This window comes from Bubalus kerabau, chromosome 1, assembly GCF_029407905.1.
Source record: "Bubalus kerabau isolate K-KA32 ecotype Philippines breed swamp buffalo chromosome 1, PCC_UOA_SB_1v2, whole genome shotgun sequence".
Taxonomy (NCBI): domain Eukaryota; kingdom Metazoa; phylum Chordata; class Mammalia; order Artiodactyla; family Bovidae; genus Bubalus; species Bubalus kerabau.
The window spans coordinates 96,290,560-96,358,888 of NC_073624.1; the positions used below are offsets into that span (position 1 = coordinate 96,290,560).

The window sequence follows — 68,329 nt, forward strand, 5'->3', positions numbered from 1 at the left end:
AAATGTGAGGTTCCTAAAAGACACCAATCCCCCCACTCCCAGCCCAGTTTCTTGGCTGTTTCTACATGATCTGATATTAACACATAATGCTTTGTGAAAGCAACCTTTGTTTTTTTTTGTTAGTTTGTTCGTTTTTGGCTAGAATCACTCTGTCTATCAGTCCCCAATTCCTGGGATATGTCTCTGGTTTATACTGAATCAGATCAGTGTAAGTAAGTTGCTCTCAACCAACACTGTGGATCAGAATCACCTGGGGGAACTTTTAAGCAGTAGCGATGCCTACTCCCTGATGTATATATTCAGCTGGTGTGGAGTGGGGCCCAGGCATCAGTATTTTTTAAAGGCTCCTTAGGTGTTAATGTACCCCAGTTCGATTCCTGGGTTAGGAAGATCCCCTGGAGAAGAGATAGGCTACTCACTCCAGTATTCTTGGGCTTCCCTTGTGGTTCTGATGGTAAAGAATCCGCCTGCAATGCGGGAGATCCGGGTTTGATCCCTGGATTGGGAAGCTCCCCTGGAGGAGGGCATGGCAACCCACTCCAGTATTCTTGCCTGGAGAATCCCCATGGACAGAGGAGCCTGGCGGGCTTACAGTCCATGGGGTCACAAAGAGTCGTACAGGACTGAGTGACTAAGCACAGCACAGCACAAAAGACACCCAAAGGGCTTCCCTGTTGAGTCAGTAGTTAAGAATTCGCCTGTGATGCAGAAGACCCAGGTTCAATCCCTGAGCCAGGAAGATCCCCTGGAGAAGGGAATAGTTACCTACTCCAGTATTCTTGCCTGGTTAATCCCATGAACAGAGGAGCCTGGCAGGCTATAGTCCATGGGGTCGCAAGAGTCAGATGCAACTTAGGGACTAAACAATAACAACACAAAGACACACAAATAGGGTCATGGGGCCCAAATTTCATTGCCCACTTGCTCAGTTACTGTCTAGTTGGTTTAAGTGGTGTAAGATAGGGGTAGAGTGGTTACCTGCCACTTTTATACTGACTCTGAGTTATATTTAAACTTGGGGTGGAAACAGGATTCCATATGGTTCTCCCCTGCACCACCTCTTTCCTCATCCCAAGAAGGGGGGCAGTTCTGTTGTAGGACTGCCCCTGTTTACACAAAAAAATTATTAGGGAGGATAGTGTATAGATGACTCTTCTTGTAAGAACATTCCAGGAAATGGGGCAGTATTAATATTTATGGGTTCATTCAGGCTGCGACTGACCTTTTCCCTAGTTTACAGAAAGGAGCTAAAAATTCCCAGGCCTTGGGCACAGGACCTCCTGGCAGCAGAAATATAGAAAGAGGGAGGCAGGGCTCTGTGAGGCCAGATTCTCCCAGATAATTAACCAAAATAGACATGGCTAATAGAAATCTAATAAATAAATTAATAAATAAAAGAATGTACTTATGAATCCCTACATATCTCAGCATATAAACATATATAGGTTTCTGCATATTAGTAGCTTACACAATGTGTGTGTTTGCAGATTTAAATAGAATGGTATATAAATATATTTATATAACTACAGCAGCCTTGTGGAATGTGGAGGTAATTATGCAGATAGCTCAGGCATGTTTTTTGAAAATTGTAGCCATTTTCATATTTGACTGAAAATTTCACTGTTATCCTGATGTTCTCGAGTATTTAGACTTATAAATTATGTATATATTTTCTAGTTTGCCTACAGATGTTTGTACACATTATATATAGACTAGGTTAGGAGATATATGTATATATATGTGTATATATATATATATATATTTGCTATTTTTCAGAGAGAGGGTTCTGAATTAGTGTAGATAGCCAAAGTGAGCAGTTCAAACTCAAATAATCTACACTGGGGCTTAAATAATCTGCATTTACTAATTATATGAATTCAGTTCTGAAATCTTTGCTTATTTGGTGCTACGTAGATATAGCCCCTGGAGAAGGCAATGGCACCCCACTCCAGTACTTTTGCCTGGAAAATCCCGTGGACAGAGGAGCCTGGTGGGCTGCAGTCCATGGAGTCGCTAGAGTCGGACGTGACTGAGCGACTTCACTTTCACTTTTCACTTTCATGCATTGGAGAAGGAAATGGCAACCCACTCCAGTGTTCTTGCCTGGAGAATCCCAGGGACGGGGAAGCCTGGTGGGCTGCCATCTCTGGGGTCGCACAGAGTCAGACACGACTGAAGTGACTTAGCAGCAGCAGCAGCAGATATAGCCCCTACAAATTTGAACCAGTTGAATGCACTTCATTTTGCCTTTGAGAATGCAGGTGTGTGATGAATAGTTAAGGACCTACTGATTCCAATTTGAATTATCCACCCTCTTGAAGGGAGGAAGAATAGAAAACTATCCAAGAAAAAGCTAAGAGAAAGAATTTCAATTTGTCTTTGTCATGAAGTCAAAATATTTTCTCTCACTCTTTGCCCTGCTCTCTCACACATAGGCATGCATGCACACACATGCGGGAGCATGCATGCATACATACACATATACACTCACTCTTTTATTAAACTGATGCTAATTTCTTTCTGAGCTGGACTGACAGCAGCTTGATGGTCTGTGGAGGGGAGGAAGCAAACCAAAGCTGTCTCCAGACACGAGAACAGACCAGTGCACACAAGCCACAATTATGGAGATGTGCTTTAGACCCAAAAAGGCTTGGTTGAGAAATTGTTTACAAACCACTACCAAATACCTAATCAGATTTCTGTGACACTTCTGTCATCCTCCCTGGTTACATGAAGATCTTTCTTGTCCTTTCAAGTGTCTGAGGTCTTCTGGCAGTGTTCAGTAGGTATTCTGTGAGAATTGTGCTGCATGTAGAAAATGTATTTTTGTGATGTATTTGTGGGAGCAGGTGAGCTCCACGTTCTTCTACTCCACCATCTATTTTTTTCTTTAATTTATTTATTTGGCTACAGCGGGTCTTAGTTTGTTTCTCTCTAGTTGTGGTGTACAGGCTTAGTTGCCCTGCAACATGTGGAATCTTAGTTCCCCAACCAGGGATCAAACCTGCCTCCCCTGAATTGGAAGGTGGATTCTTAACCACAGGGCCACAAGGTAAGTCCCTACTCCACTATCTTGATTCTGAGCTTCTCTATGACATTTCTACTTATCTCCCAGTTTGGTTCTGTATCTGAAACTGGAACAGATATTGGAACTGTGTCCCCCAAGTCTGCCTCCAAGAGCTTGGGCTCAGGGTCACGCCGTGGACAATGGCGTGGGAAGAAGGCCCCTGCTACCATCTCCCCGTCCCCTGTGCATAGTCCAGGCTGAGCTGACCATGGAGGCTCCCAAGACCCTGCTTTACATCATTTATGATAATTTTGTATGAAAAATTATATAGATGAGTTTTATTAATATTCTCCTCTCTCTGGGTTGGCTTAGCAACAACTTAGTTTTAAATATGCACCTAATTCTCCTATCTGCATCTTTTATCTTGTTTGCAAAACAAAAATGAAGCATAGGAGAATAAAACAACCCTGCCTTGGAGAAAGACTACCCTGTTTAAACCCAAGATTGGCTACTCATGGATGAAATAAAATAAAAGAGAGTTTTCTGAATTGTTCAGTTTTAAACATCCCACATTATTAAATACATTCAACATGAAACCAACTTCTGTGGTTTCACTTGAGTCAAACCTCTAGTTGGGAATGGGCCTGCAGGAAGAGGGAGTGGAAGTACTCTGTTAGGTACCTAGATGCTGTTCTATTTCATCTACAGTCCTGGTGATGCCATTTAATCATAGGGTGGATATACCAGCTTTCCAGTTCTCACTTGGGATATACATGCCTATATACTACCTAGGTTTGTGACCAAGGAGGCTAGGACCAGCATCTCATCTACTCATTCAGCAAAGATTTACTGAGCCCCTAATAAGTGTTGGGAACTGCGTGAGGTTCTGGTAAAAAGACAACAAGATCTTGTCTATGAGGTCCTCACAGTACATATTTGTGGAAGAAATGGACATATTAGCAAATAGGTATAATACAATGAAAGAAGTAAAACAGGAGTATTATAAAAGCACAAAGGAGAGGTGGTATCTAACCTGCTCTTTGGGGTGGGGGATGGACTCTCAAGGAGCAGACGATGAGAGCCAGAATTTTATTTTCATACATTCTAGTCCTCAGTATGATATTCTGCTTGTTGAATGAATTGGTCAAGGATTTATTAAGTCTCTGGAATTGCAGTGGCAGAAGCACTGGAATAGGAGTCTGAAGGTCTGGGTTCTGGATCAGGCTCCATGATTACAGTCTGTGACCTGGCCCCGCTGCTGCTTGTCAAGATGAAGTCAGGGCAAGATCCTGGGCTGGTGCCAGACCTCTGCTTCCTTGGTTAATTAAATACACTGTCCCTCCTCCCAGTATGCGTGTCACCCAGAAGAAATAAAACCAAAGTTTTCTTCTCGAATCCACTCATAAAATAGTCATCAGCTCACTTGGGACCGGTCGCTCAGTCGAGTCTTACTGTTTGCAACCCCATGGACTATAGTGTGCCAGGCACCCCGTCCATGGAATTTTTCAGGCAAGAATACTAGAGTGGGTTGGTATGCCCTCCTTCGCCTGACCCAAGAATCAAACCCATGTCTCCTGCACTGGCAGGCGAATTCTTTGCCGCTGAGTCATCTGGGAAGCCACCATCTCTCTCTAACTCTGTCCTATCCCAATTTTCTGTGAATCTTTAAAAAAGTATTTCAAAGTTATCTGGAAGAGTATTTATAACGTGAGACAGTTTTTTGCAAAAGTTAGGACAGGTTAACTAGTGCTGAGGAGGCTGGAATGCCGAGAAAGTGAAATGATAGGAAAGAACCCATTTGGTTTACTTTGGCCTATGCTGAGCAGCAGTTTAAAGCCACCCTAGGGACTTTCCTAGCGATCCAGTGGTCAGGACTCTGTGCTTTCTCTACTGAGGGCCCAGATTCAATCCCTGGTCAAGGTACTAAGATCCTGCAAGCCCCACAGTGTGGCCAGAAAGAAAGAAAGAAAAGAAAAGAAAACTACCCTATACTTAGAGCAGTGGGACAGCAGGCAGGGACCAGGGTCTGTATCGTGTTCTACAAGGAAGACTATTTCTCTTCTTGAGCCAAGCAGAGAGGGAGACTGGTGGCTGAAGTGTCCTGACCTGATTGGAACAGGAGGCCTCACATCCCTGCTGATCCCTCACATCCCCTGACCTTAGGCTGAAGGGAGGAAATAAAACCAAATGTTGGATTATAATCAAGCAACTCCATGTTAAAAGCCGAAGGGCCTAACCCTTCTCACAGAATTCATTTGCTCTTTGCCTCTAGAACACTCAGGTGCTTGCTTACCTCTGTTTTGTCTTCTGCAAAATGGGTAGAGCTATTCCTGCCCTATTCACTATTCAGTGTGCTTGACTGTGATGGTGCTTTTCATGGTTTGTAACTTGTGGTTGATTAAGATCTGTCTTCCTAACTTGACAGGCATATTCAGGAAGACAAGAACTGTGTTTATTTTCCTCTCCATTTAATTCCCAGAATGTTCAGTGCTTCCATGCACTGGCCAGTGAACCAATAAATACATTTGAATAAATGAATGAATGAATGGCATTGTCAGGATTAAGATGAACTATTTGAAATACTTCAAAAAAAATGTACAGGTGAAAAGAGTGTAAAGCATTGTTTCTAGTTAACTAGATCGTAAATTTCTTGAATGTAGGAACCAAATCTTACACCCTTTAAAAAACGTGTTTATTTACTTATTGCTTATTTATTTCGGGGTCCTGGTTGCTATACTCGGGCTTTCGCTAGTTGTGGTGAGCTGGGGCTACTCGAGTTGCAGTGCAAGGGCTTCTCATCGTGGTGCTTCTCTTGTTTGGGAACACAGGCCTTAGGGCCCACAGGCTTCACTGCCCGTGGCATACAGCTTCTTCCTGGACCAGGATCGAACATGTGTCCCCTTGGTTGGTAGGCAGATTCTTAACCACTGGACCATCTGGGAATCACAAGTCTTACACTGTTTATTTCCCATTCAACCTAGCAGAGCACTCTCTGCATAGTTAGGTGCTCCGTAAATAATTATGCTCATCACTATAGTATTTAAAAGAAAAATAATACTTGAATAAACAATCCCAAAGTGAATTTAATAAAGACAATTCCATATATAATAAAAATAATAAAATGCTTAGGAATAAATTTCATAGAAGAATTGAAAAATTGATACTCTGAAAACTACAAAGCACTGTTGAAACTTAATTAAAGAAAACCTAAATAAATGTAAAAACATCCCATGTTCATGGCAATACTTCCCAAGCTTATCTACAGATTCGACATAATGCCTACAACAGAATCTCATTTCACTTCTTTGTAGAAACTGACAAAGCTAATCCCAGAATTCGTATAGAAACCAAAGGGACCCAAAAGAGCCCAGACAATCTTGAACAAGAAGAACGATGATGGAAGACTCAGATTTATTGATTTTTAAACTTACAACAATAGTACAGTAATCAAGAGAGTACAGTACTGGCATAAAGAAAAACATACAGATTGATGGAATAGAAAGATTGTTCAGGAATAAACCCTCACATGTATGGTCAATTGACTTTTGACATTGGGCCTAGAAAATTTGATGGAGGAAGGATAGACTTTTCAAGTGGTGCTGGGACAAATGGACAGCCACGTGCAAGAAAATTAGATTGGATTCCTACTGCACACAATATACAAAAACTAACTCAAAATTGATGAAAGACCTAAATGTAAGAGTTAAAAATGTGGAACTCTTAAAAAAAACACATAGGTGTAAATCTTCATGACTTTGGATTAGGTAATGATTTCTCGGATAAAGTCACCCTAAGAGAAATGCATAAATGGACTTCATCAAAATTAAATACTTTTTGCTTCAAAGGATACCATGAGGAAAGTGAAAAGATAATTCACAGAATAGGAGACTATATTTGCAAATCATTTATCTGATTAGAGATTTGTATCTAGAATATATAAAGAATTCTCATGACTCAAAAATAAAAACAAGTAGCCCAAATGAGTAAAGGATATGAATAGGCATTTCTGCAAAGAAGAAATACATGCCAATAAGCACATGAAAATATGCTCAGTGTCGTTAACTATCAAAGAAATGCAGATCAAAATCACTAGAATGGCTATAATAATAAAAAATAAGATATTAATAAGTGTTGGTGAAGGCTGGAAAAAATTTAACCCTGGCTGGTAGAAATATAAAATGATACATCTGCTTTGCAAACAGTCTGGTGGTTTTTGAAAATTGTTAAACCTAGAATTACCATATGACCCAGCAGCTCCACTCCTAAGTATATACCCAAGAGAAATGAAAACATATGTCATATAAAATGTGTATATGAACTTTCATAGCAGAATGAATTTTCATAATAGCTTAAAAGTGGAAACAACTCAAATATCCTTCAACAACTGGATAAATAAGATGTGAAATATTCACAAAATGCAATTATTCAGCAATAAAAAAGGAACGAAGAACTGATCCATGCCACAGCATGGCTAAATCTTGAAATATTATGCTAAAAGAAAGATGTCAGTCACAAAAGACCACATATCACATGATTCCATTTATATGAAGTGTTAAAAGTAGGTAAATCTATGAAGTAAGAGAGTAGATGTGATTTCCCAGAGCTAGGATTCTTGGAGTGGGGGATGGGAGACAAGAGCTATGAGATTTCCTTTTGGGGTGATGAAAATATTCTAAAATTGGTCGTGATGGTGGTTGCACAGCGCTGTGAGTATATTAAAAACATTGAACAGTGCACTTAAATAGGTGAATCATATAGTATATGAATTATATCTCAATAAAGCTTTTATTGAAAAAAGAAAATTATAATACAGTGCCTGCCCTTAGGGAACCTACAAGCTAACTGAATTTTTCTTTTTTGGTTCTTCATCTTAAAAATCCTGGCCACTGCATTTTGAAAGTTTGTTAATTTATTGTCTGTTGGCTACTGTATACTTAGTGCTTTGGAGTTTAGGGTAAAGGTGCAGGAAAGGCAGAGGAGGAAAAAGGACAGAGAATAAGGGCCAAAGAGAACCCAAGGAGTGAAGTCTTCTGAGAAGAGGCCTGGGAGGCCTGTTCAGTCTCTTAGCCTATCTAATAAGTAAGAACCGTGCCTTCAAGACTCCAAATATGAATATCTTTGACTGAGGGTTCCAGTTTTGGTTGTGGTATTTGGAACTGGGTTATCTTAGCCACCTTCTTCTGGTGCAAATGACACTAAAAATATGAAATATCAACCTTGTATCTTTCTCTAGTCTCCCACATTGGCCTGAAGATCTGGATAATTGGTGGGTGTGGGAAGAAAGCCACGGAGAACTTGTATCCATCTGGAGAGTGGCAAGGTGAGAAAGAGCTGGGGAATGACTCAAGAAGATTGGAGTCTAGGAACAAAAGACTCTGAAAACCTCCCTAAGTATATAATGGGAAGGAACTTGGACATCTTGATGACTAAATTGACTCCTACTATGCTGCAGTTCCTGGAGGAGGGTACGGCAATCCACTCCAGTATTCTTGCCTGGAGAATCCTATGGACAGAGGAGCCTGGCAGGCTACGGTCCATAGGGTCATAAAGAGTCAGACACAACTGAAGCTACTCAGCATGCACACACATGCTGTAGTTTTGATTCTAGTCTTGGTTCCCTTCATTTTTCAAGAATCCCAATTTCAATTATCTTCACACCCATTTGTTCTAAACAAGAGCCTGTCTTTTTAAAAACTTTTTATTTTATATTGAAGTATAGCCAATTAACAATGTTGAGATAGTTTCTGGTGCATAGCAAAGGGACGCAGCCATATATATACATGTATCCATTCTCCCCCAAACTCCTCTCCCATCCAGAACAGAGCCTATCTTGACAGAAGGAAGGGGTAGGGGCAGGTAGTGGGGCAGAGAGACATGGCAGGGGGAGAAAGAGTTAATTGCTGGTCTTTAGGAAACAGTCTGATGAGAAAAATGCTAGTGAGCTCTTGGACTTAATAAATAATCAACAAATAGAAAGATTTTCTTTATTTGAAAAAACAAACAAACAAAAAAACACCTTTCTGGATGAGAGATCTTGAGCGAGATTTTTAAAGGAAGTTCCGAGTGTGGACTGCAGATGCATTTCCTCCCGTCATGCTGGGCGCCCCCCACAAGAATAACTCCCCTCAGCACTAGTCAACTGTGGCCCTTTGCCTGCTTATGCCGAGTGACTTGCTGACTGATTTCAGTGATAGCTGAAATCTAGTCAAGGGGCGACTGAACGAATGAGGGGGCTCTTGTGACTCCACATGGTATCCTAGCTTTGGGTTAGGTCTTGACTGGGGAATTCAGTGCATTTGCCTTTAAGGGGAGCAGAAAAGGAGAGTTGGGAGCCCTTGCTGTCCTGTGGGTTACCTACACAAAAACAGACATGTGTTCTCTCTGGCCAGCCCATTCTCTGCTCTTCTTATCCCAACTTGCCTAATTGATACCTTGGCTGATGGTGTCATTAACAATGCTTGAATAATAGCCTGACCTGCTGATTTCAAAATGGGAGAGGTGATTAATATGTCGGAAATCCAGCGAGGGGGAAAAGGGAAGGGGATGTCCCGAGAAATAAAACATGGGAGATGTGTCCTTCTGTGTCCCTGTTGCCCACCCTTCGTTCTTTGACCTCAGGGAAGAACTTGGGGATACAGTCTGACTTCCAGTTCCTTTTTGGTTTTCTGATCCCCCTCTGCTTCTCCTCCCCTGCCTCCCCCAACAGCACACGTTCTGACACCTACAAGCTCGTTACATGATGATGACCTATATTTTTATCTTTTTTATGAGCATCAAACACACATCGTCTTGCAAGCACTTGTGTTTTTTTTTTCTTTCCCCTATTGACGTGTGAGTGCCTTTGATGGTAATTTATTGTAGGGTTGAGCAGCCAGGTCTTAATTGTACCCTAAAATTGCTTACCATTTTGATGCTTCCAAACCATCCCAAAATGTACCTTTTTCCTACAAGAAGGGTGTGGGGCAGCCCCCTTTTAACTGTCTTCTGTGGTAGAATACAGAGTTTAGAGAGAACGTGCAGGCAGACTTCCTCGGCTGGGTTTCAGGGACGCCTTGTCCCCAGCTTCTAATTGCAGTTGGATTGTATGAACGTTTGGTTCTACTCAACAAAACTTTTCTTCGTGGCTTAGGTCAACATGGCTTCACTGGTTGCACAGAATGGTCAATGAGCAGTTTCTACTCTGATAGTCAGGCTCTTCAGCAAATTCCCATTGTGGCTACTTGCTTCTGTGAATTCAGATGGGATATGAAGCAAGAAAGTTGTGCCATAACCTCGGGAGTCTGGGCTATGAGAGGCAGTTAACTCCAAGCAATGCAGTCCTTCTGAAGTCATTCTGTAATAACCTGTAACTCCCACATCTGACCACTCCCTCACCTGATTTAGGGATGACCAGGGGGAGCAGAGGATTAAGAGCATAATTTTAGCCTGAGCAGAACTTCATTCCTTATAATTTGAATTTGGGCCCCATAGTCTTCTTTGCTCCCACGTCACTTTGTCCCTCAGTACAATAAACAGCATCATATACTAGGACACGCAGATTCATTACAGGAGGATGAGTCAGTGTCAGACAACTAGGAATGTAAGCCACGTCTTGAAGAAGTATTAAATATAAAGGAAAAATGAAGACTGAAATTCCTACCTCCCTTTCTGGAGAGACCAGCATAACATCCAGTGTTGACCTAGGTTCTGTGCTGGAAACCGATCTACCTGTGGACTGAGTCCTTGTTGGCTCATGTTACAGACTGTCCATTCCAGCTGAGTTCATTTGTTCTCTCTCTCTCCCACACATGACACTCACCACATGTGCTTGCCGGTACTTGCCTTCAGACATTTTGACAGGCCAGTTTCCTCTTTCTTCAACCTTAGTACTGTTTCTCTGTCCTCTCTGTTCAACCCTGTCCCTCTCCTCTTTGTAGCCTGGTCCTGAAAGTCTCCTCTGCAGTAGTGTTAGTTACTCCAGTCCTGTCTGACTCTTTGTGCTCCTGTGGACTGTCTCCCACCAGGCTCCTCTGTCCATGGGATTCTCCAGGCAAGAATACTGGAGTGGGTTGCCATGCCCTCCTCCAGGGGATAAAGCTGCTTTAATTGGCCTTACCTGACTCCTAGGACTCCATTGTTTCACAGATTCTCAACATTATGTTATTTGCAATTAGCCCTTTGCCCTATTGGCTCCCCACATCCATAAAGGAACTTTTCGTGGCCATCTGAATGAGCCTCCTGACTGAGAGAAAAACTACTCCTACCAGCTTCTTAGGTGAATAAAAATCTCTCTTCTGTGGAAGGCCTCCTGAAGAGGGAGACTGTACCTGCTTCCTCAGCCTCCAGTTTTTACTTCCAGTGGAGCTGGATAGATGCAGATGAACCTGATAAAGACAGTAGCTTCCGTGGTGGAGTCCATGAGAAATGCGACTTTCCTTATGATAACTTAAAGATTGTTCATTCTCAAACTTCAGAAATGGAGTCAGTTACCTGGAAATTTTGAAAAAATGTGGAGTGTCTCTCATGATTACCTGGTTCTCCATTACATGCAGAATAAAGTCCAGATTCCATAGCTTGATCTTCAGAGTCTTCCACAGTGACACTGTCTGTATTTATCTCTACGCTCCTTTACGTAACCTAGACTACAACCTCATGGGTCTTGGGGTTCTTGAACTTATTCTATGCTCTTCGGCTTCCAGAATTTTCACATACTGTTCTTTCTGTCTGGAATGCCATCCTTTCCCTCATTGGCTTATCAAGGTCCTATCCTTCATTTTAGCCCAACTTAAAAATCTTCTCCTTCAAGAATACTTCCTAGATCTCTCAAGTGACCACTATTTCTGTCTCTCTTCCAACTAGAATGTCACATTATCTTGAACCTCTGTAATAGCACTGTTTTGTACTGGAAAAATGTGTGTGTGTATATATATGTATATATATATGTATATATATATGTATATATATACATATATATATAGTATGTAATATATTTATATGTCTCTTTTACTAGACTGTAAACTTCTGGAAGGTAGAGATTGTGTATTTTTGGACTTTGTATCCCTTCCTATGCTTTGCATAATGCTTTGGACAGTAGGTGCTCAAGAAATATCAATTAATTGGAAATCAGGGCCTTGTTTTTTGTGTGCTTTGTTTTTTCAGCCAAGCAGCATGTGAGATCCAACCAGGGATTAAACCTGCACCCCCCTCATTGAAGTGTGGATTCTTAACCACTGGACTCCCAGGGGAGTCCCCAGGGCCTTGCTTTTGTGTTCATTTTGCTCTTACAGTTCTCCTTTAACCGAGTCACCATTTTGTACTGACTGAATTTGATTTTGGGTGTTCTTCCTCTCTGTCTATTGTAAGAGCTGAGCATCTAAAATAATCTAAGTGCAGTGGAACTGACAGGTTTCAGAGGACTCCAAAAGCAGATCCATGCTTGGAAAGTTTCTGGACTGGTTTGAGGTTAGCTTTCCTGCATGGCAAAAGGCATTTGTAGGGATGGCTCTGCCGAGCCACTGGGGAGAAACCAGGATCAAGGGAGAGGAGCCTAAAGGTGAGAAGAAACTGATTTCTGGGAAAGGGATCGGTTTAAGGATTTTGTATGTCAGCAAATAGGGCAGTGTACTTGTTTGCTGCTGCTGCGTCGCTTCAGTCATGTCTGACTCTCATGTCTGACTCTGTGCAACCCCATAGACGGCAACCCACCAGGCTCCCCCGTCCCTGGGATTCTCCAGGCAAGATTCATTTCCCTCCTGGCACCCTGCTTGTTTCTTTATGCTACAATAATGTCGCTGACAGCGCTTTTCCTGTCGGGTGCCTAAGGAAGGGCCGATGGCTCTGCTCCCCTGTGCTTGTTGGTAGGAGAAGAATGTGATGTTTTGACGGCTCCATATGCTTAAGAAAAGACAAATCTAACCTCCTGGGTTTCTTGACAATTCTTCCCATCAACTACTCACTTCCCCACCATCTTAGGTCTCCTGACTTCAACAAGCCCTTTATGTTCTAAGATTAAACTGTTAGATTGTTTCTATCATTACCCTCTCTCATTTCTGAAGGTCTATATGGGTAATTTCTTCAGTCTTAGTCTTCTGTGTTCAATTCTGTGGCTTCTTTTCTCTGTTTGGCTGAGCTGGGTCTTCACTAGGGGGAACAGGCTCTCTAGTGGCCAGTGAGTGGGCTTAGCCGCCGCCCCCTGTCTCCGCATGTGGGATCTTAGTTTCCTGACCAGGAATCGAATCTGCATCCCCTACATTGGAAGGTGGAGTCTTTACCACTGGACCCCTGGGGAAGTCCTTGTAGCCTCTTTCTTGCCATACCCTGATTTATTATCTCCTCTTCCTATAGAAATGCTGGGCTGGAGGAAGCACAAGCTGGAATCAAGATTGCTGAGAGAAATATCAATAACCTCAGATATGCAGATGCCACCACCCTTATGGCAGAAAGTGAAGAGAAACTAAAGAGCCTCTTGATGAAAGTGAAAGAGGAGAGTGAAAAAGTTGGCTTAAAGCTCAACATTCAGAAAACTAAGATCGTGGCATTTGGTCCCATCACTTCATGGCAAATAGATGGGGAAACAGTGGCTGACTTTATTTTTCTGGGCTCCAAAATCACTGCAGATGGTGACGGCAGCCATGAAATTAAAAGACGTTTACTCCTTGGAAGCAAAGTTAGGACCAACATAGACTGCATGTTAAAAAGCAGAGACATTACTTTGCCAACAAAGGTCCGTCTAGTCAAGGCTATGGTTTTTCTGGTCATGTATGGATGTGAGAGATGGACTGTGAAGAAAGCTGAGTGCCGAAGAATTGATGCTTTTGAACTGTGGTGTTGGAGAAGACTCTTGAGAGTCCCTTGGACTGCAAGGAGATCCAACCGGTCCATCCTAGAGGAGATCAGTCCTGGGTGTTCTTTGGAAAGACTGATGTTGAAGCTGAAACTCCAATACTTTGGCACCTGATGCGAAGAGCTGACTCATTTGAAAAGACCCTGGTGCTGGGAAAGATTGAGGGCAGGAGGAGAAGGGGATGACAGAGGATGAGATGGCTGGATGGCATCACTGACTCAATGGACATGGGTTTGGGTGGACTCTGGGAGTTGGTGATGGACCGGGAGGCTTGGCATGCTGCAGTTCATGGGGTCACAAAGAGTCGGACATGACTGAGCGACTGAACTGAACTGAACTTCCTAGCGAAAGTCTTCTCTGATAACCTTACGGAAATGTCCTTAATCTTTCCTCATCCTTCCCAGCCTGGGTGGCGAGACCTCAGCCCAGATCTTTAGTGATGCTCCTATTTCTCTGTGTCCTATTTTCCATCATCCAGGGAATGCCCCCATATAGGTATTTCTTGTCTTATTAACTCTGCATGCACCTGTGCAGCCTCCAGTTTCTCCAGTCAGAGAAGTTATTGGCTGGCTTTCTCTTGCTCAGAAAGTCAACCAGTATTAACAGATGACAACGAAGAGAGATTTAGAAGCTGTTGACTTTCTTGACCCCTTTTTTCCTCCCTTGGTCCTTTCTTTACACCACTCCTTCCATCTTCAGATGCTGGTTGAGCATCTGCTGTGTACTAGGCGCTGTTCTGTGTTTCTCCCTGTATATAGCTTACACTCAATGTTCTTTCTGAGTGGTAGTTTAGATACTGGTTTGCTATGGGAAACTACTTTATCAGATGTCCCCAAATAGTGTCAAAATCCTAGAAGTCTCTGATTGAGGGCACAATTAGGATTTCTCTTCTTTGTTGGCCACTCTCTCCATTCTTAGTATTGCTACTCATCATTGGTCCATCTCTCAGAACTTGATATAGAAATGTTGTTTTATGTCTCATCCTGTGAGGAGCAGTTTTAGCATTTACTGAAGAACTCAAAGGATGGAGGTGGGGAGACTAGATGTGTGCATGCATGCATGCTCGGTCAGTTCAGGTGTGTCTGATTCTTGGGGAGACTAGATATTCCCCCCCAAAAACAGAAGCCCAACTTCTTACCTTCACAGAACTTAAACTTTTAACAAATGAGACAGAAAACATTCCTCCTACTGTTATATATAAATGCACATATGTGCTGCTTATACAATTAAATATTATTGAAAAACTAAAATGGAGCAAAGAAGTCATCTCAGTTACTTGGAGCTAATAACGAAAGGCTCTTTGGAGGAAAGGCTTTGAGCAGCTGGGTTTTGATAGGAGATGTGGAAAATAGAGGCCATGAAGACAACGTTCTAGGGGATAGGAGATGATAGTCAATCACAGGCTTAGATGTGGGAATGAGTGGGGATGTGGGAGTTGGTGAGTGGGTTATCCTGGCTGAAGCACAAGGTCTAAGTAGGAAAAATAAAAAGAAATAGGTTCAGTGAGAGATTAGAGTAGGATTGGTGGACATGATCAACCTAGGTTGATGTGTCTTCCTAGCTGAAGACAGGGGAATAAATAAAATAGCTTTAGGAGGACTAAAATTTTTATTCTTCCCCTCAACTTTTGGGAAAAGGGTATTAAGGCATTTGGAACTCTGACTACTATCTGACATAAGGGTTCTGCTAACATGACGGAAGGGACAAAGATCAAGGATAATATAAGCCCAAGGGTCTGTTTTTTTTTTTTTCCAAAATATTGCTTAAATTTCAGCTATAATCATTTATTCACAAGAACTCCGTTCTTCCCTTTGCTTGGTTCTACTCTGGAATCATAGAATGACCCTACGGAAATGAGCTTACCCAGTCACATGCTTCTTGCATCCTGTCTCCCCATCTCTCCTGTATAACAAGGCTTCAAGGTGAGGCAAAGAAACTTTCACACCTGGTGTCTATCCATTGACTTTCGCCTTTCTGGACTGACCCTGCTTGAGGGGAGGAAATATTCATGGAGAAACTGCCTTTAGATTTAGTCAGAGAGGTCTTCTAAATCTGGGTTCTGTTAGCTACTATAGGGGAAAAGCTTCCTTCATAGCTCAGTTGGTAAAGAATCTACCTGCAGTGCAGGAGGCCCGGGTTTGATTCCTGGGTTGAGAAGATTCCCTGGAGAAGGAAATGGCAACCCACTCCAGCATTCTTGCCTGGAGAATCCCATGGATAGAGGAGCCTGGCAGGCTACAGTCCATGGGGTGGCAAGAGTTGGACACGACTTAGCGACTAAACCACCACCATAGGGAAAGAGAGGACCGGCTCTAGCTTCCAGGACTTTTATGATATTTTCACCTTGAACCTCTGCTGGAATTTCCTCTGAAGCAGAAGGAAGGGACGACCACTTTCCATATAATGCTTAAATATGAACAAGGAGAAAAGATATTCTTCTCTTCGATATATTTAGGTTTAAAAGACAAAATACCAACAAAAGAATTAAATTTTGTGGGGAAAGAAAGAGTAGAAACACAAAAGAAAGAAGAACTTCCCAACAAAGTGGATTATTGAGATGACTGAAAGAAACTGTGGTGTGTGCTTTGGCAGCATATATACTAAAATCGGAATAAGGGGATTTCCTGCTGGTCCAGTGGTTAAGACTCTGCGCTTCTACAGCAGGGGGCATGGGTTCAATCCCTGGTGGGGGAGCTAAGAGCCTGAATGTCCAACAGCGCAGCAATAGATAAATATTTAAAATTAAAAATAAAAGAAATTGGAATAATACCGGAGAAGATTAGCATGGCTCCTGTGCAAGAATGGCATGCACATTCATAAAGGAAATTGTGTAGTTCCTTTTATCTGAGGAACTAGAAGAATTAGGTCAATTACCAACTGTCTGCATGATTTTGGAGGTGATGAAACAGATGTGGAGACCTCCAAAGTTCTGAAGGCCTAAGACTCAGTGATTTCAGAACAGGAATTAGCTGGAGGAAGCCAGAAGGACTTGAACTCATTTTTCATATCTCTCTTACCATGGCTGCATGCCTTTCTGGTTTCTCAAAAAAAACTTTTTTTTTTTTTTTTTGCTTTTCTAATTCAGAGATAGAAAACCTTGAGGAAAATGAAGATGAAGTTTATTCACCTAGATGTGCACATGGAATTTTGTGATCAATTCTGATATGATTTTCATATCTAGATGATTAATCAAGGTGAATTTTCATATAGACGTTGGGTAAAGTCTTTATTCCTGATTTGTGGATTATCCACTTGGCGGGTTTTTGCAGACTCCATACTTGCACTGCCTTGGGTTTGGCAGAAACAGTGTGTCAGGAAGAACATCAGGGGGACTTCCCTGGTGGCCCAGTGATTGAGAGTCAGCCTTGCAGTGCTGGAAACATGGGTTTGATAATCCCTGGTCAGGTTACTAGGGCTTCCCTGGTAGCTCAGCTGGTAAATAATCTGCTTGGAATGCAGGAGACCTGGGTTCCATCCCTGGGTTGGGAAGATCCCCTGGAGAAGGGAACGGCTACCCACTCCAGTATTCTGGCCTGGAGAATTCCATGGACTGTATAGTCCGTGGGGTTGCAAAGAGTTGGACATGACTGAACAACTTTCAGGGAAACTAATATCTCACATACGGCGGAGCAATTAGGCCCCACAACTGGAGAATCCATGCACTGCAACGAAGATTCCCGCATGCCACGACTAAGACCCAAGGCAGCCAAATAAATGAATTTTAAAAGAAAAGGAAAGACCATGAGGGGTAGACACAGATGGTATGTTTGCAAGTGTTTGTATGTGAGCAACTTTATGTAGGTAAAGTAATATGCATATATTTCACTCACTTTTTTTGGTAATGTTAATTACATTTTGAGCTTATATATTTATTTGGGAGTCTGTTTAATAGTGGCCTCTACCCCTAGATGGTAAGCTTCATGCAAGACTTATATTTATTTCATGCACCCTTTCACACTCAACATTTGTCACAGGACTGAGCACATAGTAGCCAGTCAACAAATGAAAGAATTCCGTGTGCCTCTGCTCTTATCTACTGGTTTGGATAATGAGAAGTGCCTTTCCAGGGGCTGGGAGGAATCTGTACTATGGCAAGTGGAGGAATCAGAGATGAGCCACAGACTGAGATCAGATCTCTCCAGGTGAGGCTGGCAGCCCGAGGACAGATCCCTTGTTGACATCCTCTGCCCATCACTGGCTGCATCTTGTGGTAATACCTAGGGCACAGGCCAGGGAGTGATCCAGGGCTATCAGAATAGACATCTTATTCCAGCTGCAATTGTTCCAGATTAGCAGGGTTCCCAGCCCACTGACCTGCTGGGCACTGGGGGTGGGGAGGGGGGGGGTCGGTGGCATGAGTCAGAGAGGAATGTGGGGCTGGTTGTTTGGGAGTTTCGCTCTGTGAGGAGAAGCCGGTTCCCCATGCTTGTCAGTTCTCTAATGGCATCCCCAGGGCAGAGCCTAGAAACAATCAGTTGAAGAAGACAAACTGAGCAGCCACACTCCTCTGAATCCCCCAGGATGTTGACAGGAGAAGAATTTAAATGGATATTAATGGGCAGAGGACAATCCATAGACCATGAAAGTATCATCAAGTGTTTCAATGGAAAGAATGCTTGAGAGCTCATCTTATCTATACTTCTGCCTTCATCCCAGATAAATAAAAATCTTTTTCCCTTGAAGATTTTTTTGGCCTATAACACGGAGGCCTTACCAGGGCAGTGGGAGCTTGGTGTAAATTTTCCCAGGTCCCATTTCCTCATCGCCCTGTTGGGACTACATGAATGCACCAGACAGATCCTCACATCTACTCCCCACCTCTTCACACGGCGTGCTGCGATGGGCCATGGCTGCAGGTGTGGAGAGGCCCTGGTTCTTGGGTCTTATTGGAGAGGGGACCTATGAATCTTGTAAATGTGATGACATCGGCAATGACAGACTTCAGCCGCCTGCTAGTCTGTAATTGAAGCCAAGAATTCAGCACACGCTCGGACACACCCAGCCTTCACGGCGGGTTCCCAGAAGCGGGTTCCTGCACAGCCACCAGGCTAGGAGGACCCTCACTGAACCAACGCTCCCTGACAAGCTCCAGGGCCTCAGAGCTGCCTCCTATATCCCCAAACCAAGCGATAATCTTATCCCTCTTTCTGTTTCCATTCCCAATGGTGCCTAAATTGTTGCAAGTTATTCCCTGTTGTTAAATCCCCGGTAAATGAGATTCAATCTCCTGATAGCATCATGGGGTGTTCTTTCACTTTGATTTAGCTGAAAATTTTTTTGTTATAATCAGAGCCTAAAATTGATCAAGCCAGAAAGCATCTACACTGCTTTGAAGCCCCAGGCAAATAGGTTGGGGATTTTTCCTGCTGTTCTCCACCTCTCTCCATAATGAGATGCTTTGTTCCAGTGAATGAATCGGCCTTGATCCAGACTTTCAGACTCTATGACAGGACATTTCTACCCTCCCTCTGCCTCTAGGCAGGACTGAATTTAACTCATCCCACACTGAAGGCTGTCTCCTCTAGACCTTGTTTCAAGATTTCCTCAGTTTTCAGCATCTTCTGGTTGAACGTGCACAGCTCTTTGCCTTTGCTGTCTAATTTCAATTTCCTTTGGCAATTCTAACCCATACTTGTCACTGTGAAAAGGGAGATCCAGGGAATTCCCTGGCAGTCCAGTGGCTAGGAGCTGGCACTTCCACTGCTGGGGGCCTGGGTTCCATTCCTGGTTGGGGAATTAAGATCCCGTAAGATCGCCTGGCGTACCCTGCCCACCCCCGCTCCCGCACCCAAAAAGGGAGATCCAGGTGTCTTCAGCTGAAAGTTCTCAATTCTTTTATAAAGCTTCTCAAATGTTAGTTTAGTTTCATGTCTGTCTTCCTTGTACCAGAAGAGGAAGAGGAACATTATTTGAATGTTGCCCCATTTCCTGAGCACTGTCGACCTGAGCCGGTGGTCCACATTTCTGTCACTTTGTCGTGTGGCCCACCCCAATATATCTTATCCTTTCTTTGGACTGAGGCCTCAGATGGAGTTTTCTCTGTCTGGGATGCCTTTCCATGTCTCATCATTCCTGCCTTTCCGTGACTTTAAGGCCCTGTTCCATTTTCTCTCCCTCTCCCTGTCAATTGCCTTTCCTAAGCACATCTGTGCTCCCAGTCCTTCTGATTCCCTCTCTCAGCAACGTGAGGAACTTCATTCAGCTGGCCTCAAGATCTGTGCTTGTCTTTACTGTCTTTAATACGAAGACAATATTGTCTTTCAGTTTATTGTCTTTAATATGAAGTCCAGATGAAACAAGTCCTGAGGAGCAGACAGGGGACCAGTAGCGGAGTATTACAGGGGTGTAGAATAACACAGAAGTCAAGAACCGACCCCGGGCTTCTCGTGTGGGTCTGTAACTCTGGGCAACTCATAACCTCTCTGGCCTTTCAGTCAACTGTTTGGACAGGGAAGTGTTGCATTAGGTCATCTCTGAAACCACTTTAAATATTATGAATTTGTGTTTTCCTTTCTTTCTTGGTCTCCTCCAAAATTATTGACAGAACTCTACAAGCAGGGAAATCAGAGAATAAAAGAAACATAAATTCAGAGACATGATTGGAACTCACAGAGGAAGAACCATGTAAGGACCAAGGAGAAGATGGCCACCTGCAAGCCAAGGACAGAGGCCACAAAAGAAGTTAAACCTGCCAACACCTTGATCTTGGACTTCTAGCCTCCAGAACTAAGAAATGAGTTTCTATTTTAGCCAGAAAAAAAAAAAAAAAAAGGAGCAAGAGAGATACCTAACTAGTAGGGGTTTGAAAATGCCATTTTAGTGTGTTAGTAATGCTGGTGGTAATGATTGGGAATTTGTAGCAAGGACCAGGGAGGGCAATCTTGTATACAGAAATACCTGTGATATGTTTTAGAGGGTAGGGAAGTGGCTATGGCCTAAGTCTTACATCCTTTGTACAGTGACCCTGTATCCTAGAAATATGCTTATTCTACCTCAGGAAGATGGGCCCACCTCCACTGGAGTCACTAAAAAAGACTACATGTAGTTCTTACTCATTTCTTTCTTAGAAACCCCCAAGTCCTATGTGAGTAAATAAAGAAGACTAGTTCTTATCTGGAGCTAAAAAAAAATCTTCATTTTCTAAATGGAACTCAAATTTCTTCTATGTTATATTGGCTGTTATGCTTCATAACAATCCCTGTAAAATAAAAGGGCATAAAACCCAGTCATTTATAAGGTTATGTGGCTGTGTGTGTGTGTAATCCACGTGATTACTACTGTTGACTAGAAGAGGCCCAGAAAATGTCACACTGACCATGTCACTTACCCTAAGCAGCGACAGACCGACATTAGTTTAAATAACTGGACCACTTAGATATTTTTAAAGGGGATCCCTGAAGACCTAAAGGAGTTGGGGGGAGATGAATATTTATGAAATACCTACTCTATGCTGGGTATTATTAAAAACTCTTTATATACCATTTTGGCCTAAATATAAGGTGAAGTTGTATCTTCCCAAAATAAGTTCCCAGAAAAGAAGGTGGTTTATATATGAATCCTCATAAAATAAAGTCTCATATTGTAGAATATGTTTTTAATTTCTTGAATTTGAGAAATTATGTTCTTGTTTTGGGAAGACACATCTGCCAGAAAAAACAACCAACAACACTCCCTCCCCCCCAGATAAAAACAGAATCAATGCTACTTTGAATTGCTTATAGAGGCTATTGAATGAAATCTGTTAAAACAAACAAAACAAAACAAAAACCACTTCAGTTTCTGGAAACATGACAGGCTAGGTTATTTGAATCAAATTTCCTGCTGAAAACAACTAAAAATGCTAGATGAAATATTTAAAACATCTTAAAAGCGTCAAAAAGCTGACAAGATAGTAAGGAAATATCAGGCCAAATTTAATGAAAGGTGAAAATTCAAAGTGGTAAGTGGAATAAAGAGGCAAGTTTTGACCAGAAGGTATTTGCTGATAAAGGCAAACTCAACTCTGGTCTCAGAAGTTAAAACTCAGGATTGGCTAACGCGGGGAGTCTGATAGGAAACCTTTCCTATAACATACTGAAGAATCAAAGGGTTACATCCTTAGGGTAAGGGTGAAACAGAAGTACACCTAATTTTTCTTCTACCTCCTGAAGGACTGCAAGAAAGTGTCCCTGGTGCTGAACACAGCAGGGGGGAAATTCTGAGCAAGCCAGATTTGTAGCCAAATTTACATTACCTAGGTAATCAAAGAAAACCTCAAACCTTGAATTTTACAATAATGCCAAACAAGTATTTCCCTAGGCATCTGGCAAAGGTAAAACGCAAATCCTCCCTCGGTGAAAACACGTTAATCCTAACCTTCAAAACTGTCCACAAGTTATTCTTCAAAGGCAATGAATAAGCAAGCACAGGGAGGGAAGGCACCATAAAAGAGAATCAGCAATAACCAGACAACAGAAACAGATTCATGACGACTTCAGACGCTGAAATTCTCAGGAATACAAGACAAGTCAGAAAACAGTTACAGGGAAAATATGAAAAGTGACCTAGTGGACTTGAAACAGAATTAAGTACAGTAAGTACCCTACATACAAATGAGTTTTGTTCTGAGAGTGCATTCGAAAGTCCAATTTTTTCATAAGTCCAACAAAGTTAGCCTAGGTATTCAACTAACACAATTGGCTATATAATACTGTGCGTAATAGGTTTATAATACTTTTCACACAAATAATACATAAGAAACAAACACAAAAAATAAAGAAAACTTTTTATTTATTTTTATTTTTGGTTGCACTGGGTCTTCGTTGCTCCGCACAGGCTTTCTCTGGTTGCTGCAGGTGGAGCCCACTCTTCGTTGCAGTGCTCCGGCTTTTCACTGCAGTAACTTCTCTAGTTGTGAAGCATGGGCTCTGGATGCAACGGCTTCAGTAGTTGTGGTGTGTGAGCTCCATAGTTGTGGCTCACAGGTTTAGTTGCTCTGTGGTGTGTGGAATCTTCCTGGGCTAGAGATCAAACTCATGTGTCCTGCATTGGCAGGCAGATTCTTATCCACTGTACCACCAGTTCAGTTCAGTCACTCAGTCTTGTCCGACTCTTTGCGACCCCATGAATCGCAGCACGCCAGGCCTCCTTGTCCATCACCATCTCCCGGAGTTCACTCGGACTCACGTCCATTGAGTCAGTCATGCCATCCAGCCATCTCATCCTCTGTCATGCCCTTTTCCTCCTGCCCCCAATCCCTCCCAGCATCAGAGTCTTTTCCAATGAGTCAACTCTTCGCATGAGGTGGCCAAAGTATTGGAGTTTCAGCTTTAGCATCATTCCTTCCAAAGAACACCCAGGACTGATCTCCTTCAGAATGGACTGGTTGGATCTCCTGGCAGTCCAAGGGACTCTCAAGAGCCTTCTCCAACACCATAGTTCAAAAGCATCAATTCTTCGGCGCTCAGCTTTCTTCACAGTCCAACTCTCACATCCATACTTGACCACTGGAAAAACCATAGCTTTGATTAGACAGACTTTTTTTGGCAAAGTAATGTCTCTGCTTTTGAATACGCTATCTAGGTTGGTCATAACCTTTCTTTCAAGGAGTAAGCGTCTTTTAATTTCATGGCTGCAATCACCATCTGCACTAATTTTGGAGCCCCCCAAAATAAATACTGTTTCCGCATCTATTTCCCATGAAGTGATGGGACCAGATGCCACAGTCTTAGTTTTCTGAATGTTGAGCTTTAAGCCAACTTTTTCACTCTCCTCTTTCACTTTCATCAAGAGGCTTTTTAGTTCCTCTTCACTTTCTGCCATAAGGGTGGTGTCATCTGTATATCTGAGGTTATTGATATTTCTCCCGGCAATCTTGATTCCAGCTTGTGCTTCTTCCAGCCTAGCGTTTCTGTATTCTGCATAGAAGTTAAATAAGCAGGGTGATAATATACAGCCTTGACATACTCCTTTTCCTATTTGGAACCAGTCTGTTGTTCCATGTCCAGTTCTAACTGTTGCTTCCTGACCTGCATATAGGTTTCTCAAGAGGCAGGTCAGGTGGTCTGGTATTCCCATCTCTTTCAGAATATTCCACAGTTTCTTGTGATCCACACACTCAAAGGCTTTGGCATAGTCAATAAAGCAGAAATAGATGTTTTTCTGGAACTCTCTTGCTTTTTCGATGATCCAGCGGATGTTGGCAATTTGATCTCTGGTTCCTCTGCCTTTTCTAAAATCAGCTTGAACATCTGGAAGTTCACGGTTCATGTATTGCTGAAGCCTGGCTTGGAGAATTTTGAGCATTACTTTACTAGCATGGGAGATGAGTGCAATTGTGCAGTAGTTTGAGCATTCTTTGGCATTGCCTTTCTTTGGGATTGGAATGAAAACTGCCCTTTTCCAGTCCTGTGGCCACTGCTGAGTTTTCCAAATTTGCTGGCATATTGAGTGCAGCACTTTCACAGCATCATCTTTCAGGATTTGAAATAGCTCAACTGGAATTCCATCACCTCCACTAGCTTTGTTCGTAGTGATACTTTCTAAGGCCCACTTAACTTCACACTCCAAGATGTTTGGCTCTAGGTGAGTGATCACACCATCATGGTTATCTGGGTCATGAAGATCTTTTTTGTATAGTTCTTCTGTGTATTCTTGCCACCGCTTCTTAATATCTTCTGCTTCTGTTAGGTCCATACCATTTCTGTCCTTTATTGTGCCCATCCTTGCATGAAATGTTCCCTTGGTATCTCTAATTTTCTTGAAGAGATCTCTAGTCTTTCCTGTTCTATTGTTTTTCTTTATTTCTTTGCATTGTTCACTTAGGAAGGCTTTCTTATATCTCCTTGCTATTCTTTGGAACCCTGCATTCAGATGGGTATATCTTTCCTTTTGTCCCCTGCCTTTCACTTTTCTGCTTTTCTGAGCTATTTGTAAGGCCTCCTCAGACAACCATTTTGCCTTTTTGCATTTCTTTTTCTTGGGGATGGTTTTGATCACCGCCTCCTGTACAATGTCTCGAACCTCCATCCATAGTTCTTCAGGCACTCTATCAGATCAGCTAGCATCGAATGAACAGACCAGAAGAGTCTGACTTGAGGAGGGAGAGGAAGTGCGAGATGCTTGACCTGAAGGATCATCAGCAATAGGAGACAGAGGGGAAGCTGCAGTTTTACTCATATCTGACATTGACGGAACACATTCTCATCTTTGAAAATTCGTGAAGGTTCACATATACAGGACTTAGTGTAGAATGAAACTAACAGCAGATTGGATCATCCAATTGAAGAGAGAACTGGCAAACTGAGAGATAAGTCAGAAAAAGTCCAGAATGCAGCACAGAGAGACAGAGACAAAAATATGAAAATATAGAAGAGAGTTGAGTGATATGGAAGATAGAGTGAGAAGACCTGCCATATATTAATTAAAGTCCCAAAACAAAAGGAGAGAAACAGTAGAGCAGAGGCAATATCTGAAGAGTTAATCACCCTACAGAATTTTCTAAAACTGTTTAGTCGCTAAGAAGCCCAATGAGTTCCAAGCAAGTTAAATAAAGAAACTCCATACTTAACTAGTGTCAGTGAAACTACAGAATATGAAAAATGAGAGTAAAAGAAAATAAGAAGCCAGGTAAGAGGACTGCTTACAAGGAAAGAGCTGATTTGGAACATATTTTCCCATTGTAAACACCTAGAAAATGCACATGAAAAGATATTCTCAAATACTGAGCCCAGAAGTGATGCAGGACTATGATACCTGAGAGAGGAAAACAAACAAGGTGAACCCTATCATCACCCTGGATTCCAGCCTGGAGGCAATTTGGAAACAGTAGCAGCAGAGACAGTAGGCATCAAGCAGAGTATGGGGGTCACGCCAAGTTGAGGTAGGAACTGGAGTTCAGGGAAGCTGAGACAGCTAGAATTGGTGGGTAAGAAGACTTTAGAGGAGGAGTTATGCAGAGAAAGAGCTCCAGAAGTCTGCCTACAACTTCCTGGAATTTTTTGGATTAATACTAATCTGTGCCTGGGTAGGGTAAAACTCCATGATACTGAGCAAAGAACAACAGCAGATAAGTGTAAGTTGGACAGTTCTTAGAATTTACACAGGACTGGGAAACATTCAGATTCCATTCACTTAGACATCATTGAACACCTGGAGTAATCAGTGGAAATTCCAGAAGGAATTTCCTTAGTACCAAGGCTAAACTAACCCCGATTTATCCCTAACAGTCCATGTATGTTCCACAAGGACTTGAACACCAATTGTTCACAGCAGCCTTATTCATAATAGAGCTAAAACTGTAAACAACTCAAAAGTCCATCATCTGGTAAATGGATCACAAGTTGTGGGATACACACAATGAGATACTTCTCAGCAACAAGAAGGAATAAACTCTCAACACATGCAACTTCAGAATACTGGGAAGTGTACATTCACATCTGAGTTTCCTTACATTATTCAACTAGAGTTGTTACGTTTTTTTTCTTTATTTTCAGGAGTCTCTTGCAAAGTCTAGATATATGCTACTCAGAGTGTGGCTCATGACCACAGTATTGGCATTACCCAGACCTTGGAAGAAATGGAGAATGTCAGCCCTGCGTTGGACCTACTGAATCAAGACCCACATTTTAACAAGATCCCCAGGTGTTCTTTTATGTATTAAAATGTGCCCCCTTGACCCATTACTTCATGATTTAGTAAATATGATTATAGTAAATCATATCCTTCTTGACTTAAAATTTTTCATTGTATCCTTACCCAGCCAAATTTTATCTTTGTAAATAAAGATCACTATTGGCGACAGTCAGTCCTGCATCTCTTCCCTGGGCCATCCTTGACTTCATTTTGTCTTAGGGAGGAGAATCTAGGAGTGGATTCTTATCCTGTGTGTGGCCACACCATTGTTTTATACAAAATCACATCTGAATGGTGTTCTGTAAGCATTCTAGTAGTCTTGTGCTTCTAGTGCCAAAGAGCAGAGTTCTGCCCTCTGATGACAGGGATATAAAAGTACAAATGCACATACACACTACTGATGCAATATATAAAATAGTGGCTCAGCAGTAAAGAATCTGCTTGCAATGCAGGAGACGCAGGTCAGGAAGATCCCCTAGAGGAGGAAGTGGCAACCCACTCCAGTGTTCTTGCCTGGAGAATCCCATGGATGGAGGAGTCGGGCAGGCTACAGTCCATAGGATTGCAAAGAGTCAGATACGACCGAGAACAAAAGCACAAAATGAGAACATGTATACAGCACAGGGAACTCCACTTAATGTACTGTGGTGACCTGAACGAAAAGGAAATCCAAAAGGGAGGGGATATATGGATGCGTATAGTCGATCCATTTTGCTGTACAGTAAGAAACTAATACAATGTTATAAAGCAAGTACATCTCAATAAAAATTAATTTTAAAAAGTATAAACTTACTTTTCTAAAAAACAGAAGTAGAGTTACAGATGTACAAACGAAACTAAGAGGTAAGGGGGAAGAGATCAATTGAGAGGTTGGGATTGATATATACACACTGCTATATATAGAATAGATAACTAATAAGGATCTACCGTATAGCACAGGGAACTCTACTCAATACTCTGTAATGGCCTATATGGGAAAAGAACCTTAAAAAGAGTGGATATATGTACATGTATAATTGATTCACTTTGTTGTACACCTGAAACTAACGTAACACTGTAAATCAGCATGTACACACTGCTATATTCACAAATGGATACTCAACAAGGACCTACTGTATCGCACATGGAACTCTACCCAAGGTTATGTGCCAGCCTGGATGGGAGGGGGACTGTGGGGAGAGTGGATACACGTATATGTATGGCTGAGTCCCTTTGCTATTCACCTGAAACTATCACAAATTCTTAAGGCGATACCCCCATACAAAATAAAAAGTTTAAAATTTGGAAAAAACTATACTCCAATAAAAATTATTTTAAAAAAGAATAAACCAAATGATTAACAAGAAAGTCATGGAGTCAGTCTCTGACTTTGGGGATTTCCCAGTTTAAGGTCTAGTTTGGGAAAGTGCTCTCTCTCTCTCTCTCACACACACACACACACACGCACACACACACACACACACACAGAGCAATAAAAGACTTAAGAACACTTAATAAGGTAATGTTTCAAAAGAGGCAAAGCAGATAATGACACTATATTTGTAACTGCTACGCAGTCACAGAGCAACAGAGCTGTCACTACTGGGATGAGTTAACAAGGGAAGTCTTCCTGCAAATAGGAAGTTTTATGTGGAGTTTAGGCAAACCAGAGTTTAAGTCATTACTGTGCAGTTTATTAGCCATATAATCGTGGGCAAAATGCCTAATCATTCCAAGTACCAGTTAACTCTTTTGTAAAATGTGGATAATTATACTACTTGCCTTAAAAGTTCTTTTAAAAATGTTGACTGAAGATGACATATGCAAAATCTTCAGCACAATGCCTGGCACATAGTAAGCATTAAGAAATCTTAGTTATCATTATTTTTATGAGGAGAGGAATTTACATTACTGGAGAAGAGCATTTTTGGCATGAAGTCCTAAGGTTTTGCATGAGTGTGTCAGATACGAAAGAGAGGAGGCAGGGGACTTGAACCAGAGAAGAGATTCCATTTAGAAAGCCATTAGATGGAGGGAGAGGGCTGAAGCAGCACAAGGGGTGAATTAAGCCCCAACTGAAGAGATTTTATTTGATGTGATGAACAATAGTAGCTACTGCATAACAAGGAGACCCTATTAAAATAATTTTTATGGATTTTTTATTTCTTGCCAGTAACTGATTAATTGAAAGGAGGGAATATTACTCAGCCATAAAAAAAGAATGAAATTATGCCATTTGCAACAATGTGGATGGACCTGGAGATAATCAACTAAGTGAAGTCAGTCAGAGAAAAACAGATATCATATGATATTGCTTCTACATGGAATACAAAAAAAATGATACAGATGAACTTACCTACAAAACAGAAATAGACTCACAGACATAGAAGACAAAGAGGATAGAGGGAGGAGGGATAAATTAGGAGTTTGGGATTAAAATATATATACTACTGTATATAAAGCAGATAATCAACAAGGACCCACTGTATAGCACAGGGTTCAGTATCTTGTAATAACCTATAATGGAGAAGGGTCTGGAAAAGAAATATATATGTATAGCTGAATTACTTTGCTGTATACCTGAAACTAATACAACATTGTAATTCAACTATGTTTCAATACAAATTTAAAAAATAAAGAAGGGAAAGACTAGACACAAGAAAACGTGAAAGATGGCTAGGAGTCTGTTGAGATAGTCCAGACAACCAATTTGGTTCTAGACCAGGTTTAGGACTATAAACATGATAAAGGAGTATGCCAGATTCAGCCTCTGGCAGGGGTGTTTGTTGTTGCTGGGAGTTCGGGGAGTTCAGTCCCAGTGAACAAGGTCCCTCATATAACTTGCAGACACGCCCAAACTGGCCCACCTTACACCCGTGCTCTATGTCTTTTGTCCCCTACCCTGGGGCTTCCCTGCTGCTATTGATGCTTAAGAGGCTTGTGCACAGCGTACACACACACACACACACACACACTCACATACATGAGATAGTTAACACCTCAAGGGACAAAAATTTAATAATGTGAGCTAGCAGTTAAACATATTCCTTCTTTCCCCTAGATAGACTGGGGATACAGTTGCTTCACATGGCTCATTTGAAGACAACTTACCATGTGAAGCAACAACTTTTCAAGAAGCAATGGTAAGCTATATAATACAATCCTTTTATTTAACATTTACTTTTTAAATGTATTGATTGGCTGTATCAGGCCTCAGTTGTGGCAAGCAGAATCTTTAGTTGCAGCATGTGGGATCTAGTTCCCTGACCAGAGATTGAACCCGCGCCCTCTGCATTGGGAATACAGAGTTCCAAGCCACTGGACCACCCAGGAAGTCCCAGCACAATCCTTTTGATTTGCTCCTTCTTTCTGCTTTGCTTTCACCATCCTTCACTCTTGCTTTCCTGGAATCGTACTCCTCAATAAAATGTTATGACAGAAACTTCTACCTCAGGCTCTGATTTCTAGAGCCAAGAAATCAAAAGAGAAGAGCAGAATCTGAGAGAGAAAAAGGTGGAAGAATGTGAGTGGTTTGGTAATGGTTTGTATAAGGCAAAGATTAGGGAGAATTTAAAAATTAGCTCCACATTTCCACAAACTGGAGGGAGTACTCTTCCTAGCAGTGAGGAAATGGGGGGAAGAGTTAATTCTACTGCTTCATATGTGGGAGCATAAGGGGTCTCTACCACAAATAGATGGCTCCAAAGTCTCTGGTCTCAGGTCAGATCGTCTCCCTGTGACTTCTTAGCACTATTTGATACGTGTACATTTGCTATGGGGGTGGGACAAGCTGGGCTTGTCTCCCGATCCATTTTTATGATATAAAGTAATAGACTAAAATAATAGTAATGCAGTCATGGTGACAGACTTAGGAAATCATCTACCCTAACTTCAGTTTAATATAGTTTGACAACTTAAAAACCTAGTGAATAGATACAACCAGGACTATTTCAAAAAAGGAAAAAAAGAGAGCAGACTGAAATAGCAAAGCTATATTGGTCTAAACTGGTCTATACTGGGTCCAAAGAAACATGCTGCCCCCAATAAATTAGCAAGTTGTGAGGGAGGAGGTTTCTCTTGAAGAGCCTTCAAATATTTTTTCCCCAGCCCATTAATCAACAACAAATATTAGCCCCAGTTGTGAGTGGACCCCATCTGAGGTTCTCGGCAGGTGGATACTAAAGAAATGTTAGACATCATATATCATCTGAGGACATGAAATATGGTAGGAGGTTAAGGCTACATGAGTATAAAATAAAACAGAATACACAGAGTAGGCAAGGCTAGAACAGACTGATGTATCCAGCCACTGTCCACTCCCAAGTAGCTCATATTTTTCAAAATTCAAATTGGCCACCTAATGGGAAGAGCCAACTCATTAGAAAAGACTCTGATATTGGGAAAGATTGAGGGCAGAAGGGAGTGACAGAGGATGAGATGGTTGGATGGCATCACCAACTCAAAGGGCATGAATTTGAGCAAACTCCGAGAGATAGTGAAGGACCAGGAAGCCTGACATGCTGCAGTCCATGGGGTCACAAATAGTCAGACACCACTTAGCAACTAAACGATGGCAACAACAATTTATTTATTTATTTATTTGGGTGCACCAGGCCTTAGCTGCGCCATGTGGAATCTAGTTCCCTCACTATGGATCAGTCCCAGGCCCTCTGCCTTGGAAGCACAGTCTTAGCCACTGGAACACCAGGGAAGTCCCCCAAGCAGCTCATATTTAATGTGCTCAAAAGTAGAACTCATCTACTTTCTCTAAACTGCTCTATCTTTTGTAGACCCCCCTTCAGTTGGGGGCATCCAGTTGCCTCTACCAGAAGCCTGGTCACCTTTATTGACTCCTTCCTCTTCTTATCCCTCTCCACCATTGTTTAAATTACCAAATCCTTTCCTTTTAAACTCTTCTCAAACCTACCTCTAGAGCAGCAGACTTTTTGACAAAAGTCTAGGCTAACAGTCTTTCAGTTTAGAGATCACCATGAAGAGTCCTTTCAGACTCACAGTCCTTTTCTAGGTCAGTGACTACCTTGATTTTCAAACCTAACAAAACCAGAAGCTGATCTTCACCCATCCATCTACAGGAAATTAACATAGGCTTTTAAAGATTTTCCAGTAGTCATATACGGATGTGCAAGTTGGACCATAAAGAAGACGAGCATCGAAGAATTGATGCTTTCGAATTGTGGTCTCGGAGAAGACTCTTGAGAGTCCCTTGGACTGCAAGGAAATCCAACCAGTCCATCCTAAAGGAAATCAACCTTGAATATTCACTGGAAGGACTGATGCTGAAGCTGAAGCTCCAGTACTTTGGCCTCCTACTGCAAACACCCAGCTCATTGGAAAAGATCCTGATGCTGGGAAAGATTGAAGGCAAAAGAAGGGGGTGGCAAAGGATGAGATGGTTAGATAGCATCACTGACTCAATGGACATGAACCTGAGCAAACCCCAGGAGACAGTGAAGGACAGGGAAGCCTGGTGTACTACCGTCCATGGACACGACTTAGCGACTGAACAACTTAAAGATAGCTGTGTATGTCAAACCACATGGCAGATGGAAAAGATGGTTGAGGGGCCCAAAGGTCCTGCCTGATGTCCATACAGCTGCATTTTATTGGACATTTTTAGGTTTTCCAAGACTCAGTGCTGCATATGCTGGTCTTAGGATAGTCAGCTGCCAGGCTGTGGGGAGCAGAAAACTGGAGGGATGAGCTTGATACTCAAGTAAAGTAGTTTGACACCTAAATTACCGAGATAATTGCCTCTTTGCTGTCTAGGGCTACCTGACCCCCTTACTCCTGGAGCCACAGGAAATCTGAAAGTCATAATTGTCTGTGAGAAACCGAGTGGGGCGTCTGACAGGGGTGTCTGCCAGCATAGGAAATGAAAACAGACTGTTCAAAGTAGCAAATGAGTAATGTGCTCAATGTGGCAGGCAGGAAAACAGCCGCGATGGGAGTGAGCCAGGGGGGCTCTGATGATTTTCTCACCCTGCCTGTTTTCTGAATGTGGCTTGATTCATTTGCAAGTAACTCTATTTAACATACCCTTATCCCAGGCCTGCCAATAATTAGATCTCCATCCTGCAGGAAGCACTCCCTAGTTCTCCTCATCCAATATTGGCTTCTTGTTTATTCTGTTTACATAGCACCAGGGGACTCGATCTGTGTTGTATTTATTTGCACTATTTATACGTTGCTTTGTAAGTGTTTTTGAGCCATTTTCTATATGTGGGCTGTGTTTCCTTAAGTGAATTTATGAAGAAAGTCTTCTCAGTAGCTGTTTTCCCTTTTTTTAATTTGCATTTTACAATGCTATCATATGATATTGTCTCATAAAAATCTCCATGTAACTTCTTAATCCTTATCCACACATTGCCCTTTTCTTGCTGTTGACCACAAGTATGAAATCAATGGGCTTCCCCGGGTAGCTCAGTTGCTAAAGAATTCACCTGCAGTGCAGGAGACCCCAGTTTGATTCCTGGGTCAGGAAGTTCCCCTGAAGAAGGAATAGGCTACCCACTGCAGTAGTCTTGGGCTTCCCTGGTGGCTCAGATGGTAAAGAATCCACCTGCAATGTGGGAGACCTGGAGTTGATCCCTGGGTCAGGAAGACCCCCTGGAGGAGGGCATGGCAACCCACTCCAGTATTCTTGCCTGGAGCATACCCATGGACAGCAGAGCCTGGTGGGCTTACATTCCACGGGGTTGAAAAGAGTTGGACACCACTGAGCAACTAAGCACAGAACATGAAATCCATGCTACACGTGCAGTCAGGATACAGTACCTGTGTCATTAGGTTTTTGCTTTATGGATTATCTGCTTTAGGACAACATCTCTAAGAAATCTTTGTACCTACAAGCCTGGATTCCTTGTGCATGCTCTGTGTCATTGCCCCTGTGCACAATAAGCCCCACCTCTTCCTGTTCCCACGAACATCAGGGGCTTTGCCCTATTCTGCTTGGAAATCCCTGTCCCCTTCTGCACTGAGCAAGTGAGAAAGAACTCAGGCTTCAAAACCTAGCTCCTCCACCATCCCGTCTGCTCCCAGAGCACTTTATACAAACCTTTACTTAGGCCTATAGGCTTCCCTGGTGGCTCAGCAGTAAATAATCCACCTGTACTGCAGGAGATGTAGGAGACATGGATTCGATCCCTGGGTGGGGAAGATCCGCTGGAGGAGGGCATGGCAACCCACTCCAGTGTTCTTGCCTGGAGAATTCCATGGACAGAGGAACCCAAGGGGCTACAGTCCATAGGGTTGCACAGAGTCAGACATGACTGAAGCGATTTAACATCACTAAGGCCCATGCCTGAAAAAGGAAATGGCAACCCACTCCAGTATTCTTGCCTGGAGAATCCTGGGGACAGAGGAGCCTGGTGGGCTGCCATCTATGGGGTCGCACAGAGTCGGACACGACTGAAGCTACTTAGCAGCAGCAGCAGCAAGGCCCATGCCCATTTTATTGTCTTCACCAAAATACACACCTCAAGATCACAGCTTGCTCATCATTATAATCACCCCACCACATACTGAATCCTCCACACAGTAGATCCTCATAAAATGTTAGAGAACAAATACTCAGGAATAACTTCTCCCATAGAATGTTAACAGCTCTCTGTTTTACGTCCCCGTCCACCTGAGGAGACTGCTGGGATGAATTCTTCCAGCTTCGTTCTTCATATGCTTCCTCTTCCTCAAGTATCAGTGTCCAGCAGGTCCCTAGTCTTTCTTTGCCATCATCCCAGTTCCTCTATTAATTGGCCAAGCCAGAATGGGCCTGGGAGTTCAAATAAATCACTTATTCATTTATAAGTGCTTCCCTGGTGGCTCAGATGGTAAAGCTTCTGCTTGCAATGAGGGAGACTTGGGTTCAATCCCTGAGTCGGGAAGATCCCCTGGAGAAGGAAATGGCAACCCACTCCAGTACTCTTGCCTGGAAAATTCCATGGACTGAGGAGCCTGGTAGGCTACAGTCCATGGGGTTGCAAAGAATTGGACATGACTGAGCAACTCCACTTTCTTTCATTTATAAGACATTTATTTCAATATTTGGGCTTCCCAGGTGGTGCTAGTGGTAAAAAAAAAAAAAAAAAAAACACCTGCCTGTCAAAGAAGGAGACGTAAGAGATGCGGGTTCGATCCCTGGGTCAGGAAGATCCCCTGGAGGAGGCCATGGCAACCTGCTCTAGCATTCTTGCCTGGAGAATTCCATGGACAGAGGAGCCTGGCGGGCTACCATCCGTGGGGTCACAGAGTCAGACACGACTGAAGTGACTTAGCAAGCACACAGGCATTCGATATTTATCTCACGTCTACCTTGTGCCAAGCACTCTTTGTTCTAGGTGCTGAGGATACATCAGATAAAATGGTCAAACACATTTTATAAAAGTTTATAAAATGATAAGATGGTCAAAATTCCTGCCCTCATAATGTTTATATTTTAATGGTTTAGTCTGAAGACTGCACTGAGAAACAGATTGAGAATAGAAAAGTGAGCTTTTTGCCCAAATTGTCTGACAAATTCAGTTCAGCCATATATATATGGCTTCGTTTTTCCACTTTAATTTGATAATTGAGCTCTATCTGCATGTGACTTTCTGTGATCATATTTCTCTGCCACAAACACCAACATACATAATACACACGCCTGTCTGTAGCACCTATGCCATGCTAGACATTGGCACCTGTAGACACCACTACGCTTCAGCAGTAACCCAGTGTATGCACTCACTAGTCATACATTCACCCAAATAGCAAGCCTCCCCACTTTCAGATTATGCCACCTTCCCCTCCGCTAACACATATCCGCTCAGACACGTTGTCTAATGTGTGTACCTGCAAAGGTGCACGAATGTATCTGCAGACCTCAGCTTCCCCTCCAGGCTCCTTCCTTCTCCCCTAGCAAGGTGAGGGATGTGGAAACACGGTCCCTTTTTGTCAGGAGCAGAAGTGCTTTGGAAACTATCATGGATGTATATTGGACCAATTTTCGAAATGAGCTGGGCAAGCCCTGGGTGGAAGCATCTTCTCTTAATCATCAGTCTCCTTGCCCTCTTCTCCTGGACAAAGCAGGACCCGGAGGCTACTTTGAGGCTGAAAACTATTTAAAGTGGCGCATTAGCCTACAGGGAAAAATGAGGAATTTCTATTGGAGAAGGTTACAAAAAAGAAAGAACGGATTAGGGAAACGATGGTCCTTCTGTCAAGGCGCTGCAGTCCTGGTTTAGAGGTTCTCTGTGATTCTCCCTGCCCTTCACACATGGCTCCAAATCTTAAATTGGTAGACTTCAATGTGTTCATGCTCCTGTCTCCACGCAGAACCCTGACCAGTAATAAGATGCAATGTGTCTTGTGTGAGGGGAACTAACACTCAAAGACCATCCTCGATAGGCCAGGCCTTGCATATATTTTATTTCATTAAAACCTTAAAACGGTCCAAATGGGAGATCATACTTACCTCCATTTTGTGAACAAGAAAAGCAAGGTTCAAAGATATTAAATAATAGTGGTATTGGGATTTGAACTCAGTCCTGACTGACTTACGAGCTTTCTTATTCTCTTTCTTCTCCTGTGCTAGAACTGATTTGAAGTCAGGGAAGTTTGAGCTTTTAGGATTATTTTGGCTTTTTTTTTTTTAGCAGTGTAAGGGTGTTGTTCTGAGCCAGGGGCAAGAGTTATAGCCTATATTTGTGAAACAAAAACACTGACCTGTGATAACAGACAGTGCACATGTGCTCAGCCACGTCTGACTCTTTGCGACCCCCTGGACTATAGTCCACCAGACTCTTCTGCCTATGGAATTTTCCAGGAAAAAATACTGGAGTGGGTTGCCATTTCCTACTCCCGCAGATCTTCCTGAGCCAGGGATTGAACCTGCTTCTTGTGCATCTCCTGCATCGGCAGGAGAATTCTTTACCACTGCGATATATTGATAGAACAGTAATGATAAAATACTTTCACAGAGCTTCTAATGATAACATATATCTTTGTGTGTTTACAGTATCTAAATATTTCCCATCTATTGGACCGCTTTGATAGTCACACTAAGCCTCTAAAGGATGCAGTCCGTACTCATTTTATAGTTAAGAAAACTGAGGCGGGGGCAAAGAAAAGTGTCAATATTTACTGAGGAAATGATTTTTCTCTCTCTGTCTCACGCGCGCGCGCGCACACACACACACACACTACCTACTAGGAGCCTCTTGTGGGACTATGCATTTTCTCCCATGCCATCTCTGTGAAATAATATGATTTTGCCCATCTTACAGATGAGGAAATATTTGAGCTCTGCAATGAAACATTGCATTTAGCACTATTTTCCAACAAGTTCAACTAACTGGCATCTAAGTCATCCTGATGGGTGAGCATCAGAAAGCCTGCCCTAAACACTACCAAGACGGGGGTTGCTTCACTCAGGAAATGTTTCCTCTGTCTAACTCAATCCTTGCTTCTATAGTTTCATTCTACTTCCTTGTGGTTTTTATTTCCCCAGAAAGAATGAAGAACGGCTGCCTGTGGCTCCACAAACAATAACTATTCAGAGATTTGAAGCCCATTATGGTGTAGAAGACGGTGCTCTCCCAGTGCCCATCTTTTCATGTTAGGGTGGACTTAACTCTGAGTGTTCCTCAGTAGAGGCTCAAAGCTGTATGTAAGCAAGATCACTCTGTTTCATTCTCTGGACCCTGAAGATGTATTTCATGGGCCAAATAGCCTGGCAAGAAGCTACTGGCCTGCCCACCAGTGGGTGTGGGTCTGAACCAACTGGGAGAACAGAAGGCTGGTGACTTAATTTTCATCACACCTCCCTGTCTTTTACCCTCTTACCTTCTTTCCCAGACTAGAGGTGCTTTCCTTGCTTCTCTGGACAGATCTAGGTCCACTGCTTTTCACCACCCTTTTCAGATGCCTTTTGCAAAACATACATAGAGACATATGCATGGCATCTTGTGTATATCCGTTCACATTTCTCTCTCTCTCTTTTTTTAACTTTATTTTCTTATGGCATTTATTCCCAGAAGTTTTTGTTTCTTTGGTTTCTTCTGGGGTATCTTTTTCTTCTGTGCAACCCCGTCTTCTGGTTTAGGAACAGTGTGTTATTTTTCAGTAACAACCATCTCAGTGTGGCAGGGAGAGCTCATGAATGGGTTGATCCGACCATGAGTGCCATATCTTGGGAGTTTGTTTATCTGAATTTGCTCAATAACCAGAGAATCTACATCTAAGTCCTTAAGTTCGGCATTACTCTCTGCATTCTGAGCACGTGCAGTAAAAATTCAACACTCTTTTTGGGCCACTGACCCTGCATCTGGCCCCACTGTTTGACCTGGGCCCACCTCCCAACTCCACTATCGTAATGACAGAGTGGCACTCACAGCTCTGTAAAGGGACATCCTTCAGGTACTTGGTGGCTTTTCAGATACACATACCCTTAATGGCCTGGGCAGTTCCATGAGTATTCTTAGAGTGAACACAAAGATATGAACCTCGTGATTTGCATGATTTTGTGGGGTTTCCTGAGTCAAGTGAATGGCGAACCATTTTTAGAGGTCATTTCAAGCCTCTTGCCAAAAAAGCTATCCCTTCATGTTAATCTTTAGTCCTGATCGTGATTTTTCTCTTTCATTTCTTTCCATCTTTTCAGCACTTATCTCTGCAGCTCAATAAAGTGCCTCCTGGTCTGTCTTTGTCTTTCTTTGCCTTGGCCTCTGTGTCATGAGTGCCATCCCATTTCCCCGATGGGACTGGACTCCATCTATAGGAAGAGGGTCTCCTGTCTCTGGATTTTCCTTCTGCTCCCTGAACACAAGGTGGTCACCTCAGAAGTCATTGATCCATACGTCATCTGTTAATCCTCCAAGTCAGTGAGATATTTCTTAAATTCCTATTTTTTAAAAAAAATATGTATTTATTTGGCTTTGCTGGATCTCAGTTGTGGTATGCAGGGTTTTTTAGTTGCAGCATGTGAGATCTTTAGTTGTGGCATGTAAACTCGGCATGTGGGATCTAGTTCCCTGACCAGGGATGGAACCCAGGCCCTGGCGTTAGGAGGACGGAGTCTTAGCCACTGGACTGCCAGGGAAGTCCCTCTTAAATTCCTATTTAAGATCTTGCTCTAATTCTGGATATGAATTCAGCATTTTTCAAGAACAAATGTTTCTTGCTTCTGATATTAGCTCAGAGTGACAGGGAAAGTGGGAGGAGAGAAAAGAAATATGGTGGTGTGGATGAACACAATTTCTTGGGCCAATTAACTGAGACAATTCACATGTTTACTATGTTTAAACTACTGGGTGATTAATTTAGGGAGCTTTATAGACAGTTTAATACTCTACCAGAATAAGGCATAAACCAGTTTATATAAAAGAAGAGAGAAACAACCCTGAGATATATCTACATCTGATGATGACTATGACAAATAAAAGCTAGGAACATTAAAGAAATTTCCATAAATCATGTAGTCCGGAATGTGGGTATTTGGGGTGGGAGGTGGGAGGGAGGTTCAAGAGGAACAGGGCATATGTATATTTATGGTTGATTCATGTTGATATATGGCAGAAACCAACAGACTATTATAAAACAATTATCCTCCAATTAAAAAGAAATAAATTAAAAAAAAAAGAATGTGAGTACAAAGAGTCAACTATTAAACATTGGCATGCCAACTATCTTTAGAGAAATTAAAAAACCTAACATGACTTTTCCTTTCCTGTCAACACGCATCTTGGTTGCCCTATTCCAGTCATTCCCAAATCAGCATTGCAAACTCTTTCAAATGGGATTGCTTACATAAATCATAATTGCTAAGATGTAACTCCTTGGGCAAACCAAATTTAAAAATTTGGGCAGAGTTTCCTGGCAGTCCAGTGGTTAGGACTCAGTGTTTTCACTGCCATGGGCCCAGGTTCAACCCACAACTAATATCCTGCAAGCTGCACAACACAGAGAAAAAAAATTTTTAATAATAAAAAATGTTCATTGTTCACTTCATTTTTATTAGGACAACTGATCAAGAGTTGCCTGAGATTAAACCAAGAATATTTACTGAGTACTTGGGATAGCTATGGTGATACGGCAGGGGTTATAATGTGAGGTCAGTTCAAGGCCACAAAAGAACCAAATCATATTACTTGAAAATGTGACTCTGGATCAGCCCCAAACCTTTAAGGCCTGAAAAGCCTGTTCTGCTCCACATGTTTTCCCTCAGTGTTTCTGACATTGCCTTGCCTATTCTCTTGTTTTATCACCTCAGCCTTTCTGGGACAGCTGCACCTATCTACTCACATAGAAAAAGCTCTCTCCCTTCTTCATCCTTCTCTTTTGATCACGAGATGCACGTGTATAATGCTAAAAGTGCCTTTTGGTGTTGCCAACTGATTTCAGTGGATGGGGAGCAGTGCTTTGATTCAAGTAGCCCAGCATAGATGTATCATCAGCTAGCTCTCTGTCTGCCTTTCCCTCTTTTGTCTCTCTCAGTAATCTTTCATTTATTCAACAAATATCTTTTAGGTACTTACTGTGTGCCAAGAATTATATTTGTGGTTCAATAGTGACATGATATGGAGAAGGCAATGGCACCCCACTCCAGTACTCTTGCTTGGAAAATCCCATGGACGGAGGAGCCTATTAGGCTGCAATCCATGGGGTCGCTAAGAGTTGGACACGACTGAGTGACTTCCCTTTCACTTTTCACTTTCATGCATTGGAGAAGGAAATGGCAGCCCATTCCAGTGTTCTTGCCTGGAGAATCCCAGGGACAGGGGAGCCTGGTGGGCTGCCATCTATGGGGTCGCACAGAGTCAGACACGACTGAAGTGACTTAGCATAGCATAGCATAGTGACATGATATTGCTGTGTCTCTCTAATTACCTTCTCTCGTAGCTCAGTCAGTAAAGAATCCGCCAGCAATGCAGGAGACTTGAGTTTGATTCCTGGGTCTAGAAGATCCCCTGGAGAAGAAAATGGCAACCCACTCCAGTATTCTTGCCTGGAAAAATCCCATGGACAGAGGAGCCTAGCAGGCTACAGTCCATAGGGTCGCAAGAGTCAGACACGACTTAGCAACTAAACCACCACCACCACTCTACCAGAAATTTTAAAAGCCTAAAGAAGGAAGTTATACCAGGAAAACAGCTATCACAGGAAGTTGACTTCCCTGCTTATTTCTGGAGGTTTTATTAATTGAGGGGAAGGCAGTGGTGGGAGGGTCAATATTTCTGATCAGAGATTTCCTCACCTTAGCTTCTGCCCTGGACTGTGGGGGTAGGGCAGGGTTGCCTGCACCCATAGTCCCTCCATACCTTCTCACTCTTATTTTCTTGCCCCAGTCCCCACATCCCCCATCAACCAAGAGGAGTCTGTCACTGTAATTATGCACTCTGTAATCAACCAAGTCCCATTAAGAAATAATGAGGCCAGTAATGCAGTGGGTGCTATTGATGGGGGATTAGTGAAACTCATGTGGTTTCCTACAACTCCCCCACTCTCTGAGGAAGTGGGGTGAGAAACTGTTGACTCGGCACCCTGAGCATTAAGCCCTGTGCTCCCTGCAACACTCCCTAATTAAACTCCATGCTAAAGTTGGATGTGTTGGATGGACATGGATCCCCAGGTGTGTGAGAGCTCTCAGGATCACCTCACAGTCATCTCTGCATTCCCAGAGCTTGCAAGCATCAGTGCCCAGTAAATGGTCCATGGGCACTGGGAGAGGGTGGGCTGGTAGCCCAAATTGAGCATAGGACCTGAGTATTCTTACTCAACTTCCTTACATAGACTGTGGATCCATTAGCATTTGTGTAAATATCGTTGACTGATGGGGATCTTGCTCCTAAGAACTATAGTCTCTTTTCATACTCCTCTCATGTTGAATACTGCTTGTATTGTAATTACTTATATACAATGGCATAAGTTATTGGAGGACAATGACCATTGTATACAGCTTTATATTGTATATAACTTTATATAGCTTTGTATGTGGCATGTTTCCTAGCTGCAGTAAAACTCTCAGGCTTATTTCACAGCAGCAAGGATTGAGGCTAGACATAGGGAAAACTGCTATGTTGGAAAGTCAAAGGAGCGATCCCCCAAATATTCCTTTTTACTAATTTCACTGAGTCTAGTGAAACAACAAAAGCTGTATTGAGGAATAACCAATCTAGAGGCTCATGAAGTGCTTTATGTAATCTTCTACTGCAAGGGAGTTTGCTCTATACTAAGATATTGGTCTTCTACTTTCCCAAAGTGAATTCCACTGAGTCTAAAGAGCCTTCTGGGGCTTCCCAGGTGATGCTAATGGTAGAGAATCCATCTGCCAATGCAGGAGATGCAAGGGACGTGGGTTCGATCCCTGGGTCAGGAAGATTCCCTGGAGGAGGGCATGGCAACCCACTCCAGCATTCATGCCTAGAAAATTCCATGGACAGAGGAACCTGGGGGGCTACAGTCCCTGGGGCTGCAAAGAGTTGCACACGACTGAGCGACTGAGCAGAAAGAGCCTTCTACGGGAAAGCAGAATGATCCTTCTAAGCACCTTTCAGCCCAAGGTTCCTAGATGTGCATTCTTAGCATCTCTTGAGCTTGCAGTGTTTTGCATTTGCTTTTTTCCCTTTGGCCCATGGATTTGAGCTGGGGGAGCCAATCGGGCAAGGATAAAAGTTCATGAAGTCATTCCACTAGTTTCACAGCCTCTGAGTGTACATCCCCCTCTCAAGCAAAGAAGGAGTTTCAGATTCTCTCCAGGTAGAAAGTTCTTCTGCAGAAGGAGGCAGTATGAGGTGATGATTAAAGGCACGAGTTTTGAGTCACATAGGTCTGTGTTTGAACCCACTCTCCTGCTTTGTAGGGTAAGTTTCCTAGTCTCATCTCTGAAATGATGGTAACAATTCCCACCACAAAGGTTTGTGAGTATTATTAAAGTACCTGCCAGCACTGTGCCTGGCTGACAGTGAGCTCAGAAATGGTTGTTAAGAGGAATAGAAGGAAATCTAGCTTCGATTCTCCCTTTTCCAAAATGTGCTGTGTAATTTTCCTAGATTTGTGTGAGCTGTTTGATAGCTCTCGTGTCTTTGTGTTTCGTTTCTCCACTAAACTGTAAGATCCTCTGGGCAGGGCCAGGTATTCTTTAATATTATTTTGCATTCTTTGATATTATTGAATAATTGATACGTGGCCTAAAACCACAGGAGATTTTAGGCCAGATATCAAAAAATTATGATTGGCCCTTCTGCCATTTCAAGTTCATGAAATGTATTATTTTGATCTATGTCAGAGAAGCTTGCTCAGTATTAAGATATAATTCATCCATATTCCTTAAACGTATCCAATGGAGTCCAAAAAGCCTTCTATGTAGTTTGAAGAAAAAAGGAGATGAGGAACATAGGTGCACGGAGCAGGTGGTAAAGAAGAAGAGAAAAAACCCGCAGAGCAGAGTGGGGCTGGCAGAGAAAATTGGGCCTGCTTGACTTGGCTGAACCCACACTGAAGAGAACCGTCTCTTCTAGGACTGTAGTCATGTACTTTGCAAGTCAGAAAAGACAACCTCCTGGCGTGAAAGCACAGTTGCAGGGTGATCCTGGAGCTAGGGGTCACCTCCGTAACGTCCTTCTCTTCCCCAAACTAGAGTTTCCTTTCTTCTTATTTCTTCTTCCAATGAGAATATAATTTTGGCACGAGTTGATCATTTCCCACTTACTGTCTGTTCATTTTGCCATTATCTCTGTTAACATTTTGGAACCATTTGCGGCAGGTGTTTTGTCTCGGCCCAGCTTTTTCCTGTTACCCTGCATCCTTGGGCTTGGCCATCTCCTTGCTCTATCATTTGGTGCTGCTGCTGCTGCTGCTAAGTCGCTTCAGTCATGTCCAACTCTGTGCGACCCCAGAGACGGCAGCCCACCAGGCTCCCCCATCCCTGGGATTCTCCAGGCAAAAACACTGGAGTGGGTTGCCATTTCCTTCTCCAATGCATGAAAGTGAAAAGTGAAAGTGAAGTCGCTCAGTCGTGTCCGACCCTCAGCAACCCCATGGACTGCAGCCTTCCAGGCTCCTCCGTCCATGGGATTTTCCAGGCAAGAGTACTGGAGTGGGGTGCCATCGCCTTCTCCGATCATTTGGTGAGTAGAACAAAACAAACCCCTCCTGATAGCCACTCCTCCTAGAGAAACGCTTCCTGCTGGATCAGACCCCTCAAGGAACACCTTTCCATCTGTATCAGAAATCTCTTTCGACTGTCGGCATCTCGTTGGTTACCAGAAACGTGGACAGCTGAGATGATAGAATTGTTGTTGTTCAGTCTCTCAGTTGTGTCCGACTCTGCGACCCCGTGGACTGCAGCACACCAGGCTTCCCTGTCCTTCACCATCTCCCAGAGCTTGCTCAAGCGCATGTCCATTGAGTCAGTGATGCTATCCAACCATCTAGTTCTCTGTCATCCCCTTCTCCTTCTGCCTTCAATCTTTCCCAGCACAGGGTCTTTTCCCATGAGTCAGCTCTTTGCATCGGTGGTCAGAGGATTGGAGCTTCAGCCTCAGCATCAGTTCCTGTAATGAATATTCAGTGTTGATTTCCTTTAGGATTGACTGGTCTCCTTTCAGCCCAAGGGAGTCTCAAGAGTCTCCTCAGTTCAGAGACAACAAAGAGCCCTTTCTAAAAAGGTGAAAGGCCTTGGTTCGATGGGGGTGGAGCTTAACCTCTGAGAATGTATGAGGGGTAGATAACCTTTCCCAACCTTCATCCTCCTTACTCCACAACATCAGCATTTGTACTTCGAGACTCGTACAACAGAATATTTAACAGTGCCGTTCCCCTTCAGCTGGCAGCTTATTGGCTGGTTCCATGACATGTCCCACAAGGAACAGGTTGATTTAGACAGTAGAAAGCCTCTGCTATTCCGGACATGGGAGTGAGGGAAATGGAGCCAGAAAATGTTTCATAAGACAGTGAGAAAAGAATGAGAAAGATACCCAAAGTACTGCAGACCTGCTTAAAAGCAGGACATATTTAAAAGACCCCAAGGACTGAGGTGTTTGTAACATGAGTGACAAGTATTAAAGCCAAAAGTTCTCCGCTTTCAAATGGGCATATTCCTAAACCTACCAAGCAAAGCAGAACCCACAACATCCATTGTGCAATTTTATTTTGCCCATATTCATGTGTTGCTTTGTAATTGTTCTCAAGTTGCTTTTGTGTAAAAGGTAAACTTTTATTGAGTTTACCTTCATAGGTAAACTCCCCCTGAACAGGATCTGACTCCTCAGAAGAGTCTCCTCAACCAGAGGTGCCCATGTCAAGGCTGTACACAAGTTCAAACACAAAGATGAACCAACCACAGTGTAAAGCCCAGTGTAAAGCCCAGAATCAACACCCTGCATCTGAGGACCTCGCTCCAGACTAATACATAATCCAACCATTTCTTTTTCGTGAGACAAATATTGTCCGAAAGGGTCTGTGTGTGATTTTGAGAGGAAAGGGCAGACTCAACAGCACAACTCAGGTCCCAGTTGGCTTTATGTCTGAGCCTGTGAAAGGGGAAAAGAAGTGAATCTTCCCTGCGATGGCTGAGCAAGGAAGGATGAGCCTTAAGATTCACCGTGGAAAGAGGCTTTTCAGAGCCTTTCTTAGAACAACTCAACTCTTCCAGTTTAGTCTATTCCTATTCCTTGCCTTTCCCACCTATAATTCTGTCTTGGCAAGAACTCCACACTGAATATTCTCAAAGTACTTTGTAGACTTTAATTAGTTCCGTGGGAAGTAAGGCAAAACGCAGCCTTCACCCTGCCAACAGGGATGATGGCGGTGGGGGTGAAAGGAAGGCAGGGAAAAGATGGATGACCAGAGCAGCTTATAACCTACTGAAAGCCATGTGGTACAGGACAAACTGAGGTTAAAATCCCTGAGTCTTAGTACAAATTTCTTAGCCTTCCAGATTCCTGAACAGGTAGTGGGCTCATCCTACTAACCTACTTTGCTGCGATGCTGTTGATGAATGCTTATAAACCCTATCCTAGATGATAGGTTTGGAGGATTGTTAAGGAAAGCATGTCATTAAGTCCATACTCACCCCCTCCTCGACAAATAGCCCTGGAGGGAAATGGGTGTTAGCCAGGACTGGAGGGACTCCACTTCAATGGGATGGTTGAGGTTCAACAACAGGAGGACTTTTCCAACCGTAAGGGAACTCAAGGGCATGTATTAGGGGGTGATGTTGGGGAGGGGACTGAGGAAGGCCTAAAATGGGTGACACATGGGAAAAAATGGTACAGAAAGATGATCAAGAAGTGACTGAATTCCTCTCAAGTCACTGTGGATGGTCACTTTCCTAAAATCCAGGATACAGTTTTATAGTAGTTTCCTTTCCTCTCTTTCTAAGAGAGTAAAACTTCTCCAAGGCCTACCACAAAAGAATTGGGTGTTTGCAAATTAGGGACATGTTTCAAGCCTGGGATTCATCTGTGTTTCTCTAGAAGAAGTAATCTGAGCTTTGAAGGCAGAGACTTAGGTTTGAATCCTTTGTCACTTTCATCTGTTTGAATGAATTAGTTACTAAACTTCTCTAAGCCTTGATTTATTCATCTGTAGAATGGGCCCAATAATAGTTCTTAACTCAAATGTTTGTTATGAGCGTTAAATTAAGGTAAAGCCTTAGCACAAAGCTTCACATGTAGCAGCACTTGGTTCATTTTAGCCACCATCATGGTCTCAGTCTTTTCTCTGTGGGGGTTATCCATTTTGGAGTTTACCCATGGTCTTTTTTTTTGATCAATTTCTGATGGTCTCCCTGGTCTGCCTCTTGGCTATCTCCTCCCATCCCTAATCAATGAGAAGTCAGGGAATACTAATACCAAACTCTTTTTCATGTCATTTAGGACAAAGCAGAATTAGGAAGGTTAACCAGCTACTGTAAAAAAGGATTACATAGATTAACATAGCTCTACACACCAGATATGTTCTCATAAAGCTATTAAGTGGCTATTTTTATGTTGAGTAATTTTTAGATGACTTTCTTTATGCTTCTGAAGTAATATTCTCATAGAAATAAGAATCACTGTTAAGGGAAGAGAAGCTAATATTTGAATGTGAGACAACTTCCATATCCAAGTCTAATTGAATCTTCCTAGTCACCCAGTAAAGAGGTCCTTATTATTCCCATTTTATGGGTTAAACAACTGAAACTCAGAGAGGTTAAATGATTTATTCAGACTCACTTTTCTAGGGATGATGGAACCTAAATGTAGATATAATTCTGGCTCCCAAATCAATTCATTTTCTACTGTATCACACTCAAAGGAGTATTCCTATTTGTAAATGGCCAAATCTATGTGCATTTAAGTTTCCCACACAAATTCCAGAAGAACTTGATCAATAAATTCACATGATCGTGAGTATTAATTTAATTTTTAAATATTTCCTCTTATAATTTAAAGTAGATATGCATCCTCTTTAGGAAATTATCCAGGTCTTCCCTGATGGCTCAGTGGCAAAAAATGTAGAGACATAGGTTCTCTCCCTGATCTAGGAAGATCCCACAGGCCGTGGAGTAAACAAGCCCGTGCCCCACAACTATTGAGCCTATGCTCTAGAGACCATGTGCCAAAACAAGAGAAACCATCTCAATGAGAAGCTTGCACACCGCAAGTAGAGAGTAGGCCCTGCTTGCCACAATTAGAGAAAAGTCCACACAGCAACTAAGACCTACCACAGCCAAAAGTAGATAACTAAATAAAAATTTTAAATTTTTAAAAAAGAAATCATCCACATTTCCTTTCATTAGTCAGTCAAAAAATGACTGTTGCCAGGTAATAATAAGAACATATTTATGATTCTATTTATGTAGAACTCTAGAAAAAGGAAGCTATTCTACAGTGACAGAAGTTAGGTCAACGGTTGGCTAGAAGGGCTGAGGCTAGAGGGGTAGATGGCAAAGGGGCAAGAAGAATCTTCTGAGGGGGACAAATATGTTTATCTTGATTCTGATGCTGATTCTACAAATGTATTTTATGTTATGTCATTCAGTCACTAAGTTGTGTCTGACTCTTTGGGACCCCATAGACTGTAGCACGTCAGACTCCTCTGCCCTCCATGATCTCCTGGAGTTTGCTCAAATTCATGTCTGTTGAGCTGGTGATGCTAACCATCTCATCCTTTGTTGCCCCCTTCTCCTCCTGCCCTCAATCTTTCTCAGCACCAGTCTTTTCCAGTGAGTTGGCTCTTTGCATCAGGAGGCCAAAGTATTGGAACTTCAGCTTCAGCATCAGTTCTTCCAATGAATATTCAGGGTTGATTTCCTTTAGGACTGACTAGTTTGATCTCCTTGCAGTCCAAGGGAGTTTCAAAGACTTCTCCAACATCACAACTTGAAGGCTTCTATTCTTTGGCGGTCAGTCTATTTTAAGGTACAACTTTCACATCTGTACATAACTATTGAAAAAACCAATATAGACTTTCGTTGGCAAAGTGACATCTCTGCTTTTTAAAACGCTGTCTAGGTTTGTCAGTTTTCCTTCCAAAGAACATGCATCTTTTAATTTCATGGCTGCATGGCATGAAATTACAAATGTATCAGTTCAGTTCAGTCGCTCAGTCGTGTCCGACTCTTTGCGACCCCATGAATCACAGCACGCCAGGCCTCCCTGTCCATCACCAACTCCCGGAGTTCACTCAGACTCACGTCCATCAAGTCAGTGATGCCATCCAGCCATCTCATCCTCTGTCGTCCCCTTCTCCTCCTGCCCCCAATCCCTCCCAGCATCAGAGTCTTTTCCAATGAGTCAACTCTTCGCATGAGGTGGCCAAAGTACTGGAGTTTCAGCTTTAGCATCATTCCTTCCAAAGAACACCCAGGGCTGAACTCCTTTAGAATGGACTGGTTGGATCTCCTTGCAGTCCAGGGGACTCTCAAGAGTCTTCTCCAACACCACAGTTCAAAAGCATCAACTCTTCGGCGCTCAGCTTTCTTCACAGTCCAACTCTCGCATCCATACATGACCACTGGAAAAACCATAGCCTTGACTAGATGGACCTTTGTTGACCAAGTAATGTCTCTGCTTTTCAATATGCTATCTAGGTTGGTCATAACTTTCCTTCCAAAGAGTAAGCGTCTTTTAATTTCATGGCTGCAATCACCATCTGCAGTGATTTTGGAGCCCCCAAAAATAAAGTCTGACACTGTTTCCCCATCTATTTCCCATGAAGTGATGGGACCAGATGCCACAGTCTTAGTTTTCTGAATGTTGAGCTTTAAGCCAACTTTTTCACTCTCTTCTTTCACTTTCATCAAGAGGCTCTTTAGTTCCTCTTCACTTTCTGCCATAAGGGTGGTGTCATCTGCATATCTGAGGTTATTGATACTTCTCCCAGCAATCTTGATTGCAGCTTGTGTTTCTTCCAGTCCAGCATTCCTCATGATGTACTCTGCATGTAAGTTAAATAGCAGGGTGACAATATACAGCCTTGATGTACTCCTTTTCCTATTTGGAACCAGTCTGTTGTTCCATGTCCAGTTCTAATTGTTGCTTCCTGACCTGCATATAGGTTTCTCAAGAGGCAGGTCAGGTGGTCTGGTATTCCCATCTCTTTCAGAATTTTCCACGGTTTATTGTGATCCACACAGTCAAAGGCTTTGGCATAGTCAATAAAGCAGAAATAGATGTTTTTCTGGAACTCTCTTGCTTTTTTGATGATCCAGCGGATGTTGGCAATTTGATCTCTGGTTCCTCTGCCTTTTCCAAAACCAGCTTGAACATCTGGAAATTCATGGTTCATGTGTTGCTGAAGCCTGGCTTGGAGAATTTTGAGCATTACTTTACTAGCGTGTGAGATGAGTGCAATTGTGTGGTAGTTTGAGCATTCTTTGGCATTGCCTTTCTTTGGGATTGGAATGAAAACTGACCTTTTCCAGTCCTGTGGCCACTGCTGAGTTTTCCAAATTTGCTGGCAAGTTGAGTGCAGCACTTTCACAGCATCATCTTTCAGGATTTGGAATAGCTCAACTGGAATTCCATCACCTCCACTAGCTTTGTTCATAGTGATGCTTTCTAAGGCCCACTTGACTTCACATTCCAGGATGTCTGGCTCTAGGTGAGTGATCACACCATCGTGATTATCTGGGTTGTGAAGCTCTTTTTTGTACAGTTCTTCTGTGTATTCTGGCCACCTCTTCTTAATATCTTCTGCTTCTCTTAGGTCCATACCATTTCTGTCCTTTATCGAGCCCATCTTTGCATGAAATGTTCCCTTGGTATCTCTAATTTTCTTGAGGAGATCTCTAGTCTTTCCCATTCTGTTGTTTTCCTCTATTTCTTTGCATTGATCGCTGAGGAAGGCTTTCTTATCTCTTCTTGCTATTCTTTGGAACTCTGCATTCAGATGCTTATATCTTTCCTTTTCTCCTGTATACTCATGTCAAAATTTATCTATACACAGAAGTAATGCCTCATTAAAAGTATAGTATAAAACAGAGCACCAGGGACTTCCCTGTGGTCCAGTGGTTAAGAACCTACCTTCCAATGCAGGGGATGAAGATTCAAATCGTGGGTTGGGTAACTAAGATCCCACATGCCATGGGGCAACTAAGCCCACATGTGCCACAATTAGAGAAATTCCATGTGCTGCAAAAAAAGGCAACACACAAAAAAGGAGCCCCCATACTGCAGCAAACAGAGCACAATTTCCCTACATCTCATTGTGTATAAACATTGTGTATAACATATTGTGTATAACATATTGTCATTGTGTAAAACATATTGCCCCTCCTGCCTCAGAGCAGCCATGATGGAAGATCTGGACAACAGCCCCAACTTCCTCTCAGGAAGGATCTTGGACCTAAAGTAATAAATGGAGATTTTCAAAGTGATGCTGCATTATGGGTGGACATATCTGATTCTCTTAGTGAGAGAGATAAAGTAAAATTCATTGTTCACACAGAGTTCATTGCCAAATTTTAAATAAAATGAGTTTTCTGTTGTTGGACAGCATGAGAAATTTACCTGGCTTAATGATTCCTTCGTTGAAAATGAAGACTATGCAGGTTACATTATCCATCCAGCACTGCTGAGACCTGATTGTGATGCTTCAAGTGAAGAACTACAGAAACTTGGAAAAGGGTCTATGACAAAGGAAGGATTCACAAAGATGAAACAGGAGTTGGAAGCTGAGTATTTGGCAATACTCAAAAAGACCGTGGCAATGCACGAAGTGTTCCTGTGTCATGGGGCAGCACATCCTATTTTAAGGAAAGATTTAAATTTCTACATCTTCTTGGAGGGCTGCCTTCCTTCAGATTTAATTCTTTTAACAATTAAAACAATTTTTTTTCTATTTTTTTGGTCACACTGCATGGCATGTGAGATCTCAGTTCCACAACCAGAAATCAAACCTGCCGCCCAGCAATGGAAGCACAACATCTTACCTGGACCACCAGGGAAGTTCCCAGATTTAATTTTTTTTTCTTAATTACGTTAGGCATTTACTGCTTACTGGAAACAAAAGAAACAGATGATAAAGGGCATCTACTCTCCCCTTTTTCTGAGAAACAATGGCCTGGTGCCTCCCACGGGACCTGCGGACCTGCGCCTGCGTCCCAGAGAAACGCAGATCATCGCGCCCTCCTTGTCTTCAGATACCCAAAGTGCTGTCTTTTTAAAAGTAACCTCTAGAGCTGTGTTTATTTTATAAATAGTATCCCTTATGGTTGTCAATCTTTGGGCAGGAGGAGATGGGGCTGACAGAGGATGAGATGGCTGGATGGCATCACCAACTCGATGGACATGAGTTTGGGTGAACTCCAGGAGTTGGTGATGGACAGGGAGGCCTGGCGTGCTGCAATTCATGGGATTGCAAAGAGTCAGACACGACTGAGTGACTGAACTGAACTGAACTGAACTGAATGCCTGAAATTTAACCCTTTCAAAATACATTGTTCAAACAAGGTGAGATTGCCGTTTTGAGGGGTTTTTTTTAATTGTTTTTTTTTAAAAAACATTGTACACCACCTTAGTTCACTCTTGTATCCTGGCACAGCATCTTAATCAGACTTATTTTTAATTAATGAACATTTCTTAGGAGGTTTGGGACAGACTTTATGTAATTTTTATAAGTATGATTTCTGAAGAAAAGCAAATGTATCAATATGTTTGTCTTAAACTTATAGACCAAATCAATTATTGTCAAATAAACAGTGGTAACAGTGAAATAAACAAACACCTTGCCTTCTACACTCCAGAGCACAGCTGCTTCCCATAGTTGTCAGCTGCCCAGGGGCAAAGGCTGTGTCTCTTTGGTTCTTAATTTCTAGCATCTAGTACAGTGCCTGGGACACAAGTTCTCAATGGGTAGTGAAGAGGACTAGGTAGTTCCTCTGGAATTTACACTTTGGGAATTCCCATACAATTCAAATGTTTAAGCAGCCTGCTAAACATTTATCAAATTGCCCAAAGTAGAAGAGCCATATCAGGAAGCTTAAGTTAAAAAAAGAAGTTTGTGCAGAAGTCAGTTCTCAGTGGTTCCAATTTTATATTTAACCATTTAAAAAGTGAAGAAATCACATTGATTTGCTAACTGAAGTTGTTCTGATGTCAACAAACTTTGAGTATCATGTCTATAGGGAAGAAAGAAGCTCTAAGAGAACAAAGGACTAGTAAGAAGAACATCTATGAAAATAGCAAGCTCTTAAGCTGTAGATTGTAACTGTGGGCTTAGTATTATGATTTTATTAATACATATAGTTGGGAGAGTACATATAATAGTGTATTCTCACAGCTCACAGCGCTTATTCACCTTTGATAGATGATCTTTCCTCCTACTGCCCCTCCATTAAAACCAGCTAATGCTAACACTCACAACTTCCATCCCCTTGGTCTCTAAATTTTATTATAACCAATAGCCTTTCCAAGTTTCTTGTGTTAATTAGGGGCTTTCCTGGTGGCTCAGAGGTTAAAGCGTCTGCCTGCAATGCGGGAGACCTGGGTTTGATCAGATGTGGCCTTACTGCTTTCAGATGAACTTCTCCACTTCTGTTCTCAACCCATTCCTTCCTCTTTCACCTGTCCTTGATCCATGTTTTCATTTTCCTCACCCCAAATAAATCTATCCTTGAATCTCTTTCCCCTAAAATGCCAATCCCCTTTCACTCTTCAACCCATCACCTTTCCAAAGCTTCCTTCTCTGTTGTTTTTTTTTTTTTCTCAGTTTATGGAGTCACTGTCTACTCAGTCTCTCAAGCCCAAAACTTTGCAATTATCTTTAAGTCCCTCTCTTCCATATCAAGTTGATCATCCAGGCTTGTGACCAGTTGAATTGTATTTCAGAAATATCTTGTGAATACATTTCTCTGCTGTCTCTTCTCTTCTCTGTTTTGGCTCAGACCACGATCATCATCCTGAACTATTGCAACAATCACGAGACACTTCTTTCTACCAGGCATCTTCCATTCTGCAGCCCAAACCTCTACACCTGCCCCACCATGCCACCACCAGGATTATCTTTCTGAAATATGAATCCAGTTGGGTCATTCCTCTGCTCAAACTTTGACTCTGCATTGCCTATAGGACAGAGGCCAAGCACTTGGGTGTGGCACTAACTGCCCATCAGTCAAACTCCCCATCACTTACCCAAGGCTGCTGCCACATTGACTTGCCTGTTGTCCTGTGCTCTGTGAAGCCACATATGTCTTCATATGTTGGTTCTTCCATCTGAAATGCCCTTCGCCTTCTGGAAAATTTCTACTTGTTCTTCAATGCAGCTTAAATATCACCACTTCTGAGAGGGCTGTGTTCCCCTCTAAAGAGTTGGGTGGTCCCTCCTATATGCTCCTGGCATTTTGTTTATACTTTCTTTTTTTAAAAAAGGGTTTTGCCTCTTTAAAAAGTTATTTATTTATTTATATATATTTGGCTCCACCAGATATTAGATATTAGGCATGTGGGTTTTTTAGTTGCAGCGTGTGGGATCTAGTTCCCTGACCAGGGATAGAATCCGGTCCCTTTGTATTGGAAGCCTGGAGTCTTAGCCATTGAAACACTAGGGAAAGCCTTGTTTCTATTTTCATCTTAACGTTTATAATGTTGTTTTAAAGTTTTTTGAGAAATCAGTTTCCCTCTACTACCTCTCTATAAACTAAACCAATTCAGGACAGGGATCAAATTTACTTGTCTTGTATCTGCTATGCCCAGAGCAATAACTGGCATCTAGTAGACACCAATAAACATTTGTTGAGTGAGTGACTGAACCAGCAGCAGTTTTCTCTTGGGTAGTCCCGGCAGCTTGTGTGAAGTTCAGACTATTTCTTCAAATGTGCAAGAGAAAGTGCATTGAGTAGACAGGCTAGAACTGCAGGGTAGCACACCCCAAAGACAAATGCAAATGACATTTGCTCTTTTTCTATTATTTGGATTAGCTGATGTTTTAGATGAACTACTATTTAGGATGAACTCTACCTCTACCTTCTCCCTGTAATGTTGATCTAGGTGAGTATATAATCCTTTCCTTAGATCGTCCACACCACTGTACCTCTCGCCCAGAACAAATCGTGAGGTCATAAACACTGCCTCATTCTGAGATAGCAGATTTAGGTGCTCTTTCCTGGACTGTTGTGAGTCATACTCGACAGAATCTGGCACAGATTTACTTACAGTTTTCCTGGCTGAAAGATTTATTTTAAATGTTTGCTGTTTTCACCTTCTAATTCTGAAATCCTTTTTTTTTTTTCTTTCTTTCTGTTTTTTTCACTCCTACGTCTCAACCCTAGGAATAGGGACTGGCACATAGTAGGTATTTGATAAATATAGTTGTTGAATGAGTGAACATTTTTATAATTTTCAGATATGTCAGACATATAGAAAAGTATGTATATCAAATATAAGCCTAAATAGGGCTTCCCTGGTGGCTCAGTGGTAAAGAGGCAGCCTGCCAATGCAGGAGACATGGGTTTGATCCCTGATCCAGGAAGATCCCACAGGCTGCAGAACAACAAAGCCCGTGTGCCACAGGCTGAGCCTGTGTGCCACTGCTACTGAAGCCCGAGCACCCTAGAGCCGGTGCTCCGCAACAAGAGAAGCCACCACAACCAGAAGCCTGTGTAGTGTAACTAGAAATTAGCCCCTGCTCTCCACAACTAGACAAAAGCTCACACAGCAACAGAGACCCAGCATGGCCAAAAGTAAATAAATAAAATTATTAAAAAAAAAATACATATAAACTCTTAAATAAATAAAACAGATGCCCATGTACGTAATAAACAGATTCAGCAAAGTTGCAGGATACAAAATCAAGACACAAAAATCACTTGCATTTTGATACTCTAACAATAAACAATCCAAAGAAAATAATCCCATTTGTTGTTGTTGTTTAGCTGCTAAGTTGTATCCGACTCTTTTGTGACCTCATGGAAGTAGCCCTCCAGGCTCCTCTGTCCATGGGACTTCCCAGGCAAGAAGACTGGAATGGGTTGCCATTTCCTTCTCCAAGAGGTCTTCCTGACCCAGGTATCAAACCCAGGTGTCCTGCATTGCAGGCAGATTCTTTACCACTGAGCCACCTGGGAAGCCTAATCCCATTTATAATAACGTCAAAAATAATAAATCACTTAGGAATAAATGTATTATGTGTATATATTTAATGTATATAGATAAATGTATCTTTTTATATATTAATTTTTCCCTGTATATTATGATGTTTTGACATCTTAAAAGACCTTTCTGGCTGGGTTGAGACTGCCCTTCCTGGGCTAGCCAATTTTTAGAGAAAGTAAAAAAAACCCAGCTGGAAGCATGCCTTTGGTATGCAAACTAACCACTTGGCAGTCCTGCCTCCTCCATCTAGCTAGTGCAGATATTCCTTTGCCTTATCATTCCAGGACTAGATACCAGGCAACCAGAGATCATCTCTATAGCCCAAAGTCCACCAAAATTACTCGAACTAACCAACCCTAAGTTGCTTACCTTTCCCAGCCTTGCCTTTTCCATGGAAATCCCAAGAAATTCTACAGCTTAAACTTTCCTCTCACTCCTGTCTTCTGCCTCCTGATCACCCTGGTGTTTTCCCATGTGGTCCCACGTGGGGTGCCTCCTGTTTCTAGCATGGGTGAATATAATAAACTTTATTTTTCCTGAGCATATCCTCTATCTCTTCTTGTGGTTACACCTGAGTGACTGTCTTATCAATAAAATGCAAAACAAGAAACCTAATCAAGAAACTAAAGACTTGTACACTCTAAAACAATGCTGAAAGAAATTAAAGAAGACAAATAAATCAGAAGATGTCCCATGTTCATAGATTAAAAGACTTAATATTGTTGAAAAGTCCATGCTACCCAAAGTGAACTACAGATTCAATGCAATCTCTATCAAAATCCCAATGGCCTTTTTTGCAAAAATAGGAAAAGAAACTTAAAATTCATATGCAATCTCAAAAAACCCCTGAATAACCAAAACAATTTTGAAAAAGAAAAACAAAAATGGAAGCCTCACACTTTCTGATTTCAAAACATATTAAAAAGTTGCAGGGACTTCCTTGGTAGTCCAGTGGTTAAGAATTCATCTTCCAGTGTAGGAGATGTAGGTTCAATCCCTAGTCAGGGAACTAAGATCCCATATGCTGGTGGGACAACTAAGCCTGCACACCACAGCGAGAGAAGCAGCGCAATGAAGATCCAGCATGGCCCATAATTAAATAAAAGTTCATTTGTTAAAAAAGAAGAAGAAACTACAGTAATCCAAACAGTATGGTTTTGGCATAAAGACAGACATATAACCAATGAATAGAATAGAGAACCTGCTAAAAAACCCTCAAATATATATATAGCCAAATAATCTTTGAAAAAGGTGCCAAGGCCACACAATGTAGAAAGAATAATGTCTTCAACAAATGGTATCATGACAGCTGGATATCCATGTGCAAAAGAATAAAATTGGACCCTTACTTTACACCAGATACCAAAATTAACTAGAACTTAATTAGATACCTGCATATGAGATCTGAAACTATAAAACTCCTGGAAGAAAATACAGAGGAAAGCTTTATGATACCAGATGTGGCAATGGTTTTCTGGATATGGCACCAAAAGCACAGGCAACAAAAGCAAACAGAGACAAATGGGACCACATCAAACTTAAAAACTTCTGTGCAGCAAAGGAAACAATAAACAGACTGAAAAGGCAACCTATAGAATGGGAGAAAATATTTGCAAAAGATGTATCTAATAACAGATTAATATATAAAATATATAAGAAGCTAACAACTCAACAATAAAAAAATCTAATTAGAAAATGGTCAGTGGGCTTTAATAGATATTTCTTCAAAGAAGATTTACATATAGCCAACAAGGATATGGAAATATTTTAAGCATTACAGTCATTAGGGAAATGCAAATCAAAACTATAATCACCTGACACCTATTAGGAAAGCCACTGTCAAACCACAGCAAACAACAGAAAATAAGTGCTGGTGAGGATGTGGAGAACTGGAACACTTGTGCCCTGTTGGTGGGAATGTGCAGCCACCAAATGTAAATATAAAATCATATGGAGGTTCAAAAATTAAAAATAGAACCATCATGATCTAGCAATCCCACTTCTGGGTATTCATCCAAAAGAATTGAAAACAAGTTCTCACAGAGATATTTGCACATCCATGTTCCTTGCAGCATTATTCATAACAACCAAGAAATAGAGATAATCCAGTTGTTTGTCAACAGATGAATGGATAAAGAAAATGTAGAATGTAAATACAATGGAACATGACTCAGTCTTTATAAAAAGGAGAGACTCTGCTTTGGGAAAGCAAGTGTTCCTACTTGCTGCAGGTAATAAATCCTTCCTTCTCTGGAAAAAAAAAAGGAAACATTTTCTTATGCTACAGAATGGATGAACTTTGTAGATATCATGTTCAGTGGAATAATTCAATAACAAAGAGAAAAATACTGCCTGATTCCACTTTTATGAGATATCTAAAATAGTCAAACTCTTAGCAACAGAAAGTAGAATAGTGGTTGCCAGGGACTGGGAGAAGTGGGAAAGAATTGTTCAGTATGTAGAGTTTCAGTTTTGCAAGATGAAAAAGTTCTAGAGATGTGCTTTGTGCATATAGTTAATGCTACTGTACTGCACACCTAAGTTTAAGATGGTAAATTTTTTGATCTATGTTTTTGATCACACACACACACACACACAATGAATAGAGTTGCTGGCTGATATGTATGTTCAACTTTAGAAGATAAAACTAAATTGTTTCCAAAGTGGTTGTGCCAATTATACTCTATCCAGCAGTATATAAGAATTTTGCTCCTTATCCTCACCAACATTTGGTATTGTCATCCTTTTTAAATTTTGCCAATCTATGGATAATTTTAATTTGCATTTTATTGATTACTATAGAGTTTGAACATCTTTTCAGATGTTAATTGACTATTTGGATTTCCACTTAAGTGAATGACCTATTCATGTCTTTTGCCCACAATAAAAAATGATTTTTTTAATCAATTCTTTATATATTCTGTCCACAAATTCTTTGTAAGTTATTGAATAACAAATATGTCCTAGTTCATGGCTTGTCACTTTTTTGATGAAGGCCTTTAAAGAAAACACATTTTTAATGTAGTCAAATTTACCCATCTCTTCTATTATGGTTTACTCTATTTACATCTTGTTTTAAGAAATCTTTCTTTACCCGTAAGTCATAAAGACATGTTTTGTGGAATTGATTTTTGATGAAGTGCAAAAATGGAATAAGAATCCATCAAAAAAGGTACTTTTTCTTTACATAGAAGGCGGATGCCAAAGGTGGTCCATCTACACAGAATTAGAGCTGATGCTGCTTCAGAGAGAGTTGATCTAACCACAGGAAGGGTTTCTCATCTATGATAGCTTATTGAAGCAATGGAGTCTATTTCACTCTGCTTGGGAGTGGTAGTGGTTGCTTGGGGGTTGATGAATACTAGAGAGATAATTCAACTGGAGAGGAGAGACTAAGAGTCAAAGGACAGACAAAAGAATTTCCAGTTCTCAGTGAGCCTAAATATATCACTAACAAGTTGCAAGGCACAAACTGAGTGTACCACCGTATCCAGGTCTCCCTGTCTCTGCTGGCATCCTTACCCCTTATCCTTCGCCTGGAACTTTCTATCTAGTGAAAATAAAACAATCTAAAGAGAACATGGCCAAAACCACAGTGGAAAGGATAAAAGGTAAAGCTTTGAGAGTTAGAAATACTCTTCTTGAGGAACAACAGAAGTGTGGATTTATCTTCCCTGGAATCTTTAAAAGTTACACTAAAACAGCTTTGAGTGAAAAAAGGAGGAAACCTCTGGAGCTATTTGGATTCCTGTGGAGGACTTTTATTAGAGCAGAGGGCCAGGAAGGGAGGGAGTCTTATGATTGGATCAACTGAAAAGTCCTTCTCCTTCAACTTGACCCAAGGTGGCTGCCCCAGTGAGGAGAACATTTCAGAAGGAGTCAGCGGACAAGGTTTGGGGAAGAAGAGGAGACAGACAGAAAGACTGGCCTCTCGAGGTCCTAAAGCAAAACAGAAGGAGTGGAGGGAGAAGAAAAGCTCTAGAGGGGTAGACTGACAGAGACAGGATGAATGACATTCCTGGCTCCTCCAAAGGGACATCACCGTCAGTCTTTAGTTTTTCATCCTAGTCAAGAAGGGGAGCACGAGAGGAAGGACGATCCGATGTAAATTATTACACAGCTCTTGACTTTCAGACTCCTGCCAGTAAAAGAGGTTTATGGAGTGAAGCTTCGAGCACAGGGTTCTAGAAAATGCTCACACCACCTTCAGGCACATTTCTTTACATTTGTGCACTCGTGCATGGACCCCCTCCATGTGCATACTCAAGACATTCATGTCCATAGAAAGAACAGGTATGCAATAGCGTGCAACATAATTTCACTACACTTTTCAGATATAATCCTGTCCATTCTTGTGTTTCCACACAGGCTCCAGGCTAGATCCAACCACTGACGTGGGTTTTATTCAGGTTTGCATGGTTGAGAGGAGCAACTATAAAGGTGATGAGGAGTTGCAGAGATCTCCACTAAGTGTTCCGAATTGAATTCAGTAAACGATTGTTCTTGAGGAAGGATGTGAGGAAAGCAGTGATTCACACAGACTATTTTAACTATGTAGATGGAGTTAAATTTTGATTCACTAGAAGCAGAGACTGGGGAGGGGGCAATGCTGTTGAACAGACACAAAAGATGAGTCTCGGAAACATCAGATGAAAAATTAGGGCTGTGACAACAAAGACCAGACAGGTTGAACCTGGGGTAATGTCTATCTGTCTCCTGTTGCTTTCTTTCTATTTCCAGATTCCTGGGAGTCAGGATGCAGCCAGGAGCTGGAGGAGAGAGATCTTTGATCTTATGCTTCTTCATGCTCTAAGGAGACAGTCCTGACGCCCTGTCTGGGTTTCTCAAGAGCTTACTCAGAGGCCTGCAGGTAAGGACCTTGGAGCCAAACTGTAGCAAAGTCCTGGTTGTTGTGGGGCAGCTTTTGAGACAAGCTGAGAAAGCAAAGGGGAAGGGAGACTCGGGCTGTTGACAGGGCAACTCCGTCATTTCCCCCCCTGCAACCCCGCCGTGGTTGTCTCTTACACCACCTACACTATTGTGACCTTCCTTTCTTCACTTGATTTCAGAGTTAATGGTCAGGAAGGGACTTCAGGCATTCATGCTTCAGTGGTAAGAACATCTAGGACAAGCATGCAGAAGTCTTCCATACATTAAAAAGCAATGACAGAGTCATCATTGAGCCTTGTCATACGATCATTTTAATTGTATTTGTATTTCTTAGCCATTTATTGCTTGAACCATATGCAATTGCTGACATATTTGGCCATTTTGGTCTACAAAAACCATAATCTCATAGATTTCAATGAATATTAAGAACATTTTGTGTGTTTAATAGGACTAGGAGGCGATTTGGTGTAGTGGTTAAAAATCAGAGCCAAATTGCTTTCCTTCTCCAAGATCAGCTCCACCATCTAATCTTAAATAAGTTGTTTAACTTCTCTGCATCTTCATTTCCTCATCCCTAGACTAAAGATAATAGTACTTCAAAGGCTTGTTTTGAGGGGGGTTTCTGGTGGCTAGTGGTTAGGATTCTAGGCTTTCACTGTTGTGGTCTGGGTTCAATCCCTGGTTCAAGAACTGAGTTCCTGCAAGCTGTGGGACACAGCCAAAAAGAAAGAAAGGAAAAAAGCTTGTTTTTGAGATTTAAATGAGCTATCACATATAAAGCACTTAGAACAGCACTCAAACCAGACTCTATATAAATAGTGACTATTTTTATACCCTAGTCCTTATCTCTTTTTTAAAAAATTGCTTATTATCTTTAATAATTCTATTATTTATAAATCCTTCCACAAAGGGGCATTATAGTTCTTCAGTTTATTGCAAATATATCTTTAAAAAAGTCAGCCCTACTGTTGAAGCTATAATACAAATTATTTTAATTATCAGCACTATACTAAAAAGCACAATGGAGAACGTCTTATTTAAATAAAATAAGGATAATATTTCACTGGGGAGTATATCCAACAAATTTTTTTCCATATATATATATATATCTACACCCAGTGGTGGTGCTTATAGGCGAATTTTAAACAACTGCAAATTTTTTAAAAAGCCATGTTTTGCTCAGGAATACTTTTATACACATACTCTATTGGTTGTTTTATACAGTCGTGTCCAACTCTTTGTGACCCCATAAACTACAACCCACCAGGCTTGTCTGTCCATGGAATTCTCTAGGCAAGAATACTGGAGTGGGTTGCCATTCCCTTCTCCATAGTAGATACTAGTCTGCCAAATTTCAGATGGCGAAATGCCAAGCTGTGGGTCTGGTATTGTCCAGCTCGTTATTTCTTGTCATCCTGGAAATGTGTCATTGAGAAATGTTGAGATCATCTTGTCACCACCACTTCTCAGAGGTGACCCCACCATGACAGAACATTCATACCCTGAAGATTCAAGGCCTAGCAAAAAGCCTCCCACAAATCCACTGGATATCACAAGGTTCTGTTTGACAAGTTCTGTTGCTGATTTCAGGTGCTGCCTTATTTGCTCATTTCTTCATCTGTCTTTTGGCTTTGTTTATGCCTTTCTCCACTCCCTTCTGGTTGCTCTGCACACAGCCACTTCGGCTGGCAATCTGAAGGAGAAGAAAGCCACCACCTACTGCAGTTGCTGTAAGTTTTCCAACTTTCTGGAACAAAAATCCCACACACCTGTCACTCACTTCATCCATTACAATCTGGGTGGCTACTGAGTAATTTTCCACCACAGGTCCAGAACTGTGGCCAAACACTAGACTCCACCAGTGATGTCTTCTTACATACTCACTTACATCTAACATGTCATAAAAGTCATCACCACTTTCCTATTCTTTGGGAGGGGAGCTCTGGGCCCTATTATTAAATTATTAAATATTTCAGTCATATAAAAAGTATATATTATAAGAAAATTAACAACTTTTCAGCTTAGAAATAAATTACAAATATAAGGAAAACCCATGGATAATCTTCCCCTATCATATTAGTGTTCTTCTTTCTCAGAAGTATCCTCCATCTTGAATTTGGTGTTTATCATTACCATGGAAGTTTTCAAAAACTTTTATTTCATATGTATGTAACGTAAGCCATATACAGTATTGTTTTATATGTTTCTTAATTTTTGTAAGTGGTATCATACCATACTTATCCTTCAGCTAGCTTTTGTTGTCCAATATTGGTTTTGGTATTTATCTGTGTGGCTACAAGAAGCTTCATTTATTTATTTAACTGCTGTAGAGTATCCTTGGACTTCCCTGCTTGCTCAGTGGTACAGTCCGCCTGCCAATGCAGGTGACGCAGATTCAATCCCTGGCTTGAGAAGATCCCCTGGAGAAGGAAGTAGAAATCTGATTCCAGTATTCTTGCCTGGGAAGTCCCATGGACAGAGGAGCCTGGCAGGCTACAATCCTTGGAGTTCCAAAAGAGTTAGACACAACTTAGTGACTCAACAACAGCAATAAGCTAGAGATGTAAATTCAAGTTATTAGCATAATCATTTTTATTGTATTTTCCTCTAATGGTGTTACACTTTTGCTTTTCACCTTTACTTCTTTAATCCAGTTGGAATTAACTTTTTGTTTAGTGAGAGAAAAGGATTTAATGTCCCCCCTAAGGGAAGCCCATTGTCCCCAGCGGCATTAATTACATAGTCCAGCATTTTCTCTACTGGTTTGAAATATCAGACACCAGATTTAAATAGCAGAGGTCTCTTTGTGGGTTCTAGTCTTTTAAATTAGTCAATCTGATCATCCCTATGCAAATACCACACTTACCTGGTGTTGTTGTTGTTCAGTCACTCAGTCATGTCTGACTCTTTAAACAACCCCAGGGACTGCAGCACGCCAGTCTCCTCTGTCCTCCACTATCTCTCGGAGTTGGCACAAATTCATGTCCATTGAGTAGGTGATGCTATCTAACCATCTCATTCTCTGCTGCCCCTTTCTCCTTCAGTCAGAGCTTAATGTAAGGACAGAAATAACTCCAGGTATTCTAAGCAGAAAGGAATTTACCACATTGATGCTCGATGTACGATGCTCATGAAACTGTTGGAAAGACTGAAAGAACAGGAGTCAGAAGGTGCCACTAAACTTGTTGGTTGAAGAACATACTGCTGTGGTTGTAATCAAGAGGCCTGGAAGCTGCTGCTCCCAGCGTCATAACTGTCAACACCACCCACATATGGCCCAAAGCTTCTGAGAACAAGGCTGTAGCTGCTACTTACAACTTTCTTAATCAACTACCCATTCCATGTTACTTTTGTCTTCAATCAGCACCTAGCTGGTTTGGGTTCCTAGTGGAGAGGCCCCAACCTTTATTCCTGAAGGAGCTAGCCTTTAGGGGTTCTGTCTACACTTGGGGTGCTCCAATCTTCCATCAGCTCTACCTTAGTCATGGAGCTACTGTGAGGCACCCCAGAGGATCCCCTGCTCTCACTGCAAGCAACCACTTTGTTTCACCCTAGCTGGTACAAGAACCCCTTTGCCTGTTGATTCAGTGGCATAAAGGATATAAAAGTTTCCTAGGAATGAATACCTCTAAACCAGAATCTAAGTTTAGAGGGATGAGAAGCAAGAAAAATGTTGAAGTTGGTCAATATGTGTAACAGTGAGAGAAATCGGGGCTTCTCCGCTGGCTCAGTGGTAAAGAATCCGCCTGCAAAGAAGGAAACGTGAGTTCAATCCCTGGGTCGGGAAGATCCCCTAGAGGAGGGCATGGCAATCCACTCTAGTATTCTTGCCTGGAAAAATCCCATGGGCAGAGGAGCCTGGTGGACTGCAGTCCTTAGGGTTGCAAAGAGTCAGACACGACTGAAGTCACTGAGCATGCATGCACATACATGAGAGAATTCCACCCTACATACACTTCTTAGTACCTAGACCCATACATTTTGGCTATAGGAATATCTCCAACCACAGCCCTCTCAGTCAGTCTTACAAGACAGCACCCCAAACTCACAAAGTATCATCTCCCAGCTGGCTATGTAGTAGAATCTTCATTAGACCCTTCTATCATTTCATAAAGTCCACTATCTGTGGATAATAGAATACATGTTAAGACTGCTGAATCCTATGAGCCTGAACCCACTGCTTCACTTCTTTTGGTGTGTACTTTGGATGGGAGAGATACAGTATGGGTTATCATAATGGTGAAGAAGGCACTTGGTAAGTTCATGGATAAGGGGGCTGACAGAAGCATTATGGGCAGAGAAGGCAAATCTGGAGCCAGAAAAAATGTCTGTTCAAGTGAGGCAAAACACGACCTCTCCATGATGGAAGGGATCCACTATAATCAGCCTGTCTTAGCTGATTCCCTCAGGCACAGTATCATATGGCTCATTATGGTCTGTGCGGTTGGCAGATTATCCTCAGGAGGTATATGGTAGCCAGATCTACTTTGGTGAGAGAAAAATCTGTTTCGTTGCATAATTTCAAACTTGTGCCCTTAGCTACTGTAGTAAGAGTTCTCTCTGTATCTCCTGAGCATTTTGATAGAGAATGACTGACATTTAAAGACCCAGGTGATCCCAACCACCTCGTTATTGAGACTTCTTGGAACCCTTTGGTGAGTGAGCACTTGCCAATCTATAGTTTTGTTGATTGTCCCTATTGTATCCTTATTTTCTAATTTTAACTTTTACAATTATTATTTCTTACCATCTGCTTCGACTATAGGAGAGGTTTTGTGACTTTTTTTTTTTTTTTTTTTTGGTAATTTCTTGAGTTGGAGAAGACTCTTGAGAGTCCCTTGGACTGCCAGGAGATCCAACCAGTCCATTCTGAAGGAGATCAGCCCTGGGATTTCTTTGGAAGGAATGATGCTAAAGCTGAAACTCCAGTACTTTGGCCACCTCATGCGAAGAGTTGACTCATTGGAAAAGACTCTGATGCTGGGAGGGATTGGGGGCAGGAAGAGAAGGGGACGACAGAGGATGAGATGGCTGGATGGCATCACTGACTCGATGGACGTCAGTCTGAATGAACTCCGGGAGTTGGTGATGGACAGGGAGGCATGGCGTGCTGTGATTCGTGGGGTCACAAAGAGTCGGACACGACTGAGCGACTGAACTGAACTGAACTGAGTTGGAACTTAGCTTTTTGTTTCTTTTTCTTCTTTTCTAATGTATTAAGACTATAAAGGACTATTCTAATGCTATGTTAGCTATATATTATGTATTTTGAATGTATGTTTTCTTTATTATTCAGTCTAAATATTATCCAATTTCCATTATTAGTTATACTTCAAATTTTTTCATGAATTTCCAACTATATGGGAATTTAATCTTTTTTATTATTGCTATCTAAATTAATTGCTTGCATGCAGAGAAGAATGGTCTGTATAACACATTCTTTTTTAAAAATTGGAGTATACTTGCTTTACCATGTTGTGTTAGTTTCTGCTGTACAGCAAGTGAATCAGCTCTGGGTGTACACATATCCCCTCTTTTTTGAACTGTCTTCCTGTTTAGGTCACCACAGAGCACTGAGTAGACTTCCCTGTGCTATGTATAACACCAAGTCTTTTTATTTGTTGAGATTTGTTTTGTGGTCCAGTATGCGGTCAGTTTTTGAAAGGTTCTGTATATTTTTAAAACACATGTGTATTTCCTAATTGTTATATAAAGATTTGTGTTATTCAAATCTCCTATGTCTTTACTAATTTTTATCTACCAGTGTGCCAATTACTAGAGAGTTGTAATTTTAAATCTCCAACTATTATGGTAAATTTATAAACTTCTTATTATAGCTTTGTTTTATGTATTTAAGTGAGAATATAAAGTAAATGCTATATCTTCCTGGTAAACTGTTGTTTTTATGATTATATAGTGATTACATTTTTAAAATCTTAAGGTCTAATTTTTTAATTGTGGTAAGATATACACACCATTAGACTTACCATGTTAACCATTTTTAAGCATAGTTTGGTGGCATTAAGTACATTCACATTGTTGTGCAATTATCACCTCTCTCCATCTCTAGAACTTTTTCATTATCCATCACAAACTGAAAATTTGTACCTATTAACCAATAACTTCCTATTATCCTCTCCCTGAAGCCCACAGTAACCACTTTTCTGTGTATCTTAAAGCTGATTTTGTCCCATCTTAATATAGTAATATCAGCTTATTTGGTATTTTTCCTATTCTTTTAATCTCAAGAATTCTATGTCATTATGACATATAGCAGCACATCACTAAATTTTAAAATCCAGTCTGAGAATCTCAATCTGTTAACTGCTGATCTTAGTCCATTTATATTTGATGAGCTTACTGATAACTTTTGTTTTATATGTACCAGATTATTTTGTGCTTATATTTTTTCAGTGCCTCTCTTGCTGCTTTCTATGAAGTTGATGAAAGTTTTGAAAAATTTTCCTTTTCTCCTTTATGAATTTGAAAGTTGTATATTTCTATTCTTTTCATGATTATTCTAATTTTTAAAGAGTAATCTTATTGGCCTAAGCAATATCCTTATTGTCCTCCCAAATAATGCAAGAAACTTGGAACTCTAATTCTGATCGTATCTCTCTCATTGTACACATTATTGCTGTCTGGTATTATAACACCCCTTATTTTTATATCTCCAAATTAGTCACTATTACTATTGTTTGCCTAGTCAATGCTTGTTTAGATATACCACATGTTTTCAGTGTCTTTACTCATCAAAACTATTCTCACAATTCTTATTTTTATCTCACTTCCTCCTCCTGGGTTGAAATTTTCTTTAGGAAATTCCCTAAAGAAAATGTCTTTAGTGGGAGGGCTATTTGTGTTAAGAAACCTACTGTGTTTGCTGGAAATTTATCTATTTCATGATTACTCTTGAATGATAGTGTAGCTGACTAAAGAATTCATGCTGAAAAATTTAAGACTTTAGAACTTTGAATACATTTTTTCTTGTTATCTAGTCTCTCTTGTTGCTTTCAGAAAGTCTGCCGTGAATAAAATTGTGTTACTTTGAAGATAATGTGTCTTTCTCTCTGTTTGCTTTTTAAACTTTCTCACTGTAGTTGGAATTGAATAGAACATTCATAGCAAGGTATATGAGTATGGATTTAGTTTAATCAATCCTGCTGAAGATTTCTGCAATTTGAATCTGAGGACTCAGGTCTTCAATTACTTCTGGAAAATTCTCAGCCATAAACTCTTTGATAAAATGTGTCCTCCTCCCAGTCTCTTCATTCTCTCCTCTAGAACTACTATATGTTGGACCTTCTCATTCTCCAACTCACCTTATAGTCTCTAATATATTCTAACTCTTTATCTCCTGCATTACCTTCTGAACAATTTCCTCAGATCTCTCCTCTAGCTTTATAATTCTTTTTACTTATACCTAGATTTCTTTTTATTCACCCACTTAGTTTCTTTTTTAAACTTCAATTAAAAAATTGAAGTGCAACACATACATAGAAGTGTACACAGAAAAAGCATTGTTGAATTAATTATTATAGTTACAGTAACAGATCAAGAAATAGAATGTTGCCAAATTCCAGGTGCCCTCCCTCTACATTTTCCCAATCACACTGTCTTCCTCTCCACTAGAGGTAACCACAATCCTGATTTTCATGGTAATCTCTGTCTTGTATTAAAAAAAAAAAAAAAAGCTCTACCACCTAAGTATGTATTCTTAAACAATATAGGTTAGTTTCATTTGTTTTCAAACATTATAAAATGAATACCGTATGTAAAATTTTCTGTCCTTGTCTTTGGACCAATATTATAAATTAAATATATACCTACTTTATTGTGTTTATCTGTGGCTCATTCATTTTTTTTAATAACAATTATGTTTTCATTTTTTTAAAGTCTTTATTGAATTTGTTACAATTTTTCTTCTGTTGTTTCATGTTCTGTTCTTTTGGCCAGGAGGCATGTGGGATCTTGGCTGCCTAGGCAGGGATCGAACTCGCACCCCCTGCATTGGAAGGTGACGTCTTAACCACTGGACCAGCAGGGAAGTCCCTCATTCATTTTTGTGTGTATGTTTATGTACTATTACACTGTCTAATATACCAAATATTTAACTATTCCACTACTATGAACATCTCATTGTTTTCCATTGGGGTTGTTATGAACAATGTTGCTATGAACATTATGGTTCATGTATACTGGTACATATAGATGTGCCTTTTTGTAGGTTATATACTTAGAATAGAATTCCTGAGTCCTAAAAGACTCTGATGCTGGGAGGGATTGGGGGCAGGAGGAGAAGGGGACGACAGAGGACGAGATGGCTGGATGGCATCACTGACTCGATGGACGTCAGTCTGAATGAACTCCGGGAGTTGGTGATGGACAGGGAGGCCTGGCGTGCTGTGATTCATGGGGTCGCAAAGAGTTGGACACGACTGAGTGACT

The 68,329-nt window shown here is 41.6% G+C and overlaps 3 pseudogenes; 2 read left to right on the forward strand and 1 right to left on the reverse strand.

Moving 5' to 3' along the window:
* The first annotated feature begins 16,564 nt into the window (after window positions 1-16,564).
* Window positions 16,565-16,665, forward strand: LOC129642552 (uncharacterized; annotated as a pseudogene).
* A 20,758-nt stretch (window positions 16,666-37,423) lies between these two features.
* On the reverse strand, window positions 37,424-37,973 carry LOC129652393 (60S ribosomal protein L17-like; annotated as a pseudogene).
* Window positions 37,974-50,192: 12,219 nt separating this feature from the next.
* On the forward strand, window positions 50,193-59,781 carry LOC129652451 (sorting nexin-6-like; annotated as a pseudogene).
* Window positions 59,782-68,329: the final 8,548 nt, after the last annotated feature.